This window comes from Maylandia zebra, linkage group LG9 (genome assembly GCF_041146795.1).
Source record: "Maylandia zebra isolate NMK-2024a linkage group LG9, Mzebra_GT3a, whole genome shotgun sequence".
Taxonomy (NCBI): Eukaryota; Metazoa; Chordata; class Actinopteri; order Cichliformes; family Cichlidae; genus Maylandia; species Maylandia zebra.
In genome coordinates this window covers 15,031,065-15,102,341 of record NC_135175.1, presented here as the reverse complement: position 1 = coordinate 15,102,341, position 71,277 = coordinate 15,031,065, and the positions used below count along the sequence as shown (strand labels likewise).

Below are 71,277 nucleotides of genomic sequence, written 5' to 3'. Positions count from 1 at the left end.
TTTGGAGCCCTTTCATCAGAGATACTTATTCCAGCTTTCCTGCTTTAATCACTGGGACTTCAAAGATGGAACATGGGATGCACTTTTCTCCAGGTATGTACTCAGCATTGTTGCCTGGTGAGCTACATGAACAGAGTTGGCTAATCTCTAAGACAACTTGCAAAAATACTCTTTCACTCTGTGTTGTAAGTCCTGATGGCAGAAGTCACTCTTGGTTCTGAATAATGTATAAATATCCCACTTTTTTTCTGGGAAACTGTTGTGTTTCAGACTCAGCAATTTACTTTTTAAAAACTTTTTTTCCTGCTGTCTCAGAAGAGAAACAAGATTTTGCTGTCCCAAGAAGCCAGGATGGCAACATCACTGCCACTCTGCACCCTCCCAGCACTGCTCCAGAGAAACCTAAAGGAAAGGCCCGGGTGGTGTTCACAGAGAGACAGTTGAATATTCTTGTCCATCACTTTAATGCGAAACATTACTATGAGCCAAGGGAGATGAAACAGCTGGCAGAGATGACAGGACTGACCTACAAACAGGTGAGTGTTTTTCAACTTACTACAACATAAGAAATTGAATTTTGGGTCCATTGTACTGACTAAATGTTTTCTGTTTTCTTCCGTCTTTAGGTAAAAACTTGGTTTCAAAACAAACGGAGTAAGTTTAGGAGGAGTTCACATTCTCAGTATGTGAATCAGGATGTCCCACTTCATGTAAGTATCTCCTATTATTAAACAGAATTGTTTCTGATTCTGTCATTATCTGGGGAATTGACTGTATTTAAAAAAGTGTAATGCCAATAATTTAAAACAACTATTCTCGTTTTACTGACAGTCCCCTTGTCCCCTTCAGTTTCAGGGAGAGAGACAGCCCCCGTTCAGGGAGCGGTACACCCAGCACCAGGTAAATTCAATGAGAATGGGTGCAAATAATCAGGCCCACTTTTCTCATGCTGTGGGCAATTCTGCGGCTGGACCTCAATGGACCCTCCCCGACTCCCCTCAGATGTTTGGCTGGTCAATGCCACCAGGCAACGGGCATCACGAATACGACACAGCTGTTCAAAACCCAGCAAAAATGTCCAACATGATCGAAGCAATGGGAAGAGCTGTGAGTACTCAGACTGTTCTCATTGAACACAACATGGATAAGATCTTGGAGAAGCTCACGGCTCTTCAACAAGAAATTGACAGACCTGGTGACGAGTGACAGACATTTAGACTGTCTGTGAAATTGGAGGCACCAAACCCAAACATCGTCTCTCCCCTGCATACCGATGTCCCTGGAAAGCCCATCAAGACCTTTTTTTTACTGTTACTGTTTTAGAGGTCCTTTTTTTCCTCTTGTCCCTGATGTATGAATTTTCACTCTCTTTTTGGTTTCTTCCTGGTGCGGCTACATCCGCAGCCCCAGGACACAGGAATTTCATTGCATGTTGTACTTTGTATGACTGTGTATTTGACTAATAAAATTTGATTTGAACACCAGTTCAGCACTGAATGGAATATAAACAACCCAGGACTTTTTTTAAAATTATTTTTATTGTCTTCATGTAGCTCAACAGTCTCAGATTTGATCGCTTTCAGTAAAGGGGGAGGGGGGTATTCAATATCCAATGGATTTTAGAAATATTAGAATTCAGTAGGCTCCGGCTACTGTAAATAGTCAAAATAGCCAAAATACATACTGGGATATCAGAGAAAACACCATCAGAAATTCTGCATATAAGATTAAGAGATGAATTCATCAAAATGTGTTTTGTTTCATTTTGTTGTATTTGTTGTAAAAATATTGTACATGAAGAAAATTCTCTTCCTTGTGTGTGAGAAACTGTAAATAAAATATTAGTTTCACCCATTCAAACTGAACTTTCTACATGTCTCCAAACCTTCTGTCAGAGACTGAACATCCGCATATGGAAAAGAAATAGTAAAAACTTATATGTGATTTACTCATGAAAGTGGCCACTTTCTCATTACTTTCATATATTGTTTTAGTAAGTATCCAAAACATACAAGTTTCATTATCTAATTTTTCAAGGGATCTTATATCTGTTTCCACTCTTATATGCTTTTCATACAAGTTTCACACAAGACAGATCCAAACTTTATAAGATTTATATATATCTTTTCCATATGGGTCCAAATATTTTAGAGACTTTAAACCTCTATCTTTCCATGTTAACTTGAGCTACAATCCTCTATATTCACAATCAAAGTATGAGACAGATAATCTAAAGAATCTGGAGCTTTCAAATGGACAAAAAGATTTTTCCAGGAATACCTCAAATAACAACCCTACCTCAGACTTCATTTTAAGAAACCTGAGATGATACAGTGGAAAGTTTTTGCCTCTGTGATTATCTTCCTAAGACTCTAAATGTTGGGTTTTATTTTAATTGTTAACAAGTCTGATGCTGATTACTTGGTAAAGCTCCAAAAACATTTTATTGTCACCTTTTCTACTCTCTGCTCTGTGACTACAGAGTCTTGAAATGAAACGTGCAATGTTATTAAATCTTCCCCTTACTGAACCACCTGAAGTCAGCTCATTTAAAGTGTAGGATGCTCCTGATGGCCATGTATGTTTGTACCAGGGCTGTGTTGGGATCTGTCAAGGAATGTTACGATGGGGCATGGTGGCTGGAGGTTGCCAGGTTCTTGCTCACAGTGCCACCATAATCATGACTGGGAAGCGTACCAGAAACCAGGCGCCTTGCAGCAGGAGCACAGTGGTGTCCAGCAGAGCCTGAGTGGAGCTGTCAGAACAGCGAAGCTGCAGGAATGAAAAATCAAGTCAATAAATGAGCAGCACTGAGTCTAATAATCCATGTAATGTTGTCTTTGAGAGTTTCTGAAAAGCATTATGACATAAGGTGTTTTTCAATGTCCTGAATTTGAGCAATGAAATACAAGAGGCATACAGATTAATGAATGCATCATTAACTGAGTGAATGTGGATTGATATTGTACATTCAGCTAAGTAATTTCAAAGACACAGAAGTCATATTGTTTGCAGATGACACAAAGTTATTGTGGAAGTAACTTGGAACAACTTCTAAATGAACTACCAAAAAACTAAGAAATTGAAGACTTGGTTTTTCTATAATCAATTAACACTGAATCTGAGCAAACAAAACTCATACTATTCAGGAGTCTGATGATAAATAACATAGAATTAAAATAAATTATCTGAAAGAACAAACTTCTTCCGGTGATAATAAATCACAAACCATCATGGTCATTATGAATATATCGATATAACCTGTAAAACACACACAAAGTGTAATAGGGATCATAGATAAAACCACATCAACAGAACCACCAAATCCACTTTTTATTAAATACTCTTAAATTTAAAGACTTGGTTGACCTCAGAACTCTACACATGATTTATAAAGCAACAAACAAATCTTTGGCCCACAACATTTAGGACTTGATTAGGATAAAGACCAAATCATGACGACCTGAGAGAAATCTTTATGTTCAGCAAAGCTTCAGATGAGGATTTCTTCCACCTTGGTCTTGCCAAACCACATGCTGGTGGTTTTCACAAAGATTTAAAAGACTTCCATGTCATCTGCAGTTTTCAACATGGAAGCTACATACATGTTTTATCCTGTTTTACAGGTTTATTTCTTGTAGATTTTATTTTCTTGCCATTTAAATATAAAACATAGGCTGTTTTGACAAGACTCAGTGAATCTCAGTTAAAGTAAAAAAAAGAAATTTAAGAGTATTTAATAAAAAGTGGGTTTGGTGGTTCTGTTGAAGTGGTTTTATTTATGATCCTAAGTCTGTTATTTATCATCAGTTTATCAATGATAGAATTTGTACATCTCCCAAATAGCAGAGTTTTGTTTTGCTCAGATCCAGTGTTAGTTCATTATAGAACTTTGTATCATCTGCAAACAATATGACTTCCGTGTCTTTGCAGTTACTTCAAATTAAGACATGTCAACACAAACACCTTTACCCTCACTTATCTCTCATGGCCCTGGTGCCAACTGTCTGCATTGACTTGATAATTAATCGGAGGTACCAGGGTGTGATACAGGAACTCTAAAAGACACATTAGCGTATGTTTAGTGGTCACTGGCTGAACTGGGTGCGTCTCTAATTCTGAATGAGCCAGAGGAGGCCAGATGCATGTGTCTGTGGGTTTATGACAAGCGTTGATGTGGATCGTTAGCCTTGGTATTGTTGACATTGACTTATGTGGGTGTTTTAGTGTCAGAGACTTTTACAATGTAGAGGTGCTTTTCAAAGAAGGTGAAAGCTACCATTTGCTATCTTATAAACTCCAAATGACCTCCACATGATCAAAAATATCTAAATTAGAGGTTTAATTCATTATTTGTATGTAATATTGGTATAATTTGGCTTATTTTAAAACATTTTAAACATCAGGTTTCAATACTCACTGAAATAATGCAGAACATATGCAAAAATATATTTAAAGAGCAGCTGTATTTGCTCTGAAACATTTGAAATTATAAACTATGTGCACAAATCTTGTGATAATAGAAAGTAAATTAATCATCGGTGCAAAGATCAAACTGGCTGCTTGTCTGAAACAACCAGAGCAGGAATTTAAATCAAAATCATCTAACACAGATCTAGTTGACATGAAAGCAGAACAAACTAAACTTTACTCAACTCACCAGTGAGAAATATCCATAAAGATCATGATTTACACCAGCTGCAGCTCACAGTCAGCAACTCAACAGGTTTGGCTTTCTTTACAAAATGAGAATTTTTCACATCATATAGTCCATCATGTATTTCAAACACATGAGTAAAGATGTGTTTATTTAATTGATTTAAGCGGATTAAGTGTTTCATATTTTATAAAGTGTGAGCTGAAAGGATTTGGTAAAGCTCATTTGTATGGCTGCTTTCTAACTGTACTTTCTTTTTTCAGACCTGGGGTCCGTTCTTCGTACCTCGCTTACTACATCCAAGATCAAATCATCGCGCTAACTTTGAGCTCGCTAAAATCCGGTTCTCCGAACACACCTGTTGTTGACGATTAGTACAGCTGGATGAAGTAATGTGAGATCACTGGGTGGCTTAACAGGGGCTACGCATCGATAGTAGAAACATTGATCGGCAACCCTTTGATTGGTCGGCGAAAATGTCGAAGGAGCGCGTTCGGTATTTTTCGGCAGCAGAGCAAGAACTCCTGATTGAGGGATTTCAGGAGTTTCAGAGTTTAATTAAAATGCAAGGGAACACTGCAAAGGCTGCAAAAGCAAGGAGAGAGGGCTGGCAGAAAGTTGCTGACAAATTAAACTCGTAAGTAATGTAATAATGTGACAGTGGCAGAGAAAAGGACACTAAAGAAACTGATGGACATTATGAACAATGCTGGGCATCCTCTGCACACGGCCATAAACAACCAGAAGAGTCTGTTCAGTGACAGGTTGCTTCTCCCAAAGACAAGAACTAACAGACTTAAAAACTCCTTTGTCCCACACGCCATCAAACTGTTTAACTCCTCTCTGGAGGGGAGAGGGAGGGGAAACAGGAGGACAAAGGAGGGGGGAACAACTAAGCTGTAGTGCCTCTTCACCTCACTGTACAATACCTTGTGCAATACTTTTTGTAAATAGTCAACGGTGCAATAGACTCAATACTTGAAATGTGCAATTCACTTGTATTTTTTTATTCCTATTTATTCTATTTATCCCCTTTGTATATTTGTTTCTCTCTCTCATATATATATATATATATATATATATATATATATATAAAAATAAATAAAACAATTCTGTAACTTTGGTCGTTGCTGTGCTTTTTTTGGAAATCGAATTTCCCAGAGGAACCCACCCGAGGGATTAATAAAGTTCTATCTTATCTTATCTTAATAATAATAATAATGGATTGGATTTATATAGCGCTTTTCAAGGCACCCAAAGCGCTTTACAATACCACTATTCAGTCACTCTCACATTCATACACTGGTGGAGGCAGCTACGGTTGTAGCCACAGCTGCCCTGGGGCAGACTGACAGAAGCCAGGCTGCCATATCGCGCCATCGGCCCCTCTGGCCAACACCAGTAGGCGGTAGGGTAAATTTATTATATTACACTATATTATATTATAGTATATTATATTATAGTATAGTATATTACATTATATCCTCTTTCACATTAGAGCCACGACAGGACCCACTAGAACATGGGAACAAGTAAAAGTGAAATATAAGAATATTCTACAGAATGATAATATTTATCACTTATATTGCTTTTAGTCTCTTGGAAAGAGACCCTGAAATAATCTGTTTGTTTATAACAGCAACCAAGAAAAGGGCAGAGCAAAAAAAGACAGGTGGTGGGCCTGCACCCCTTCGTCAACAAGTTGGTTAAGTAAATAATACCCTCACGGGAAAATCGATATCTCTCTATGAGCACACTGTCGCACTGAGCTAAAGGATCCTGACTATCCCGCAATATACGCTGAATTCTGAGGACTCTCCTTATCAATCTTGCACCTTCCACAATGGGTGGCTCGCGTATACGGACAGGACATGGCTGCGACAGACTTCCCAAATCCACCTTCGCTTTTATAGCCGTGGTCTCATCTTGATTACACGAAGTAATTTACTATTACTACTCTAAAATATGAATTACATCTGAAACAATCAAATACATGAAATAGAATGATTAATAGTACATTTCCCTTTTTTTTTAGGAAATGACCTGTATGTATCTGTATGAAATCAATAAAAGGATCAAGTACTGCATTAACTTTAGTTACATTGATAATATTTATTTATGGTAAAACAGTGGTAAAATATCGCTGTTGCTTTCATATAAATGAAGCGGACATACCTGAGTGGCCGCGATCTAATCCTGTTTACGTAAAGTAAGCCTGCTCCCGAGCAGGTTTACGCTTACGGATCTGTTGCTATGACAGCAAATCCCGGATGAGCTTCGGGGAACCGAACGATCCAAGATCACGCGAAATTGTCAACAATCAAATCCAGCTAACTTACTTAGCGAGGTACGAAGAACGGACCCCTGAGAAACAGCATTTTAAAGAAATGTAAATGATGCCAGTTGGTAGAAACTGCCTGACTGCTTGCAAAGTAACCAACAAAAGAAGAAGCGCAAACCTCCACATTCCTGCCCACACCCACAAACCTCCTTAAAAGCCCAGGACAATTGCTCTTAACTCCGTCAGTCTTAAGTTCCTATCCTGCTTGGTTTGGAGCTCTTTCAGCAGAGATACTTTCTCCAGCTTTCCTGTTTTAATCACTAGGATTTCAAAGATGGAAGATTATGGGATGCACTTTTCTCCAGGTATGTACTCAGCATTGTTGCCTGGTGAGCTAATATGAACAGAGTTGACTAACCTCTAAGACAACTTGCAAAAATGTTCTTTCACTCTGTGTTGTAAGTCCTGATTGCAGAAATAACCATTTCTCCCTCCACAGTTGAACAGAGAGTCCACTTTAAATCCTTTTTGGTTTTAAAGAATCTACAAATATCCGACCACTTTTTTCCCCCCCAAGGTTGTGTCAAACTGTTGTGTTTAAGACTCATCTATATAACCTTTGTTAATTTTTCTGTTACAAAGTCAGTTGTGCCAAAACATATCAGCAACTGACCCATGTGGACCATATAGACTTGTGATTACTTCTCTTGTGTCTTTACCCTCACAGACTCGTGGAGTTATGACAGCGGGGTTGAAGGGAGTCTTCCCTTGGAAGAACTCGCTATATGGGCAGAGAGTGCTCTACAAATGGAGATGACCAACAAAACTACTGATACCTCTGAGGCTGTTTCCATCTCAGTCTCAGAGCAGAAACAAGATTTTGATATCCTGATTGTTGCTCTGATATGTATTGTTAATCAGCACCTCAGCCTGACTGGTGGGCCTGTTTGTGCTTAACCCAACTTGCAATGTTGGTTAAAGTTAGCACCTAGTTTTCTTTAGATCTGTTTTCTCAGGATTAATAAATGGATATGGTTAAAAATTTTCCCCTGTAGCTCTGCTTTGTCTGTCCTGACTTAGCCGGGCATTTCACTATTCCACCCAGCATATATATTTCTGGTGTGGGCTTTCCCACCAGACACTGCTTCCACGGCTGATGCTGTTTGTTAGCACCTCATAAGGAGAAGCATGTCCTCACCTCACCAAAAGTGCTCTATGACCACTGGATTTAGATCAGAGCAGAGAGTTGGGGTGAGGGAGTGTTACGTCCCCCCCAAAGGGGTCTAGGCATGCGAGTGAGGGGACCAGTAACAAATTAGTCCAGAACAGTCCAGAACTCCTCAACATAGTGTCCCAAGTGACAGCCAGATGTTTTTTAAGCCATCACATATGGAGAACCCAGCGGATAGCTAGAAGGCCTTAGTGAAACACTTTTCAGGCGCTTCTTTGCTAGGTCATGGCGACAGGCATGCTGGTTAGCCAGAGGTGCAGGTTGGAATGGTTGTATCACACCCAATCTGTCACACTGTAGGTCATCTGGACCTGAAAGACTGTCAACAGGTGGCGGATCACAATTAGTCGATTTCTGACAGGGACCAAATGACACCACCGAGCAATTATGCTCCAATTGTCGTCTCGGACTGGCAACTTTGTCCGTTTGTGAACCACGATTGACTCCTTTCAAAGCAGAGCCTTTTTGCTTTGAGTGGGCATTCAAACAGTTAGCAACCAGGTGGCCAGGTTTGTGGCAGAAGAAACAGAGCTGTGTTTTGGCTCTTGAAACCACACCTGTATCAGCTTTGCAAGCTCGTACACTCCTAGCCCTTTAGACTGACTGTTTCTGTTTGTAGGTCTTACAATTTGCTACTTGAAACAGAAAAACACTTTGGTTTTGCCTTGGGACGGGACACAGGTACCTCGCTCCTTGGGTACTGCACAGCTGGCACATTGCTAACCTTCACTGAGGCATCGCGTCGGTTGTGCTCAATAACACTAGTTTTATGGGTGAGGGCAAACTCATCAGCCAGTGCTGCAGCCTGCTGTAATGAGGAAACCTGTTCACTGAGGGGTATACTGCAATCTGCTTAGAGATACGGTTCTTAAATTCCTCCACCAACATTAATTCACGCATCAACGCCAGGTCAGTAGCTTTGCTGGACACACGCCACCGATCAAAAAGCACACTTTTCTTCCTTGCAAAATCTCGGTAGGATTGATCCAGTCCCCTTTTTAATCCCCGGAAACGCTGGCTATAAGCTTCTGAGACTAGCTCATAAGATAGCAGGATGGCACTTTTCAGCTTGTCATAATTCAGACTGTCCTGAGCTGACAATGAGGAACAAACTTCCTGAGCCTTACCTACCAGCTTACATCGTAGCAAAATAGCCCAAGAATCCCGTGGCCAGTGCAAGGCTGCAGCTATATGCTCAAAGGACTCAAAATAACTGTCAACCTCGATGTCGTGAAACACTGGAACCAGACAAATGTTTTTCCCCCACATCAAATGGTGTGTCTGCCTGCCGAATGGAGGCAGTCGGAGGAAGGGAAGCCTGCTGGAGTTCCAACTGTTGCAACTTAACAGCTGTCTCCACCTTTTTCAATTCAACCTCCTTGGCTCTGGCAAGCTCTGCGTCTAAAAGCTTAAGCTCCAACTCCTTTAGCTGGAACTGCCTCTCATGATCCTCCTTTTCCAACTGAAGACGAGCCAGGCGGACATGTAGCATAGCATCGTGCTTTGAACCTACGGATGACTCTATGGAGAGTGGTTCAAAGTGAGGCAGTGTCATTGGCTCGTCCTCAGGCAGCCACTGAGCAACAGGTGTAGACACTGATGGAGCTACAGCTTGAGCTGGCACCTGCGGAACAGGCTGAGACGCTACACCATGCTCAAGTGGACTGGCAGACACTGGCAGGGCCACTATCCCTTTCTCCACCAAGCCAGACACAAGAGCAGCTTTCAGCTCAGCCTTACGTAGAGCCGTGGAGACAGAAATGCCATAAAATGATGCGACCTCATGCAAATCCATCTTCCTACAGGCGTCCAGCTGGACAAGCGAAGGGTTTTCCTTAAACACGGCAATTTCAAAGGTAGCCATTAAAACTGAAACTAAAACTACCTGAGGCTAACAGTAACAACAAAGAAGCACCACCTCCAATACACAAATGAAAAACAGGTGGGAAATGTTTGGCCACAGGTTAACCAATAAATAAAAATACCACCGACCCTCTCCCCAGACCTACCTACTAAAATCTTAGCCTAGTTAGCTTCTGGAGTGTACCAGGCTCGAGGCAACTTTAAAGGCTAAGCATCAAGTGCACAAAGCACCGACAAGCCTGCCCCCGACAGGGAACTAATCCCCACCCGGGATTACTCCGAAAATAAAAAAGGCAAAATAAAAAATGAGTGCCTGAAGGAGGAGCTTACGCTCAGCTAGACACTCCCCTTTGCTAACTGGAGAGAGAGCGTAGTAGATACCATACAACTAAACAGGCCACCAGCAAACAACTCACTAATACTCAATTGCTGTTCCTTCCATTCATATTCCGGACGAGCCCCCACATTGTTACGTCCCCCCCGAAGGGGTCTAGGCATACGAGTGAGGGGACCAGTAACAAATGAGTCCAGAACAGAATGAAAGGAAAACAGACAGGTGTTTTTAGTAAATAAAATAGTCTTTATTATAGATAATCTTAACATAAAGAGCTGGCAAGGCCTTTTTACCAATAACACTTGGAAAAAGGGAAAAAGGTTGCAACAACACAGAACACAACAACCAAACAAAAACTCCACACCACGAGGAGGCACTTCCAGGGGCCTACAAGCTCACCCTGTCACTAGCAGCAGCTAGCTTTACTGCCACCAAGGCCCACAAGCCCACACTACTCACGTAAAGCAGGCATACTGCTTACACACTATAGGCAGGCCCTTCACACAAAGCAGAGACACCAGAGATAACTCCCTTGCTCAGAGCTCATCCCCAGCTTAAATAGCCTCAGAGGTGATTGCTGACTGGATTCAGGTGGCAAACAAGGCTAACCAAGAGCAGCTGTGTCCTGGGGAGAGAGGAGAGTGAGAGAAACAGAGGGGGTAGGAGTGGCAAGAGAGGAGGAGGTGGAGAAAGACACCACGCCCACACAAGGGCAGTTTCAGGAGGCCCAGCTAGGGCTGTAACAGGGAGGTTTACAAGGAAGTGAATTGGAACAGGTACATCCTTTTGCAGTTTATGAATACATCACTGATTATCATGCCTATGTCTTCCACTCACACTGAGCTGACATCAGCATGGTTGGTTATGTTGCAAAACATTATAGTTTAAACAGAATCTCTGCAGCCTCTGCAACAAACTACCTGCTCCAGCAGAAATACTTAAACCAGTTTTGCCTTTTAGTCTTAGAATTCTGGCAGCAGCCTTAAAGGGAGTTGTCCCCTGGTAGACCTTACTACATGGGCTGAGAATGCTCTTGATAAGGTGATTTACCATGACCCATCAAAAATGAAAGAGGTGGTAAAGATGGCAGTACTATCCAAACAGTGTTTTTATTTTTATGTTTCTAGAATACAAGTGAGAGCCAGCCCGCACTCGAAGAAATTCTACAACCAGCGCATGATAGAGGCAAACTTGAGGAAAAAGGGTGGACTAATTAGAGGAATTGTGTAGTAATAACAATAATGTATACTTTATTGATCCCCGTAGGCCAATTACTCACCAAGTGAATTATGGGGCAACCACTTTACCTACTGAGCTATCCCTGCCCCAGATGACACAATCACACATGCACGCCTGTTTTGAAGTCAGACATGCATGAATCACCAATGATTTTTCTTCTAAAAAAATGAGGACTTTGGTAGAATGAAATACTGCTTCATGTGTCTATGTGAAGATCAATAATATTTTTTAATAAAGTGTTAAAAAGTTCATTAATCTTTCTGATTTTCTCCAGACACCAGAAACACTCCATGTACATGGACAACAGTGACACCTACTGGTCCAACATTATATAACAAGTGTGTGTGGTCAAAGTCGCAGCAATGTCCTCACTGCACACACACACACAAAATCAAAGCTACACTTGAACAATTAGCATCCTCATTCTCACATTTAACAAGCAAAATAAAATAAAAAGATATTTGATGTACAGTGTGTTCTTCTTGCAGGTTTATACAAATTTTATGTTTTTTATTTTTTTAAAAGAGTGGGACTGCCAGCCAGGACAGAAAGAATGAAAACCAGAGAGGAGGTTCATGGATGTAGTGAAGGAGGACATGCTGAGGTTTTGTGTGACAGATGATTAACCATTGAATTCAAAAGGTTCCAGAAACACTTCATGTACATACTCAACAGTCCAGCCTAGTGGTCAAACATTAAACAAGAAGTGTGTGTAGTTGAAGTCACAGCAACAACAGATCATCTTCGTCCTCATGGCATGAAAACTCAGTGGGCAGATAAAATGAGGAAAAGAACAGGAAAAAAAGTCAATGCTTCACTTAGTTCACTTGAGCTGTTTCTCATCACACATGAACTGGATCAGGGCATCATCCCATCGGCCTTCACTTCAGCTCCAGCAAGTGAAGGCCGATGTACTGCAGGATGGAACTGAAGTGCAACTCCTGAACGTAGACCCAATATGTGATTAAAACTGACATCATATTTAAGCTTTAAATTTGCAGTTTATCAAGCGTCACTGAGCACTTCAAATCTACCTTTAAATCTGTAACATAACAGCTGGACCTCCGCTTGCAACACACTGTGTGACAAACGACACAAAAGCATTGTCAGCTCAGACATCAGCAAACGCACAACCTTTGAATTTGAAATTATCTGACTAAGGTTTGATTCATGTTACAGCAGCTCATGAGTAAATGAACATGGTGCATTAAAACGACTTTTAGAAGTACATTTTTCCAAATAGATTTACTTTAATTTACTTGCGTAGGGTTAGGGGTTGCCACCTCAGCGCACAGTCAAGTTTCGATACCATCTGTGATCATTAGTGCCATGTGTGATGTAGCCTATCCCAGCTGTCATAAGGCGAGAGGCGGGGTACACCCTGGACAGGTCGCCAGTCTGTCGCAGGGTTAACATTTCGATATTCTCAGGTAATTTAATGCATTTTATATTAATTTACCACACCTCTGGCTTGTCAGTACAGAGTCTGTGTGCCTTTGTAACTGGAAAACCTTTGCAATGGCTTTCCATAGCGCTAGTCCTCTGTACACCATGCAAAGTGGCATTTTTGCTGTGGTCCTCCTTCCTTCGCACAGAGCTGGAAACACTTCAGCAGTCTCAAAGATGTTGTTCCTCATCTCCTAATCAAGAGCTCTCTCAGCCCACATAGTGAGGTATGCCAGGGGGAGACTACCTTCAAGGCTGCTGCCAGAACTCCACAAGTCTGTGAGGATAGGAAGACACAGGCCAAGTAAGCACAAGTCTATATGGTCCACATGGGTCAGCATGGTTACTGATGTGTGTTGGCATGAGTGATTTTAGATCAGAAAATACAAAAGTAAACCTCAGAGCTTTAAGGTTTTATTCTGGTGGCACGCTTTAAAACTTTGCCACCAAGTGTCGCCATTTGGGGGAAAAAAAAACAAAACAAAAACAGTGGTGGTATAATTGGAAACAGGGATAGACCCCCGTTTCTAGTCTGGAAAGTACTTCTGGGAAAACTACTGAAACATGGCCTTACAACACAGAGGGTATTTTTGTAGCAGGTCATAGGTTAGCTAACTCTGCTAATATTAGTTCATATTACCAAAGAAAAAGAAAAGTCTTCCTTATAATATAAAGCACCGTGAAGTGACTGTTATTGTGATTTGGCGCTGTATAAATAAAAAATGAACATGCATACATACTATGATGAGCCACTGGCAGACAGCTTGGCCTGGCTTTCCTTTGTATACACTGGCTGAGTCCTGGTAGTGAAACTGGCCGTCCATGGTTTGCTGCTCAGAGCTGTGAGATGGGAGCTCTTCCTTGGTTCTGGCAGTAGCAGCAGCATTGTAGTACTTGGGTTCCTGAGCTCCCGTGGTTCTCCTCTGGAAAGATGTGATGCAGGTAGCATTAAGCAGGATAAAAGGAAAAGCTGAACATCATCAGCGTCTTCCAGTTCACCAGCTTTGCAGCCGTGTATGAAAACTGGCTTCAATTTATCTGCTTGTGATCAAGCTGCAGGAAGCTCTGTCTGCTAAATTGGACTTAAGGAGTAGCTTTTGAGGCGTTCAGAGGGCGTGGGGAAAGACATCGTTTTCTAATTGGTCCCTCATTCTTCATTTCAATCAAGCAGATTTTTTTTCAGGTTTGATGGGAACCCCCCTCCCCCCTCCAACAAAAAACAACCCAGAAAATGAACTTAGAAAGTAGACATGTAAATGGACTTTATTAAATCTTTCCATCTTAAACTTTTCTGGATGTTAATCTCTGGATGTGTAGAATTTCTATGTCAAGAAAGGACAGCAAGGACAGAAGTGTAATCTCACAGATAATGACCAGTTTGTAGTATTTGGGGTCATAATTTTCTGTTTCTTTATACCAGTGATATCAAAATGTTGGCTGCAAGATTTGTAATCAGCTGTGTAAGATAATAGACTAGTATCACCTGCATATTAACTCACCTCCACATTTACTGTGGGAAATGGCCACTTATGTGTGAGTGGGTTTGTTTCACAACTGCTGTGAGCCAGTTGCTGTGATTGGGCTGGGTTCATTGAAGGCAGGTGTATTTGATTGCACTCTAGTCTAGTCTACTAATACACCACACTCCAAACCCACCTCGTATATTTTCTGTCTGGACAGATTTGTGACCCAGTATCAAAACTGTTTGGATAAAAAAAAAAACAAAAAAAAAAAAACTATGGAATGCATTTCCTGAAAAAAGCACTGCAAATGCTGATGCATGTTTTTTTTTTTTGTTGTTGTTGTTGCTGAAATCCTGTAATTTCTTAAATATTTGGGAAGCTTGTTAAATTTAACTGAAACACACATAATAATAATGCCAAATTATGGAAGAGGCTGACTGCTTTATGAATTGGGTCGCAAAAGAAGCTTAGCCCTCCACATTCCTGCCTTAAAAAACCCACTTGGGAGCATTGCTCTAGGTCAGTCTTAGGACATATAGCACCATCCTGCTTTGTTTTAAGCTGTTTCAGCAGAGAAACTGATTTCAAAGATGGGAGCTTGGGGATGCAAATCACTCTAAGTATGTACTTGCATTGTTGCTTATGAGCTAATATTAATAGAGTTAGCTAACCTCTAAGACAACTCGAAAGTCCTGTGTTGTAAGGCCATGATGTTAGCTGTTATTTTCTCTCTCCACTTCAGGTTCCTTTGGGTTTTAAAAGGTGGTCCAGATATCCTGCCACTTTGGTAAAATTCAATTTTAAGGTGGTGACATCTGGTAGCAAATATTAAGAATGCAGTCAACCTAAAATGCAAACAGTTTGTAGGAGCAGGAAACTGTTCTGTTTAAGGCTTGTCAGGCTACTATTTTTGGTTTAATTTTCTGTTCTAAAATCTCTCATGCAAACACATATTAGTGACTATGCTGACCCAGGCGGATCATATAGACTTGTGCTATAAGTCGGGCTTGGGATTCATTGCACCATCCTGCTTGGGTTTTAAGGCGTTTTAGCAGGTACTTATCTCAGGGTTCTTGTTTTAATTTGTATCCCATTCAAAAATAGGAGGGAGATCTTAATAATCAATACATCAAGGATGATTGGAAAGGAGCCATTAGCATAGTTAGGTCTACTTCTACCGCTTGCGAGAAACCCAATACAAACTTTTGCACCGCCTATATAAAGCTCCTAATGTTTTGCATAAGATTGCACCTCTTGTTTCCCCTTTATGTATCAAATGTCAAAAAGAAAATGTTATCTTTTTTCATTACTTCTGGGAATGTAAACTAATTAAAAGGTTTTGGAGTTCCATATCTCAAGAATTGAGCAATATTTTTAAGAATCAGATCCAATGGGACCCTGGATATTTTCTTTTTGGTTTAGCCTCAAAAGAAACAACATCAACTTATCCACAACGTAAACTATGTGATAAACTATTGTTGCTGTAAATGTATTCTTATTAACTCTGTTAAGGATAAACCACCTACTGTTACTTTGTGGTACAGTGAATTGTTTATAGAGTTATTCCTCATGACAGAGTTGCTGCTATCTTAGCAGGAAATGAGAATTTGTTCCTCAATGTTTGATCTCCCTTGCTTATTTATTTGCCAGATGATTTGTCCCAACTGAGAGGGGCCGGTTGTCTTTATGATGCCTGAGCACAAATGAGTTCACTTCTGTCTCTTCTTTTTTAAATCTGTGGTTTAATAGATGGTAAATATTTGTCTTTTTTCTCTCTCTGTCCTTCCCATATCTGTGATTGCAAATGTGTGTAATTATTTTTAAATGTTTGTCATTCTGTTTGTTTTTGCTTTGTGCTGACAATGAATAAAAAATTAATCTTAAAAGAATTAACACTACAGTGTGTGTACTTTCTGTAAAAATAAATGTTTACTGAACTAAAAGTACAAATGTTCTCCATTAAAATATACTTCTAACTCTATAAAAAAAGAGGTTTCAATGTTCTGTGTGTTTGTCTTTGGCGGGTAAAGAGTATGCAATATATTCAGTTTTAAAACTTATATTATATATAAATACATTAACTGTAGTAAGGCTATAATTAATGCTAGCTTATTTTAGTAAACGACACAGTCACAGTAAAGCCGCCCCGGTTGTATAACGGCTATCATCTGCAGAGAAATGCTTTATTTTCAGTGTTATTTTCAGCTAGCTTTTTGCTTTGAGTTAGACAAAGCAAAAAGCTAGCTGATACACTCCCCTTAGTTAACCTTTGAGTCTTAAAGACCTGGATTACCTGTAATTTCCTGCTTCTAAATTCAGATAAATCTTAGGTTTTTGTACTTGGCCCTAGAAAGCTTAGAAACAGAAACCTTGATTATTCAGGCCCAGTCTTATCTTAAACTAGTACCATCTCACCCTATTAGAGCACTTCGCTCTCAGACTCCTGGCTTACTTGTGTACTTACTAGGAAATTTAAAAGTAGAATGGGAGGCAGTCTTCAGACTTGCATACCCCTCTTCTCTGTAACCAGCTCCCAGTTGTGTTTGAGAGACAGACACTCTCTCCACTCTTAATATGGGGCTAAACATGTTCCTTTTTGATAAAGCATATAGTTAGGGCTAAATCAGGTGATAATGATAATCAGGCCTCAATCCTAAGGTAGGATTGATCCTGCAATTAACCTAGCTTCTTGTGATGAGTGTTTCTTCTTCACTCACCATGTGTCTTCTGTCCCGTCATCCTCCTCTAAGCTAAACCACTTACGGCAGATGGTTACCCCTCTCTGAATCTAGTTCTGCCAAACATTTCGACCTCTTAAAGAATAGTTTTGCTCTTCTCGCAGTCACCAAGTACTTGCTCATAGGTGCTTGTCTGATTATTTGGGTTTTTCTCTTTTAATGTAGGCCTCTTACAGTACAAAAAGTCTTGAGGAAACAGTTGTGATAAAATGGAATTATGAGTTATGGATTGGCCTCTCCAGAGTACAGACCCCAACATGAAGGAGTGTAGCATCATCTTGACAGAAAACTGAACACAAGGCAACCAAAATCCAAGAAAGAGCTTTGAATGTCGTTCGAGAAGCCTGGAGAACTATTCCTGAAGACTTCTTAAAGAAATTAGAAGATGGCTCAGTTCCATGTACGTTTGCACTTTTCAAAACATTGCTGCAACCATTTCACATTTTTCTAAAAAGAAATTAGATTGCATGAGACTTTTGCATAGCACTATAGATTTTGAGGTTATATAGCATTTCTTTAGGATCTGGTGTGAGTATGAAGAAAGTTCTACTCAACAGTTGTGACAAAACAAGACTGAAGAGGGAAAAATCCAGAACACTGGCAGTATTGTATTAAAAAGAGTTTTACTGTAAAGACTATATTTACATCAGAACCAAAATCACAGTCAATGGAGACCACAGAATACAGTTACAATATTGCCCCATTCCCCACCAACTTCAATCTAAAAGGCATCATTCTTTTTATCCGCTGCAAGGCCATGTGGAGCTCAAACAGGCCAGTGCAAAACAATGCGTTTATTAATAGCTCTTGCACAATAAGCCAAAACTACAGTACCATTCTGCTGGTCTCAGTAGGTAAAGTATATTGTGGGAAATTTAGGACATATAGCTCCAGCATAACTGTGATGGACCATGAAGCGGGAATCAGATGCTGCACAGTCTGAAAAAATCCATTCACTCACGTAGCAAATCCAACAATTTACCCATTTATCCCTGATGGGAAGCAATCATCCCTTTGTGTTGAAATATCCCCTTTTATCATAAATCTATGCGATTCCAGCCCCATACTCATCTGAGCTTTCACCAATCCAGCACGCTGTCCAAGTTTAACTATTAACCCCTTTTAAATCAAGGAAAAGGCCCCTGTTTCTCCTCACTTTAATGCAACAGGTGTGTATGAGTGAAAAAGCAAAAGAGGAGAATGAAGATTGTCTTTGTGTGCTAAGTGGAAATGTCTGTTTTAAGTTGCGTGTTTCAAATTGAATTTCTAGTCCATCTTGAGGCTACGATAGATGTAGCGAATAAATGCCAATGAGGACCAGAAGGACACGCTGCCCAGCATCAGGGAGAAGACCATCGCTGTGAGCAGGGAGTACCCAAAGAACTCAGTGCTTTGCACCAGGCCGCTCATAGAGGACCGGTTCCTATAGTAGAAAACAGAGTAGACAAAGATGAAGATGCCGGTGGATCCCGTGCTCAGCACACTCCTCCACCACCATTGGTAGTCTTCGCCAGACAGCAGGAAGTAGGTCAGTGCCACAGAGATGCAGGCGCCCACAGACAGGAGAATGGCGAAGACACACAGCAGGATACCGTACAGCGTGTAGTGCTCTCTTCCCCAAACAGTGGCAAAGATGTAGTACAGCTCCACTGAGATGGCACTTAGGGAAAGATTGGATGGAAAACAGAGTTAAAAATCCAAAAATGAGAGGGAGTAATTCTAATAGTTTATTTTACGGAAGTCAGTCAATCTAAATTCAGCTTCGATGTATACTTATGTAAATGGTGCATTAAAAAAAAAGAAAGAAAAAGAAATGAAGTGCAGCAGTTCCTGGATATTTTCCTGTTTAGTTTTAATTACAGGAAACATTAGTGAATAGTGAGCAGTGATCTATAAAACATGTGAATGCAAATGAGATGACAAAAAAAAAAAAAAAATCACTTTTGCAATAACTGCCTATTATCTTCCTAGGGCTCTGGATGATGGGTTTCCCTTTAATAGTTCACAAGTCTAATGTTAATTACTTGTGATTAAAACCATAAAGTGTTTTATTGTCACCTTTTCTAATCTCTGATCTATGAGTACACTTCTACAAATCTCCCCTTGACTAAACACCTGAGGTCAGCTCACCTGAAGGGAAGGAAGCCACCGATGGCCATGTGCACAATCGTATGTTTGTACCAGGGCTGAGTCGGGATCTGTCTGGGGATATTACGGGTGCGGCACGGTGCCTGGAAGCTGCCAGCTCGGTTCTTTCCCACAATGCCACCAATGATTGTTAGCGGGAAGCCCACCAGCAACCAAGCGCCCAGCAGCAGGAGCACGGTGGTGGCCGGCAGAGCCTGAGTAGAGCCGCTCCACCAGTGGACAGAGTTCACTACACTCCACGTGAAGAACAGTGGAGCTGGAGGGATGAATAATCAAGTTAATAAAAGAGAAGCATCTAATAATCCATGTAATGTTTCCTTTGAGGGTTGCTAGATAGCATTATGTCATAAGGAACGTGAACAAAATACTGCAAAGTGAACACAGATTCATGAGTAAATAATTTACTAGGTGGATTGTACATTCAAATATTACAACTAAGTTCCTTTCATTTACTTTGAGGGTTTTTAAGCTTATATTTAATAACATAGTTATGAAAAACTGTGACAAAGAGTAGGTTAATGGCATTCAGCACAAAGCCCAACTGGGAAACAAACCAGAGATCAGCTGGAGAGACCATCTGTGCCCACATGGTGTATACCTTCACCATCAAGTCATCCCGCAAAATACTATCAAAATCAATTATATTGATTGTTCAAAACAATTTTGAAAAAGTTTTAAAAAAAGCACATGAAAACTGACCACATCCAAGTGCAGATATGAGAATGGAAATATCTCATTATCTAACTAAATCAGACATTAAGTCTTTAATCTTTAACCTGCCAGCTCCTTTGTAAATGGTCAACACGAGGTTTGAGTGCGGCAGATAACTGTTTCGCATTTCAAAAGTGTTGCTAGGAGGCCGAAAAACACGCACACCAACCGCACAGCCTTTGATGAGAAACTGACACGTGAACATGTGCTTTTAAATGCCGGGTCGCTTCCATTTTCACTTACCGGAGAAGAGAGATGATGTGAGGATGATGTTCCACACCCAGCGCTGGCCGTTGATCTGTGTGTAGAAACTGCACGAGACGTAGCCTGACACACAGCTGGTCAGAGCATACAGGACGATGGATGCTGAATTGATGGCGCCATGGCGGTGCACATTGAACATTCCCAGCAATGCCATGAGGATTATCGCTAAAGCAAACAAAGGACATATTTAGGCCCTTTATGTATATACAAGTTTCAGATTTTCCCTTTTGCTCTAATGCTTGGGACAAAGACTGTTGTTATGGGATAGAGGTGCTCAGAAAACCAGAATGCTCCATTTCAAAGGGAATAAAAAAACAAGACACCTCACTGGGATTTAACAGGCCAGTGTTTCATTGTGTTTGTGAATTTGAGAGTCAATACTCACCTGTGGCAAGGGTAAGGAACTGAGCCCCAACTCCCAGCACAGCACACAGCAAGCTTTTGAAAGGAGGAAACCTAAATACATCAGTATGGATGATTTTCCAACCATTGTCTCCTTGGTCCAGATCATCGCAGCCACCCTCCTCTTCCACATTGTACCTGAAGGTGAAAGCAAAGTATTTTTATGACTGGGAGAACCAAAATGAGAGCAAGAAAAGTCTCTGCTATATTTACAGGTCTTGCAGGTAATACAGGTCCAGGAATTGCATACAATTTTGCACATTTAGGCCAAAAAGAAACTACATTAAGGACTAAACTTCAAATTAAAGCTTTTATTTAAACATAGTAAAATGAGAGCTTGGAGACAGAAAAAACAACAAAAGCCCTTAAAGTGTTCAACAGATAAAAGGATATAAAATAAAGGAAAGGAAAATCTCAGATTTTCCTGCACACACATCTCCTGGTTTTACAGAAAATGGTCTGAAAAAGAGAATATCCAGTAAGCTGCTCATTGCTTTGCTTTGAGCTGGCAGGAAGGCAACAGTATCTCAAATAACCACTCGTCACAACCAACGTAGAAGAGCATCTGAATAAAAAACATGTCCAACCTTGAAGCAGATGGGCGTAAAGCAGCAGAACTCACTTGTGCTACTCCTGTCAGCCAAGAACAGGAAACTGGGGCTACAATCTCAATCAGCTTACCAAAGTCAGATATGAGTAGAAAAACTGTCTGGCCTTTTGATTTTGGTGTTAACAACGTGAAAGCATGCCTTATATCAACAAATCAGGCTGGTAGTGGTGGTGTGATGCTGTGGGAGAGACTTTCTTGGTCCACTTTGGCCTCCTACAGTATTGTGCCCAAGGGTTCTTTGGCAGGCAGACTGAAGCAGCTGGGAATTGCACCTCCAACCTTCTGTGCTCAGCCAACCCATTATTAAACCACATTAAAGGCACAAAGAGACCTGACATTTTGTTTTGTCTTTTATATTCAAGCAATGCATTATTCACTGTCTTTGCGTCACTTACTCACCTAGCAAAGTCATTCTTAAGGACTCTCATGAGAATGATGATGACGAAGCCAAGAAGCAGCACCACCAGCACCAGTGAGTTAATGATGGACAGCCAGTGGATCTCCAGTGTTTTGGGAAAGAACGAGTAGTCTCTGAGACGCTCGGCTCTCCGGGAATAGGGCAGAGATGATTCAAACCAGTGCACGCTGTAGGTATGGGTCACCGTCAGGCTGCCTCCTCCTACTCCGACACCCCCCACTGCTGCACCTGCCCCCTCCTCTAATGGAACAGGCTTAACGTCTTTTACTGAGACATTGGCAAAGATCACATAGTCGCCGTTGTACTCAATGTTGAAATCCAGGTGAGTCCACAAACCCACCTAATAGAACAGAAAAGAGGCAGGAGTTTAGAAGTAAGAGGAATGAAGCTTAGTTTGGTTTACCAAAAGCTTAGCATTTCAATAAAACATTTCTATAGTGTCTACCTTGTGGCTGTGAGGCAGGAAACCACTCTCCTCTATGTATCCTACAAAACCCCAAATTGGAATATCGTCCAGGACAAATTCAAAGTAGTACAGCTCCTCAATGGCCTCACGAAGCTCGTCCACCTACCAAGGAAAAAAACAAGCACCAACAGTTAACAGATGACATATTTTAAGCAGTAGTTGTTGTCATTATTTGTTCTAATATGATGGGATCACTGTTTTTTGTCCTTGTCGATATACATGGTCTAGAAATAGTGTCTCTGTATGTTGCTATTAACTTGTATGTAACATCAACCTGGCAGAGAGTCTACAGATGAAAATTAGCCAAGGGCTATAATCTGGCACATTTACATTTGTTAAAATATTCATTAATATGTATTGTCCCTCTTTTTTTTTTTTATTAGAACAAGGTTGTGGCCTCACATAATGAAACAGCTGTGCTAAAGTTGTACAGATGTTTATTATGTGAAACTGCTATTTTACAGACTCCAAGGTTCAGCATACAACAAAGTACAGGTGTAACAGCAAATATCAAGAGGGATTCGATCCTGATACGGATACATGTATCCAAGGTAACACAGGATGAAAGACTTCCATAAAATGCAAAAAACCCCAAAAGTTTTAGTTTTATTATCTTATCCAGGAAAAGAAAAAATAACTGCTACAGAACAGCAGATCTAAAAAGGAAATCCGTTTGCACATAATTTCTGGCCACTTTGAGAATGGCCTTGATTTCCATTAAACAAGGTCCAGGAAACATTCCTCAGAGATTTTGAGCACAGTCAATGCAATGTTTATTTAAGCTTTGTGACATGGTTTGTTAACCTCCTTGAAGCAGAAGATGGTATACGGAGGTGGTCAGCCAGTTCTGACTCATCAGACCAGGAAACATTTCTCCAGTCTTTGGTGAGCCTGTGTGAACTGTAGCCTCTGCTGTCCTGACAGGTGCTGTAGCCCATCCACTCTACTGTCATTTTATATGTCCAGAGATGCTCTTTTGCATACCTTGGTTGTAGGAGCCATTTTTGGGTTAATACCCCATGTTGCCGCTAGAGGTCACCTTTTTCAGTTTTCTGTATGGGAAACTCCAGTTGAGGAGTAGAATAGCATTTTTGTTTCATTTGTAAGCGATGCTGGTCAAAGCTTTCAGTGTTTGCAGTTTATAACCAACCAGTTTTCTGATGTTAAGCATGTTAACTATTACAAATTTACTCGTGTAAATACCTGTTTTTCTGAAAGAGTGAGCTGGCAGAGAATTGTTTTCTCCACATTCTTTTTGAAGCGGATGTTATATAAAGACTCAGCCATTCTGTCACCATCCAGCACTTCTCCCAGGCTCAGAGATTTATGATGTACCTGATGAAAGAAGTATTAGCATTTAATATACAGGATGTTTAAAAAAGTGCCAGATTAGTTGATCATAATTATGAGAGCAGTTATTTTAAAACTGCCAGCTAAATAAAAATCAATACAATGTTACTCCGGCCTTTGAAAATGCAGGCTAAACTGCTACCAACACAATCAAACTTCCAATAATGACTTTTCCCTTAAACCTGTGAGCCATTAAATAAACTATCAACTTAAAGGAAAAGCTTGTGTTTTGGTGGAATGTGTGAATTCCTAACAGCAAATCAGTTACACAAAATTATTATTATTATTACTCTTATGTTTCAAGATGTCATTTTTTATCACATTTTTACAAGAAAATGCCATGATCTTTCTATAAAAAGACACTTCTTTACTCAACATGGGTTTGAGAGTAACGCAATTTCTATTCTGTGTATGTCCTGTACATGTGGCAGAATTGACAAATAAAGTTGACTTGACTTGACTTGATGAATTAATACGTGTTTTCAGATTTTTTGGTTGGGAGTAACACTTCACCTCAATATCACATCCTGACGTAGAAACAAACAGATAAGGGATAAAATATAACATAGTAAAGTCTTTTCTTTGGACTCTGAGATAAAAATATGTTCACAGGAACTGGAGATGTAAGCCCTGAGATTTAGATATTATCATTACTCATCGACATGTCTCCAGTTCCTCTGTTTTGTTACAACAGACCAACACCACGCAGTGACACAGAACTAACACTGACCTTCTCCGGCCTGCAAACAGGCAATGTGTAATAGTGATATGTCTCCTGGGGGTTATGATAAGGGCCCACTTTGTTGACATAAAGAGTCACATTGTCTCCAATCTTGTAACCAAGGGCCCAGCCTAAGAACAAGAACAGGATCAAGACAGAGTGCAGCATCATCCTCTGACAGCCACCTGACGTGCGTCCTGTTCCACGACACATGGCCCCTGTTGAAAACACGACAGCTTATCAGTTCAGGTTAATTTTAAGCTAGCCTGTCTCTCACTTTTGTGCACTTCAAATGTGGCACGTAATTATCTTAACGCAGAGAGGTAGAACTGCACAATTTTATGCAACGTCATTCCTGCGATGCTTCAACAAACACAGCAGAAAATGATGAAACTGGCTCAAATACAGATGCTGTGTAACCACAGTGAATTGCAATGCATTTCATCAGTTTCATCAGCCCAAAAGAGGGTTTGGAATCAAATAAGCACCGTCAATTTCTGTATGTTGGAGTTTACAAGAGCAAAAAATAAGTAACATTGCTCAGAGCTTAAGTTTTCATCCAGGTGCAGAGTTTCAGAGTTGCTTTCAATTTCAAAGTATATTAGACAAACATTAGTGTTCATGTTATGCTTAACTTTCATATGAACATGTATTAAGTTTGTGTTGGAATGGTGACGCATTATATACAATGCCACACCTCCCCTTTCATTTGCATACTCTACAAAGCACACAAATGTGTTCCCTATCAACCACATTTCCTGAAAAACCACAATCCTCACATTTTTTTTGCAAATGATAGAAGGAGAACTTCAGAAGGGCGACCTAAAGTTATTGCTGATGTGGCATTAGTGTTGAATTTCACAGCAATGCAAATTTGGTCTGAGTGGTAAAGTTGCAATGCCTTTGACATAAGGCATTGCAACTTTGATCGTCCCCTGTGACGAACTAAAGAGTAGCGTCACAGCTCTATGCACATCTGAACTTTTTACTAATTACAGGACTACATAAGAAGCCCATAAAGTATTTAGAAAGACTCAAGACAAAAGAGTTAAATCAGTTGAATGAATAATAGCAGTAAACAGGCAGAAATGCCTCACACAGCGAGATAAGTAATAGTATATACAAGAACTGTAATAAGCAGTAAGAGCAAGGTCGCAACACTACAAGCTCTGTCCTGTTTCTGTGGACAGCAGTATGCTTATAATCAAAGGGGGCCTCCTTAAATTAAGTAAAGCAAGCGATTCATCCACATCAACACTGTTTTACTCCAAATAAGCACATGCTCGCTAAAAAAAGACTACAACAACGAAATCAACACAGTCAATCTACCGTTCTCTCCGTCGTCAGTCCCGATGCTCCAGATCCAACAAAATCTGTCTGTCCGCCGGCTTCCTTGGACTTCAGGCCCCAGTAGGCTGCTCTCTTCTCCGCTACACTGGAGCTCAGTGTGAAGATTCAGCCTTACAGCCGAGCATCTTGGAAATTCTTGATACTTTGTGTAAACGTAATATCACTACCTTCATATCCGGGTACACTGAGTACTTTTATTCGCACATGGGCCAGTGTGGAAGAAGAAGAAGAGCTCCGACTCCACGTCACCTTACAAAATAAAAATAACGACGACTCGGCTGAGTTTTCCGGATTGGGCGGGGAAACAAGAATACACCTGAAATGTTACCGGTTAATCCCAGCCGGTGACAAATTTCACTCACAAGCAATGTAAAATAAACGTGGAGTATTTACGGTCTTTAACGCCTCGGGAAATTATGAACTAAAAGGTAGGAGTTCGCAGCTTTCGACGGTGTTATTTTCCACCTTTTTCCAATAAACCGGATTTCCTTCAACGGTAAATAACCAATCAGTGCCTTCGCGGGTCTTCCGTGTCGGAACTCAGGCCTGATTAATAAACCCTGCACTATCGATGCACGGGTTTTAGGAGTACCTGGAAGTGCGGCGCTCGATAGATCGATAGAAAATGCCTGCTATTTGATTTCCCGCGAAACAGTCACAATTCCTCGCGCTCTAGGACGTGGAGTAGCTGCACGAGCTGAGGCGTTTTACTAAATTGGTGAGTCCGTTGTAAATGTTAACATTATATAACCTGAAAGCTAGCTTTGATAATAGATGGCTACATCCTGTGGCATTTTCATTGAGGTCAGCTGGTACACACTAGTAGATCAAAGCCAGGACACATTTCTGCTCTCCAGTTTGCTTACATGAACCCGTCGATTTAAAGATCATTGTAAATTCACAAACCTGGCACACACATTGCTGAGAGATAACAAATGACGTGGAGCTCGTCTTTTAATTGATACGAAGCCTCCGTTAAAAAAAAAAAAAGGTTCGTATTTGTAAATAACTTGTACTGTGACCTCATTGTTTTCTCAAGCTTCTGCAGACCTGCACCAGTGATGGGGCCTTTGTGAAATGCAGTTGGGATGGAAATGACACAGCATGTTAATCCAAGAGCTTCACTCTCTCTCTTGTTCTCAGATATTCTGACACAATGGGAATACACGGACTTGCCAAGCTAATTGCTGACCAGGCCCCTGGTGCCATTAAAGAGCAAGACATAAAGAACTTCTTTGGTAACTGTTCCAGAATACACTCCTTATACATAAGTGATGCATGAGTGTCGATCTACCCTCAGTTTGTTGCAACATACAGTCTGTATGATGCATGATGGAATGCTAACTCTTTATGTCATTGTTGAACAAGCACCTCTTTTCACCTTCTGTAGGCAGGAAAATTGCTATTGATGCCTCTATGTGCATCTACCAGTTTCTGATTGCTGTGCGACAGGATGGTAACGTTCTACAGAATGAAGATGGAGAGACAACAAGGTACTGCTGCAACAATAAACATTTAAAATTGAATAAGAAGACCTAATTGTAGATCATTTGCAGATGCAGTAGTTCCTCTGTTGAAACTTAGTGATTTGTAGCTCAGGTCTGAGTACACAAGAATGATTTTTGCCTTTACTCCTTTCTTCAAGCCACCTAATGGGAATGTTCTACCGCACCATCCGCATGTTGGAACATGGAATCAAACCTGTGTATGTGTTTGACGGCAAGCCCCCACAGCTCAAGTCAGCAGAGGTGAGTAAGGATTTCCTCTGGTCCTCACCCATCTGCAAATGGAAACATTTGTTTTCAGTGCAGTGGATTTCTGTCACTCATTTATGTCAGCAACTCCTTACATGCTCTGTTTCATACTGACAGCTCTCTCTCATTCTGATCGTGTCTTCATCTTCTAGCTTGAGAAAAGAGGGGAGAGGAGAGCCGAAGCTGAGAAGATGCTTGCCCAGGCCCAAGAAATTGGTAAAGACTTTTGGGGGGGGGGCGGTTGTTGGTCAAAGAGTTTAAAGTCAGCATGGTTTGTTGGAAGTTGCTAGTTTTTAAACCAAACTTGAACTCAGACTATATCACAAGTATTGTGGGAAAGTCTGTGAACATGTTTTCCTTTAGGCATGAAAGTCTACCGTAATTGTCGGACTATAAGCCGCTACTTTTTGCACGAGCTTTGAACCCTGCGGCTTTTAGTCAGGTGCTACTAATGTATGTACAAAACAGGATTTTCCCCCGATTTTAGCTCGTGCGGCTAATATTCAGGTGCGCTTTGTAGTCCGGAAAATACGGTAATTGGATTTTATTCTCTCTCAAACCAGGGGAGCAAGAGAACATTGACAAGTTCACTAAGCGTCTGGTTAAAGTCACCAAGCAGCATAATGATGAGTGTAAGAAGCTCCTGACCCTGATGGGAGTGCCTTACATTGAGGTGAGATTTCTATTTCTACACATTTTTGTGGCATCGAGAATATTTCCACACTTCTTACACAGTTTGGAGACATCACTCCCATGAATGATTTGTGTTTCAGTGTTTTTACAATATAATAGGCTTCTTATCCTCTTACCCTTACTAAGTTACAGTTACACAGTCCAGCTGGGGTCAATCACAGAGAAAGACAGAAATGTAATGAAATTATGCCTAAAGCTTAAAAATATACATGAATTGGGATTCTGCAGTGCAGTTTGAGGTAGTTGCATTAAGACAGATTGTGTGTATCATTCTGTTAGATGTAATTTTATTTATTTTTCATTTCCTTAAAGGCTCCATGTGAAGCTGAGGCCAGCTGTGCTGCTCTGGTTAAAGGAGGGAAGGTGTTTGCCACGGCAACAGAGGATATGGACGGGCTGACCTTTGGGACAAACATCCTTCTCAGACATCTCACAGCCAGCGAAGCAAAGTATGAACCGGCATCGCCTTTGACAGAGATATTAGCAGAGTGGAAATGACTTAAAGCTGTTGCCTTAATTCTACATCAGATTTATGTTTACCATATGAATATATCAGGGCTCTAGACTAACTTTTTGACATGGGCGCACCGGTACGCCTAACTTTAAAAATTTAGGCGTACCGGCACAAAAGTTAGGCGCACTCAAATTTTTCAACCGCATCGCTTAACACCGCAGTTTTACATGTGCACTTTCTTTGGGGGGGGAAGTCCATACAGACAATATTAATTTCTAAATTATTAACTAACAAACTTGTGCTTAAAGTGCTTTGTCAATATTGTAGAAAATGTTAAAAACTTAATCATCATCTTGGCCTCCTCTGACGACCTGTTTGCTGCTGTCTGCTGCTGAAAGGCCGTGGGGAGAGGGGACACTTGGGCAGTGCATTTACTGCAGCATATAATGTGTTTTCTGGATACACTGTGCTTTTTCAGCATTCAAATATTGATGGCACCGTGTCAGAGCACTGGCTTTGAATTTCAGACAGATCAGGCCTTAACTTAACAAAAAAGTTATCAATAGTTCTTTTCATCTTTTCTTATTACCCACAGCTACATCCACTTCTGTCGGGCCTACGCTGCTCACTAGGGCTGAGTATCATCACTGATTTCTATAATCCATTCAATTCCGGTTCTCAAAGTCCTGATTTGATTCAATTTAGCCTCAGACAGTCAGAAATATTATAATTCTGATCATTTATCAGTACTGATACACATGAGACTTCATCAGAATTGTGAAAATCACAGCAGATGCCTTTGTGTGAAAGTAACTGAGAATAAAACACAGGAAAACATGAAGGAGATTTTCCTGGTCTGGCTTTTTATAGCAGATAACCTTAAAAATATTCTGCAATTTTGCATAATTTTAAGAAATTTAAATTTCTTCAGTATTGAACAGCAGAAATTAGGCTTTCTTGTCCGAGGTCATTTAAGTGAAAAAAGAAAAAGCGCTGTAAACAACGGTAGACTGGTGGGTAATAAGCGAATGAATAATGCAGAAAACAGATTTGAGACGGGAAACTGTTCCTGAAGTACAGAGAGAGAGAGAGAGAGAGAGAGAGCTGTGCAGGAAGTGTGATTTTTTTTTTTTTATCGTGGTGGAAGCAAAACAGCAAAAGTCAGAGGGAATTCATGACGACATTGATCAAATGTGAAGCGCAGTTTGCTGCTTCTTTTGCTGCAGGCTCGGTGAATTTTGGTTGGAGAGAGGCAAAACCTGCAGCTCAGAATCAGCGCAAAAAGACGTAAACACAGCGCGGACCCGAAGAATCGCTAAGCTCCGACAGCGTGTCCGTGTTCAGGCCGTCGGGTGAGAAAGCCGAGAAAGACGAAGCTGATTCTGATGTGTTGGGTCCGCTCCGTGTTTAGGTCTTTGTGTGGAATCCGTTAATGAATTGATATCGCTTTATTCAAGCTACTCACCTCTCTCTTCCACCTGCACTTTCAACTGGACCACGGCCAATCAGAGAGGTCCCGCCCCTGACTATCTCTGATTGGTTTAGTCCACGATAGGGGCATAATGTGTGTCTGTTGTTGACCACACGGAGAGTTACAGAGATTTTTTTTTTGTTACCGGAACAGTTGGTCGCACCTGTGCGACCAAATATTTATTTTTAGTCGCACCACTGAAAAATTTGGTCGCATTTGCAACCAAATTGGTCGCACTCTAGAGCCCTGTATATGTGTATATGAGATGGTTTAAATGAATAAGTTCACGCTTAAAATTCATAAATTTGAACCAAGTTTCGAGGTTTTAGGATTTGGTAGTTTGATACCCACTATAGCAGCATAAATAGTAGTCATTAACTATAAGCTGTTCATTATTGTTTCAGGAAACTTCCTATTCAAGAGTTCCACTTCAATCGCATCCTGCAGGACATCGGCCTGACCAATGAACAGGTACATTTTTTTTTCCTGACTTTTACAAAGGTTTATATAAATAAGTTTCTCTTTAAATCTGAAGCACTTCCCGTGCTTCTCTCATGATGACACAACTATCACCTGGTGCGTGTCAGCATCCTGTGCTGTTTGTTCAAAGATATGTGGTGGTACTCTCCTGGCTATCAGATGTTTGTGCTGTGGAGCTTTAAACACAACATTAATCTCAGTCTTTCTTGACATTTCCTCCTTTCCGTGCTCCATCCCAGTTCATTGACCTGTGTATTCTGTTGGGCTGTGACTACTGCGGAACTATCAAGGGGATCGGCCCAAAGAGAGCAATCGACCTCATCAAACAGCACGGCAGCATCGAAGAGATTCTAGAGAACATTGATTCCAATGTAAGTTAAAGGTTGCTGTAGTCTGTAGTGCGGGTCAGCTGAGCGAGGTGCTGGTTCTGATTCTGTGTTTGTGCGCAATGCTTGTCTTTATGCAGAAGCACCCTGCTCCAGAAGACTGGCTGTACAAAGAAGCCAGGGGTTTGTTTTTGAAGCCAGAAGTGGTGGATTGTTCTACAGTGGAGCTGAAGTGGAACGAGCCGGATGAAGAAGGACTGATCCAATTCATGTGCGAAGAGAAACAGTTCAGGTGAACTAAATATTGACTCATTCTTCTGCTTTACCTATTTACTTAGTTTGACTGAGATGATCTGTTGTTGCTGTGACTTTGACTACACACACTTTTTGTTTAATGTTTGACCACTAGGTGGCACTGTTGTCTCTGTACATGAAGTGTTTCTGGCATCTTTTGCGTTCAATGGTTGATCATCTGCCTCCATCCAATCCTATCGTCCTCCTGTCACACAAACCTTCTGTATGTCCTCCTTTACTACAAACCGGATTCCAAAAAAGTTGGGACACCAAACAAATTGTGAATAAAAACTGAATGCAATGATGTGGAGATGGCAACTGTCAATATTTTATTCAGAATAGAACATAAACCACGGAACAAAAGTTTAAACTGAGAAAATTTATCATTTTAAGGGAAAAATATGCTGATTCAAAATGTCAGGGTGTCAACAAATCCCAAAAAAGTTGGGACAAGGCCATTCTCACCACTGTGTGGCATCTCCCCTTCTTCTTACAACACTCAACAGACGTCTGGGGACCGAGGACACCAGTTTCTCAAGTTTAGAAATAGGAATGCTCTCCCATTCTTGTCTAATACAGGCCTCTAACTGTTCAATCGTCTTGGGCCTTCTTTGTCGCACCTTCCTCTTTATGATGCGCCAAATGTTCTCTATAGGTGAAAGATCTGGACTGCAGACTGGCCATTTCAGTACCCGGATCCTTCTCCTACGCAGCCATGATGTTGTGACTGATGCAGAATGTGGCCTCTCATTATCTTGTTGAAAAATGCAGGGTCTTCCCTGGAAGAGATGACGTCTGGATGGGAGCATGTTGTTCCAGAACCTGAATATATTTTTCTGCATTGATGGTGCCTTTCCAGACATGCAAGCTGCCCATGCCACACGCACCCATGCAACCCCATACCATCAGAGATGCAGGCTTCTGAACTGAGCGTTGATAACAACTTGGGTTGTCCTTGTCCTCTTTGGTCCGGATGACATGGCGTCCCACATTTCCAAAAAGAACTTCAAATTGTGACTCGTCTGACCACAGAACAGTCTTCCATTTTGCCACACTCCATTTTAAATGATCCCTGGCCCAGTGAAAACGCCTGAGCTTGTGGATCTTGCTTAGAAATGGCTTCTTCTTTGCACTGTAGAGTTTCAGCTGGCAACGGCAGATGGCACGGTGGATTGTGTTCATTGACAATGGTTTCTGGAACTATTCCTGAGCCCATTCTGTGATTTCCTTTACAGTAGCATTGCTGTTTGTGGTGCAGTGTCGTTTAAGGGCCCGGAGATCACGGGCATCCAGTATGGGTTTACGCCCTTGACCCTTACGCACAGAGATTGTTCTAGATTCTCTGAATCTTCGGATGATGTTATGCAGTTGATGACGATAACTGCAAAGTCTTTGCAATTTTTCGCTGGGTAACACCTTTCTGATATTGCTCCACTATCTTTCAGCGCAGCATTGTGCGAATTGGTGATCCTCTACCCATCTTGGCTTCTGAGAGACACTGCCACTCTGAGAAGCTCTTTTTATAACCAATCATGTTGCCAATTAACCTAATTAGTGTTAATTGGTCTTCCAGCTCTTCATTATGCTCAAATTTACTTTTTCCAGCCTCTTATTGCTACTTGTCCCAACTTTTTTTGGGATTTGTTGACACCGTGGAATTTTGAATCAACATTTTTTTCCTTTAAAATGATAAATTTTCTCAGTTTAAACTTTTGTTCTTTATGTCCTATTTATGTCCTATTTATGTCCTATTCTGAATAAAATATTGACATTTGCCGTCTCCACATCATTGCATTCAGTTCTTATTCACAATTTGTTTAGTGTCCCAACCTTTTTGGAATCCGGTTTGTACATCTATGAACCTCCTCTGTGCTTCTCTTTTCCTCCTGCCTGACGCCTCCACTTCTTTAGAAAAAGATATTTGATGTACAGTGTGTTCATCTTGCAGGTTTATACTTTTTTTTTTTTTTTTTTTTGCCTGTTAAATATGTGAACGAACATGCTCATAGGATAAGTAGCTTTTATTTATTTTGTGTATGTGTGTGCAGTGAGGACAGGATCCGTAACGGCTGTAAGAAGATTGTGAAGAGCAGACAGGGCAGCACGCAGGGACGTTTGGACTCTTTCTTCACTGTCACTGGGTCTCTGTCGTCCAAGCGAAAGGTACATGTCAGAAAACTATGGTACTGAGTGTGTGTTCCTTTTTTTTGTTTTGTTTGTTTGTCTTTCTATTCCTCTTGTAACTATAAAAAGCAGGCAGAAGTGTTTGACTGACATATTTAATTTAGATCTCGTTATAAAAACAGGAAACTGCTGGTGTAGACTCATTTCTTTTCTTAGTCCTGACACTTTCTATACTGCTTTCTTTTTCTTTGTCAGGAACCTGAGATTAAAGGATCAGCAAAGAAAAAGCAGAAAACTGGAGCCACACCAGGCAAATTTAAGAAAGCCAAATAGACTGAATGTATCCATAAATTAATGAGATGTTATTGTGATGAGTGATGTTTGGAGTTAAGACAAAAGGAAACTGCTACTGTTACTTTTTTGTAACTTTCTGTTGGATCACCTAACGAAACCTGAGCTAGCTGTATTTTAATGAGTGTTGGACATTTTTATTTCAAGTGTTGGAAATAAAAAAATAAAAAAAGTTTTTTTTGTAAAGATCCTCATTTGTTGCCCTTTAACAGTACTGTGCAAAAGTCTGAAACTTCCCCTCTTATCTTTATATTTTGCTACCAATGAGCTAGCCAATAGTTCTCCAGACTTCCCTAATGTCTTACAAAGTTTTTTTTTTTGGGTCCTCTCACTTTCAGTCTACTTGCATCCAACCATCAGGCAACATGACAAACAACTAATTTCAAACTTTTCAACAAGGTGATTTTCAAAAAACTGTTATTCTATGGCCATGATACAAAAAGCTATTAGGTGAAAATCTACTTTGAGTCTAATATTTAGAATACATTTTGGTTTATAGATAACATAAGATAAACCTTTATTAGTTCCAAAAGTAGGAAATTTACTTGGTCATGGCAGAAAGTGGACAGTATAAAGTTAAGAGCAGCAAAAATTAAGAAAAAAAACAAAAAATCAAATCAATTTAAATGAAATTTAAAAAAAAAAACAAAAAAACTTTGTCACAGGCAGTGGAAAATAAAATGTTCAAATGTACAGTCTAAAGAATGTACCATGTAAAATGGAATATAAATATGGACATCTGTATTTTAAGAATATAAATGTATGTATGGAAACTTAAAGTAAGACTAAATGTAGACTTGGCCAAGTTGTATACATGTACACAGCGAGCGTATGTGTGTGTATATATACACAGAGTGGATGTGTAAATAAAACGAGAACATTGTAGAGACACACACACACACACACACACACACACACACACACACACACACACACACACACACACACTTGCACATTCTGACCAAGCAGTAATAGCTTCACCCAAAAATTGCATGGCATCAGAAAAATTGCACTCAGTAATATTGCACATAAGAGAGACTAAGCAAAGGCATAGTGTATTGGAATTGTGTTTGTCCGTGTGTGTGGTCATCTGCAAAGTCTTTGTTGTGGAGTCTGACAGCAGTTAGAAGGAAAGTCCTGTGGCATCGCTCTGTCCCACATCGTGGGTGCTGCAGCCTGCCCCTGAAGGAGCTGCTCAGTGCCTTCAGAGTCTCCTGCATGGAGTGGAAGATGTTGTTGTCATGGAGAAATATATTCCATGATTTCTTTTTTTAACTCAAATTGCTTCAATTGGCCTCTCTGAAGTTCAACATAACTGTGGGATCAATTGGCCAGAGAACAAAATCAAAAGGCAGCCAACATCCAAAGAAGAGCTTCAAATGTGCTTGAAGAAGCCTGGAGAACTATTCCTAAAGACTACTTAAAGAAATGTCAGGAAAGCTGCTGTACTGATGGGCCGATTGATCCAAATATCAATATTGCACTGCTATGTTTAGTTGTGCTGCAGTTATGTGACTCGGAGGCACTGAGAAGAGCTGTAAAGCTTTGTTTTATTGGAAATGAAAAAACATTCCTCAAACATGAACAATTTCTGAACTTCTTAATAATAATACTGATCCCCATGGGGACATTAGTCCTCTGCATTTGACCCATTCACTCAGTGAAGCAGTGGGCAGCCACTAAGCAGGCGCACCAGGGAGCAATGTGTAGGGACGGTACCTTGCTCAGGGATACCTCAGGGTTGTCATGTGAGGGCTGTGTGCAGGCAGGAATGGTGGACCCAAAGTGCAGACACTCGGAGGCAAAACGTGAACTCGAAACAGCTTTAATGCTAAACTAAAAGTTACAAAACTGAGAATCCAAAAATAAACTCAGGCAGACAGACAGAACACACAGCACAGACACAGAGAAACACAGGGCTTAAATACACAGAGGGAGCAATCAGGGAATGGGTAACAGGAGGGAAACACAGCTGGGGCAAATCAGCAAAACCAGATACATTAACATGGACCTTCAAAGTAAAACAGGAAACACAACACAGAGGCGCAGACTTGACACAAGGATACAGCGACTATAGAACAGAACAGAACACCAGAACACTAACAAAACCTAAACTAAGATTAAACCTATAACCCATAAGGCAAAGCTAGAATAATGAAATGAACAAAATCAAAAAACCAATAAAAGACAAAACACTGGGTCAACGGCCCAGACACCCTAACAAGGGTAGCCGTTCAGTGGCTTCTAATCCCCGACCTTCCGATTATGGGGCGACCACTCTACCCTACTGCGCCATCCCTGCTTTTTGTGTTGCTTGGCTGGTCAATTTATGTTATATAACACTTTAAAACCACTGCAGCTGGCCCAAAGTGCATATTTACATTCCAGGACTCTTAAAAAAGCAAGAAAGGTTAGTTTTATTGTGAAATATTATGGAGTTCTCAGTGATTTAGTGGTGATTAAAATGTGTCCAGAATTTTGAAAATTGATGACGATTTATTTCAGAAATCATGACACACATAAGATGTCTTTATAAGTTAAAAGTAATGGTATTGGCAATACTGGACCTCTGCTTGGTATCAGATCAATATTGAAATTTGCAGTATTACACAGTCCTAAGTTCAGGATTAACAGTGATCATAACAAATATTGACTTTCAAGCTCCTTAGAATTGTACAAAGTCTGTTTTTGCCTTATATACTCTATTTCTATGCATATATGCATAAAGCCTTGCTTCATGCCTACAGCTGAAATACTTATCATGTGTAAAAACTATATATCAGGGCATCCACACCATGCTGAGTGCAATTTCTCTGCAGGGCATTTGGGTTCCTGCTCTAAATAGAAAAGGGTTGATTGCACTTGCACACACATGTGTTGACAGGAAATCTTATATATTTATATATTAGGTTAAATTCACATAAAACAAACAGAATGTTAAAAGGAGAACAACATTACAGCAAGAAACACACAATGCGTGTGCTGCAAGTTCGTCCTGAGAATCCCACAGTCATGGCATGACAACTAAAATGTGTGTCAAACAGTACCACTTCCTTTGTGCTTAACCCTGCAGGGTTTAATGGTTTGTTTGAGCTTGATGAAATTGCAGATATGAAAAAGTGAGATTTCATTTTGTGGCCATCTGAGCCACAGTGAGATGAAGCTTGTATACTACACTGCCAATATGTCGTTTCATGCAGCAGATTCAATTTTACAGTTAATGAAGTTTTATCATCTTAAATATTATGGACAAAATTTCATGGCTTGCTATTGCGATGAAAAAAGAAAACTCTGCAAACACGACTGACTTTTTTGACACACAGACAAGTAAACATTTGATCATCTTCAAAACAATACTAATTAATAAGGTGGTACACATAGAAAAATGCTTAAAAGAAAATATGATTTCAAAAACATTTATTCAATAAATCTATAAAAAGCTGCAATGCTGTGAAGAAAAGTGTACCCATGATGTCAGAAGCTCTCATTTCCTTAGCAGTAATAAGTGTTGCACAAGTTCCCAACAGTCTTTGACATCAGCTTCCTTAAATTTATAACTACCGTCTTACACAGGAACTGATTGTGAACTCAAAGTTAAGTTCAAGGCTGCAGCCTGCACACTGCCTGAGCAGCATAACTACAGCAACAACACAATTTGCACCCACAGCTGCTGTTCAAGACACACATGTGTTATTCTTGACTCTAAACTTTCCTTTGACAGACAAATCTGTTCTGTTGTTGAAGATAGCTAAAGATAGGGAAAAGTCCAAAACTTTATTGCATCTGGATAACTGTAACTCCCAAGTCTCCTCCAATCTCTTTTGACATCGTTGGAGATAGTTTGAAATTCAGCAGCAACACTGTCAATTGACTCCAAAAAAATATAAATACCATTCCAGCCCTGGCCTCACTGCTCTCCATTTTAGAAGTCAGTTTAAGATTGTATTTAGTGTTTCTAAGGCTCTTGATGGTCAGGACCCATCTGCATAGCACCAGTCTCATTCATTTGCATTCTTTACATGTCCTGGGGTCACGCCTCAAACTAAAAGATATCAGAGCTTATGCAGTCACTGCTCCACATTTGTGGGATCAGCTGCAAGTTGATTTTGAAGTCTAGGCACAGAAATCCACCTTTATTCTCCAGCCCACAGAGAAAGGGCATGTGTGTATTAGTATCCTAGATTCCTACAGTTTTAAAAAATAATTTGGTGTTGTTGCTCCAAACAAGGCCTCACCATTTATTTTTACACAGACTTTCATAATGAGACACTAAAAAACATTCTTTAATGAGATGAAATGGATCTTCATCTCAGGGCATGCGTGATGTAGACTGACCAATCAGGCTAACATGTAGCTGCAAAAACTGTGCATCTTTGGAACTGATTTTAAAGAAGAAACATAAATAAATGACTAAAAACACGAGTTGACATATTGCAAGATATTTCTAGCACTTGTAGCTGTGCTCTTATCAGAACAACGCAGAAACTGACTGTGGTGACACAGTGACTGTATGACAAACAATGAAAACCACGAGGACAGGAAGATGAAATTGTCTGGTTAGCTAATAATGCACTGGTTGCTTATGTTGGTGTGCAGCTTAAACAAAGTTGTTGTTTTTTTAAATGTATGTATTGTGCCCTACATAAAGAAGGCACAGCTTATAAGACTGCTTTGTGATTTTTTGATTGCTTTAATGCAGAATTACATTCTTTCAGGTCATCATACTGAGTCCCAAAATGGGTTTTTATTTTACAAAGGGAAATTCGTTCTTTCATTATTTCCCTTTGGCAGCTGAAATCCCAAAGTTGCTACACATTTGCAGAAATATTACAAGACCTTATTGTTTCTCTTTTTGATAGGTGGAGTGTGTATAAGTGCGTGTATGATACTTTTACTTCTTATCATTTTAAGCCAAAAAAGAGATCCTTGTTGGTTTGACTTTCAGGGTAAGTAGATTTTACACATTATCATATTATATGTGACAATGATATTCATCCTGTGGATAAATATAAATGCCTGAATATATCACTATGTATAAAATATGTAAATCTAGGAATTTGTCGACCTGTTGACTGAGTTGTGTTTGCAACGTCAGATGATGAGTGTCATGGCAGCACTGTGTGTGAACATGTTGAGAACCAACATGTTACTGAGTATCTTCATTCTTTCAGGTGAGTTGTTTTTATTTCAGAGACATTACTCCAACATTTGAACATCTGCATGCATGCTAATATTTTCCACATTATTTTAATCTAGACACTAAATTCCTAAATTCACAGGCGCTCTGGCTGCTTGTCCTGAGGATTCAGCTTTACTCGTCACTACACCAGAGCAGATGGAAGCACTGAGTGGATCTTGTCTCCAAATCCCATGTAACTTTAGAGCTAAACCAGAAAAGGCTTTTAATGGGAGAAGAGCAGTTGCTGGAGTGTGGATTAAAAGTGACAGTAGACTTTTAATAGATCCAAACAATGTGATCTACAACAGTAGTGGAGCAGTTAGCATCTATCCAATGAGAATTACTGGGAACCTGAGTCAGAGAGACTGCACCACTCTGTTTTCTGATTTATCCACCAAGTACACAGACACATACTTCTTCAGAGTAGAGAGTGAACCATTCAAGGCGACAGCTTACTGTGATCATCTTCAAATTACAGTTAGAGGTAAGAGAGTTTATAATAAATAACAAATTATATTATTTATATTGTTATAGAAAACTTTAAATCATCATCATAAATCACAGGGCTGAAAGTTAGAGTAGAGAGAGGGAAAATGCTGTGCTGGAGTCATAACCAAGAAAAGAACTAGATATAAATGTGGAAATTCAGAACATATGTCTATTTATTTAGATGACACCACCTCGACTTCACAAAGAGTGTTTGTGTTTGTTGTACCCTGTCCCAATGTGCGTGATTGGCTGGAAAGAAATATGATCCACATTTTACAGCCCTAAAATGAGCCCAGAAATGTTATAATCATCAAATCTCAGTTGTATAAAAGAGGTTGCAGTTTAAAAGTAATAACTGTGGTGGTGTGACTGTATTCCAGCGTCAACAACTGACAGCAGAAATGTACTCGTGTGTTTCAGCACAGAACTTTCTCCAGAGCATGTGAGGTGCAATAATGAAGCTCGATTATATATTTAAGAGTAGATTTAATATGAAATGCAAAACTCTGTCATCTGGGACCAATCGGATTACTTTAGTGTGCCTAAATTGTTTTCACAGGGACTGAGCACAAGTACTTATTTGCTTCAATTCTAGGCGTATAAGATGTATCAATGCAGATGGCGTTCCTCATTGATAGGTTTGTATTTTCAAAAAATCCACAGGAAAATGAAGGTGGTTTGAGTACTTGAGTAAAACGTAGTTTTTGTCAGCACAATAACATCATCACTGCTGAAGATCCAATCACAAAGATTTACAGGGTGAGTTGAAAGAGTGGCGTGAACTGAACCACCATCACTGAGTAGCTTTAAAGTATTTTTCCTCAAATTTATCAGAATTGGTTTATTTTTCCACTGAGCACAATGCTATTTTTTGAGACATTATTGTTCCCAAGTATGTATTATTATTAAATAATGTAATGAGATTACACCTCTATGCCAATGAGTCCTCAAAGCGCAAAGCTTAAAAACTACACACTTGTAAGTACACAACTGTATTTGAATGGTTATCAGCCTTGTGTACTAAAATCCAAATAATACCTGTATTAATTTGATGTGTCTCTTGTGAAACCACAGATTCTCCTTGGAGGCCCAATATTACAATCTCAGGTGATCTGAAGGAGAAGGAGTCTGTCACTATAACCTGCTCAGCTCTCACTCCCTGTCCACACTCCCCTCCTCAACTCACCTGGAATCTCCAACAAGACTCTCACAACAAAATAGAGGAAAACACAGATGGAAGCTTTACAACTAAAATTCAGCAGAACATCACTCTGTCAGACACACATGATGGAAAGAAGATCAGCTGCTCTGCCAGATATCCTGTGAACCAAGGAAAAGACACCAAGACAGCAGAGACAGAAGAAACTCTCAATGTTTCATGTAGGACTTGAAGGCCTTATCTTTTAGAGAAAACCTTAATAAAGAGCCTCTTCTCTCTTTGTGCACCTTTATTCACTCCAAAATCTCTTCCAGATCCTCCCAGGCTGATCAGTCCCACTGGTCCTGTATCAGTGGGCAGCATGGTGACTCTAACCTGTTCCTGCCAGGCAAACCCTCCTGTTGACAGCTATGTCTGGTTCATGACCAGTGGTGATAAACTGGAGATGATCAAAGCTGACACAAAGGTTTACAGCTTTGAGGTGACCAAACTCGATCGAGACAAATTGTTTTACTGCAGCTGCGGGAATCATCTGGACATCCAGATATCAGCAGGCAGTCAGCTGCTGTTTGAAGGTAAACACAGGAATTGCATTTGTGAGGAGTCATTTTCCATCAAGGAGTTGACTGTGCTGTCGCATTGCAGGTGATGAACACTGGGGGAAAATGACTGTAATGAAGACTGTGGGAATCATAATACTTGTCAGCACACTGGTCATCTTTGAGTGGTGAGGCATTTCAAATGTATTTACATGAGTTACAGCATTAATTATAATGTAACCAAAATCAAATGAGAAGCTTTCCTCCTTTCTAACTTGTTTCCACCTTTTTCTTTCAGCTGGTTTAGATCGAGACGTCCCAACAAAGCAGAGGCAGAAAGATAAGCAGAGCTTATAGTCTAACAACTAAAGTGTCTGCAAGTCTCATGAGGAAGTATAACCTAAGGAAGTAAAAACTTAAAACATCCCTGCATTTACTGCCACGGTTAGCAAGAAACGAAAACTTGTACAAGTTTCTAAAATTCTCTGTTGTTTTAATGGTAGTACAGAAGAAAGGTGTAAATACTAGTGTCCTCACCAAAGAAAGCCAAATAGACTGAATGTATCCATAAATTAATGAGATGTTATTGTGATGAGTGATGTTTGGAGTTAAGACAAAAGGAAACTGCTACTGTTACTTTTTTGTAACTTTCTGTTGGATCACCTAACGAAACCTGAGCTAGCTGTATTTTAATGAGTGTTGGACATTTTTATTTCAAGTGTTGGAAATAAAAAAATAAAAAAAGTTTTTTTTGTAAAGATCCTCATTTGTTGCCCTTTAACAGTACTGTGCAAAAGTCTGAAACTTCCCCTCTTATCTTTATATTTTGCTACCAATGAGCTAGCCAATAGTTCTCCAGACTTCCCTAATGTCTTGCAAAGTTTTTTTTTTTTTTTTTTTTTTGGGTCCTCTCACTTTCAGTCTACTTGCATCCAACCATCAGGCAACATGACAAACAACTAATTTCAAACTTTTCAACAAGGTGATTTTCAAAAAACTGTTATTCTATGGCCATGATACAAAAAGCTATTAGGTGAAAATCTACTTTGATGAGTCTAATATTTAGAATACATTTTGGTTTATAGATAACATAAGATAAACCTTTATTAGTTCCAAAAGTAGGAAATTTACTTGGTCATGGCAGAAAGTGGACAGTATAAAGTTAAGAGCAGCAAAAATTAAGAAAAAAAACAAAAAATCAAATCAATTTAAATGAAATTTAAAAAAAAACAAAAACTTTGTCACAGGCAGTGGAAAATAAAATGTTCAAATGTACAGTCTAAAGAATGTACCATGTAAAATGGAATATAAATATGGACATCTGTATTTTAAGAATATAAATGTATGTATGGAAACTTAAAGTAAGACTAAATGTAGACTTGGCCAAGTTGTACACATGTACACAGCGAGCGTATGTGTGTGTATATATACACAGAGTGGATGTGTAAATAAAACGAGAACATTGTAGACACACACACACACACACACACACACACATACGTGTTTTCATGATATATCAGTACCTATGACAAAAATGTGACAAATGGGAACGTGCCTTTCTGAAGGTCCTAGAGGCATGGGAATCACAAAAAATTTGACCCATGCTTCCAGGAACACGCCCATCTGTTGAGATTTTGGCTAGGGTTAAATTTTGGTCAAACCTGAATTTACTGCTACTTATGAGGACACTGTCAGGTTTATGTGACTTATGAGTACCATAAGGTCACACACACTGATATTTCATGTTTAGGTGAATTGTGAAGCCCATGGATACACACATAATTTTCAAGTATACATGACTTATAAGGACCAGGTAAGGGTAGGGTCTGTATTTTCAGCTTGGCTCCTTTTGAGATTACAATATAATAGGCATGGATGCACAATAGTAATGCTCACCAGTCGGGTAACTTCTGACAGAAATATCAGACATTCATGTGTTAATACAACACAGTAAATCTGAGCTGTATAGAGACTTAAAAAGAGACATAGCTCAAAAATGTGGTCAGTCTACTTTTTAAGTCTTAATATTGTATTGCATTAATTTTGCAGTGAATGTTTATGTGAATAAAAACATGGAACATTTTCTGCCTTTCTTATTTTTTAATTACAAAATGCACCCATAATAAACAGATTTATGGGTATAAACAATGCAATGCAGAGACCTGTAATACTGAAATAACTGAGTGACCTGCAATACTGAAATAACTGAGAGTAACAAACTATCTCCCTTGAGTATTAACTTATGATGGCAAAAACCAGGAGAAAGGACTGAGTAACTTAGTCATTACTAACCCAACAGACAAAGTCAAAAATTAAAAAAAAATAAAAATGAAAATCAAGTTAATTTTAACTGATGCAGCATTCCTGAACCTGCATTTTGTAATTTTATTTATTCATCTTTCTTTTCAATGCTACGATCCTGTTGTGGATGTAATACTTTATGGCAACCCAGTCTCTGCCTTTCAGAGCTGCCGGCTCTGCTTGGATGCAGGAGTCACATTCCTTTTTGCCAGGTACTTTGCAGCTTGTTATGAAATGAAGTAAGTGCCGCTCAACAGCCTTTACTTCATCATCTGTCCACTTGCACCTTGCCTTCCCAGCTGTCATAAATGGAAACAAAAAAATATATATCTTAATGCGAATGTAAGATAAGAGAGAAAATATTCTAGTTTCTAATGTGAATACAAAATGTTCTTAAACCTTGCTTTCTACTGGAGCACTTTAAAGGAGCAATAAGCACAATTCATCATACTTAGGTTGAAGGAATTAAAAATGGCTATGTGAATAATTAGAGGTGTAATTTCATCTGGAGTACAGCATGAAGTCACAATCCCTCTCTCTGTGTTGATCTCCAGCCATAGACTTTGGTTTGGTTTACAGGCAGTGCAAAACAGCACACCTAGCAGTGAAAAGATATTGCTTAATGCTCCTTCAAGGATGCTTGGGATGAACCATTTGAAGTGCTGTGTTCTGCTGGGAATCAAAGAAGATGAAACGGATTATGATAAAAGCTCTTAATAGTGTCATGCCTGAAAAGAATAAACATGTCCATTGATAACAAGTATATTCACTTAAAACATTTTGTATATGGGTACCTTTACCCTTTCCTGGTGCAGTGTTGCTGATGTTTTTGCTGTCCAGGGTGGTTGAGGCAGAAGCGCCCTCCATATTGTCCAGGGTGGTTGAGGCAGAAGCGCCCTCCATGTTGTCCAGGGTGGTTGAGGCAGATGCGCCCTCCATATTGTCCAGGGTGGTTGAGGCAGAAGCGCCCTCCATATTGTCCAGGGTGGTTGAGGCAGAAGCGCCCTCCATATTGTCCAGGGTGGTTGAGGCAGAAGCGCCCTCCATATTGTCCAGGGTGGTTGAGGCAGAAGCGCCCTCCATATTGTCCAGGGAAGCTGAGTAAAGTGTGTGGCTTTGGTTCCCAGAATTCTTGGTCCTTGAGCCTTTGAAAAGTAACAGTGAAATATGAGAATTAATGCATTTTTTGTTTGCATTGTAGGCAAAGTCAGCATTGGGCAGTGTGTAATTTTACATTTGATATGAATATTTTACATGTGAACATAATCTACTAATAATACTCATCAATACTCAGGCATCTCCCTAGAAACACATTACTTGCATGCACTACCTCTCAACTTGTGTGCCTAATCTCACAGAAGTGGACCTCCTAATCCTTATATTTAATATTTGCCTTTGTATTGCTTATTTATGCATTTTGCCAGACTTCAATGTATCCAGATCTTTTAGTACCATATTAATGAATGGTGTCTACCATTCTGTCTAATTTATATACTGCTGTCCCTTAAGCCCATCTAACATGACATGAACCTATTAACTGTCTCCAGTCTCATAACTTAAAGATATTATCACACACTGGGCAAGTCAAGATACCTTTGTGTTGTTGAGGGTCAGTGATGGTTTCTCCACTGGAATCATCATCACTTGTAACTGCTTCATCTTGTTGGGGAAAAATAATCAAGACAAAATATTTATATTAGAATCTGCTGAACATTCACAAATGTTATATTCAAAGATAACTATGTTTCAAAAAAAAAGAAAGAAAAAGAATTCACCATCAGGATTGATCACGATGTCATCCAGCCCTTTCCCCTGCAGGTCAGACAGTTTTCCTTTCTCCATTGCAATCAACAGTTTGCTGACTTTTGCAAGCTGCAGGGTACTCTCTGGAAGCCGGTAGAATTCTCGATGGACACGGATGTCGTGTCCGAGAAAGGTGGCAAGTTGATCCATTTCATTTTCTTTTAGATTTAGTACTGTGGACAAAGTGGCAACTTGTTTCCGCAATCTTGTTGAGGTAAGGGCCTCTGGGTACTTTGCACCACATTTATTTGCATACTTGCGAAAGCAGTCAGAGCCTCTGTAATGGGAAAGGACACCTGGGCGTGCAAACAAGTACACATTCTCTGTGTGGACTTGACACTCACTTCTGGCTTTTGCGAGGAGCTCCATTGCAGTGATCATGTCAGGTGTGAGAAGCACAGGTACCATTCTTGATCTTTTACCACGAATCTCAACTCTGTCAAAGTGCTTTGCAAGTTTCCTTTCAAACTCAGTTAGGCCGATCATAATGTCAGGATTCAACTCTGTGCGATTCCGGGATGTAAAAACCTGGAGCTCCATTTTTGAAACTTCTCCTTGCCTTTTTCTGTTAAATAGCACTACCTGCGTCAAAGTCACTTGAGCAAGATTTCCGAAGGTTGTGCTGTTGGGTTTTTCCTCAAGGTCCTTCATGTACATTGCGGACTTGGTAGCAAGAAACGTATGCAGCAGTGACACATCCTGTGTAAATGGCAAAATCTGTGGTTTATTCCATTTGGCTTGTTGAAGTGTGCCCAATGCAGCAGCTGAAATGGACTCTGACCACTTTTTTTCATACAGAGTGGCAAACTGCTTGGCTGACTCTGCAACATCATAGCGATTTGCAATGATGGCTTTACACTGCACAATGCTTGCAACTTTAGCCAAACTGTGTCCCAATTTCAAAGCCAAGGATGGGGTTTTATATGAGTTGCTCTCCTGCTCATAACCAGCAACAGCTCTGACTGCTTGTATGACATGGGGAAAGTTAGTAGGCATAACAAGGTCTTCTGTGCTCTTCAAAGGTGTCATAGCTCTGGCGGTTATCAATAACCTTGCGATCTCTCTCATTTTTTGGCGTATGTAATCATTCCTTTTCTCATTTGGTTTTCTGCCATTGTACAGTGACTCACCAAGGCTAAGAATGTCTCTTTCACTCGTTACTACAAAGGAAATGTCATCCTGATTCATTTCACAAGCAATCTTCCATACAGCTTCATGAACTTGATCAGGTTTCGGTAATTGCAGATGCATCCGTCTTTGCCCAGAGGGAGCTTCCTCATTAAACCTCTGAGGGCACCTTCTCACATGCCTCCAAAGGCAATTTCTTGCATATAGTCCTTGACAAAATTTACAATGACGGTAGTCCTCAGATCCTGTTGCAGTAGTGGGTCTTCGACAAGCAACCATTTCTCCAGCACCAGAAGTTGCCACAGTAGCATTATGGTTAAAGTTTCCCCTCTTCTTAATAGAGCGCAACAAATCTCTTCTTTTGCAGGATCTTTTATCATAACTGAAGGCGCTTGCAACTTCCGGCACATTACCGTGGGCAGATTCAAGGTGTCTTGCCAATTTAGCAATGGCCTTTTTACAATATAGACAGTATTGCTTCTTGTTGTACTTGCTTTGTCTTTCCGTGTTTGGCAAAGGTAGGACTTTTATGGAGCTGTTTTTAGGTGATGTGACCCCTGATGAATCAAAACTGCGGCTTGTTACCGAAGTACTGTGACTGCTACTTCTCAGTGACAAATTAAATGTTGTAGGTTTCTCTGAACTGGTGATCTTCCCACTGTGTCCTGAAGCCGTCTCCAATGCCATGTCATTTAACGTATTTTGGGGAACCACAGATTCTGTGATTTTCATGTCCACACTATGGAGACTTGTGTCAGAGGAACTGCCACATGAATCTGGGAAATAGTCTTTATCTTCATAATCCGTACAATCTGAGAATTCATCAGTAGAGATCTGAACGAAAATGGAGAAAAAGCATCTTTGTATTTATTAATAGCTAGAATGTCATTCCCCCTCCAGTAGCAGAACATTCTGCAATCCATGACTTGATGAAAATGCATTCATGTAGTAAATATGCATAATTACATAGCATAAACAATTTGAATGAAGAAGAAAAAGGCAGCTGGCTTACCTGCTCTGAGGTAGCTGTCTGGTGAAAGGTGAGAACTCGAGATTTTTGTCTGGCCTTACATGAAACGTAACAAATTCAATGTTTGTAATTATAATTCATTTGAAAACTAACTCAAAATTATTATGCAATTCAGTATACTGTAAAAAACATTGCTAGTAGGTTAAGAAATGAAAAACAATGCATTGTAACTTAATAGTGAGAATGATTTAACATACATATCACACACTTTGTGTCATGTCATTTTGACATAAAATCTTGGGTGAAAATTAATTTGTGAACCCTGTCAATCATTAATTATATTTGCTGAGATGAAAGGCTGCATTGAGTTCACATATATGTCACAGATACATTAGTGAACATTATTGACAGAAGGATCTGACTTCCTTATGCCAGATTCTATAGAAACTTAACACAGTACAGTTCTGCTACCCAACAATATGAGGACAGTGTAACACACACACACTAGAGTTGTTGGTCCAACCATATGAGGACGTATTCTGAAACACACTCATGTTCTTCACAGCTTGAAACAATATGAGGACATGACGACTGAACACATGTAGAGTTCATGTTCCTGACTTCTAACTTGTCCTGCTGTTGTCAATAAAAGCTCTAAACCCAACACTGATGTAAAGCCATCTATTTCCCCAGAAATCCAATCATGTAAACTGATCAGCTTCAGGTTAAATGGACAAAAACATGTGTAAAAGGACAAAAATATTAAATTTAATTGGAATAAAGACCAAATTGATGCTTTAAAGGGAAAGTTTGGACTAACAACTGGTATAGCCAATTTCCTTCTCCTAATGCTAATGTTGATTTTGGGAAACTTTCACTCAAACTGATTGTTTTAATACAATCAAAGTGCATTTCATTTATGCACTAGGCCCAACTGACTCATATACTTGATTCCAAATACAAAAATTTATGCGTAACCTGTTGGAGGAATGAAGTGGATTTGTCACTCACTTCTTGGTCTGTAGGAGGTTGGGACAGGGTCTCAACACTTGGTGTCTGCAACAAAAGACAACAATATAATGTCAGAAACATTCTGTACTACAAATGCTGACTAGCTCATTAACTACAGATCATACTTGTTTCAGTGAACATTATTACAGAAGGATCTGACTTCCTTATGCCAGATTCTATAGAAACTTAACACAGTACAGTTCTGCTACCCAACAATATGAGGACAGTGTAACACACACACACTAGAGTTGTTGGTCCAACCATATGAGGACGTATTCTGAAACACACTCATGTTCTTCACAGCTTGAAACAATATGAGGACATGACGACTGAACACATGTAGAGTTCATGTTCCTGACTTCCAACTTGTCCTGCTGTTGTCAATAAAAGCTCTAAACCCAACACTGATGTAAAGCCATCTATTTCCCCAGAAATCCAATCATGTAAACTGATCAGCTTCAGGTTAAATGGACAAAAACATGTGTAAAAGGACAAAAATATTAAATTTAATTGGAATAAAGACCAAATTGATGCTTTAAAGGGAAAGTTTGGACTAACAACTGGTATAGCCAATTTCCTTCTCCTAATGCTAATGTTGATTTTGGGAAACTTTCACTCAAACTGATTGTTTTAATACAATCAAAGTGCATTTCATTTATGCACTAGGCCCAACTGACTCATATACTTGATTCCAAATACAAAAATTTATGCGTAACCTGTTGGAGGAATGAAGTGGATTTGTCACTCACTTCTTGGTCTGTAGGAGGTTGGGACAGGGTCTCAACACTTGGTGTCTGCAACAAAAGACAACAATATAATGTCAGAAACATTCTGTACTACAAATGCTGACTAGCTCATTAACTACAGATCATACTTGTTTCAGTGAACATTATTACAGAAGGATCTGACTTCCTTATGCCAGATTCTATAGAAACTTAACACAGTACAGTTCTGCTACCCAACAATATGAGGACAGTGTAACACACACACACTAGAGTTGTTGGTCCAACCATATGAGGACGTATTCTGAAACACACTCATGTTCTTCACAGCTTGAAACAATATGAGGACATGACGACTGAACACATGTAGAGTTCATGTTCCTGACTTCCAACTTGTCCTGCTGTTGTCAATAAAAGCTCTAAACCCAACACTGATGTAAAGCCATCTATTTCCCCAGAAATCCAATCATGTAAACTGATCAGCTTCAGGTTAAATGGACAAAAACATGCGTAAAAGGACAAAAATATTAAATTTAATTGGAATAAAGACCAAATTGATGCTTTAAAGGGAAAGTTTGGACTAACAACTGGTATAGCCAATTTCCTTCTCCTAATGCTAATGTTGATTTTGGGAAACTTTCACTCAAACTGATTGTTTTAATACAATCAAAGTGCATTTCATTTATGCACTAGGCCCAACTGACTCATATACTTGATTCCAAATACAAAAATTTATGCGTAACCTGTTGGAGGAATGAAGTGGATTTGTCACTCACTTCTTGGTCTGTAGGAGGTTGGGACAGGGTCTCAACACTTGGTGTCTGCAACAAAAGACAACAATATAATGTCAGAAACATTCTGTACTACAAATGCTGACTAGCTCATTAACTACAGATCATACTTGTTTCAGTGAACATTATTACAGAAGGATCTGACTTCCTTATGCCAGATTCTATAGAAACTTAACACAGTACAGTTCTGCTACCCAACAATATGAGGACAGTGTAACACACACACTAGAGTTGTTGGTCCAACCATATGAGGACGTATTCTGAAACACACTCATGTTCTTCACAGCTTGAAACAATATGAGGACATGACGACTGAACACATGTAGAGTTCATGTTCCTGACTTCTAACTTGTCCTGCTGTTGTCAATAAAAGCTCTAAACCCAACACTGATGTAAAGCCATCTATTTCCCCAGAAATCCAATCATGTAAACTGATCAGCTTCAGGTTAAATGGACAAAAACATGTGTAAAAGGACAAAAATATTAAATTTAATTGGAATAAAGACCAAATTGATGCTTTAAAGGGAAAGTTTGGACTAACAACTGGTATAGCCAATTTCCTTCTCCTAATGCTAATGTTGATTTTGGGAAACTTTCACTCAAACTGATTGTTTTAATACAATCAAAGTGCATTTCATTTATGCACTAGGCCCAACTGACTCATATACTTGATTCCAAATACAAAAATTTATGCGTAACCTGTTGGAGGAATGAAGTGGATTTGTCACTCACTTCTTGGTCTGTAGGAGGTTGGGACAGGGTCTCAACACTTGGTGTCTGCAACAAAAGACAACAATATAATGTCAGAAACATTCTGTACTACAAATGCTGACTAGCTCATTAACTACAGATCATACTTGTTTCAGTGAACATTATTACAGAAGGATCTGACTTCCTTATGCCAGATTCTATAGAAACTTAACACAGTACAGTTCTGCTACCCAACAATATGAGGACAGTGTAACACACACACACTAGAGTTGTTGGTCCAACCATATGAGGACGTATTCTGAAACACACTCATGTTCTTCACAGCTTGAAACAATATGAGGACATGACGACTGAACACATGTAGAGTTCATGTTCCTGACTTCCAACTTGTCCTGCTGTTGTCAATAAAAGCTCTAAACCCAACACTGATGTAAAGCCATCTATTTCCCCAGAAATCCAATCATGTAAACTGATCAGCTTCAGGTTAAATGGACAAAAACATGCGTAAAAGGACAAAAATATTAAATTTAATTGGAATAAAGACCAAATTGATGCTTTAAAGGGAAAGTTTGGACTAACAACTGGTATAGCCAATTTCCTTCTCCTAATGCTAATGTTGATTTTGGGAAACTTTCACTCAAACTGATTGTTTTAATACAATCAAAGTGCATTTCATTTATGCACTAGGCCCAACTGACTCATATACTTGATTCCAAATACAAAAATTTATGCGTAACCTGTTGGAGGAATGAAGTGGATTTGTCACTCACTTCTTGGTCTGTAGGAGGTTGGGACAGGGTCTCAACACTTGGTGTCTGCAACAAAAGACAACAATATAATGTCAGAAACATTCTGTACTACAAATGCTGACTAGCTCATTAACTACAGATCATACTTGTTTTAGTGAACATTATTACAGAAGGATCTGACTTCCTTATGCCAGATTCTATAGAAACTTAACACAGTACAGTTCTGCTACCCAACAATATGAGGACAGTGTAACACACACACACTAGAGTTGTTGGTCCAACCATATGAGGACGTATTCTGAAACACACTCATGTTCTTCACAGCTTGAAACAATATGAGGACATGACGACTGAACACATGTAGAGTTCATGTTCCTGACTTCCAACTTGTCCTGCTGTTGTCAATAAAAGCTCTAAACCCAACACTGATGTAAAGCCATCTATTTCCCCAGAAATCCAATCATGTAAACTGATCAGCTTCAGGTTAAATGGACAAAAACATGTGTAAAAGGACAAAAATATTAAATTTAATTGGAATAAAGACCAAATTGATGCTTTAAAGGGAAAGTTTGGACTAACAACTGGTATAGCCAATTTCCTTCTCCTAATGCTAATGTTGATTTTGGGAAACTTTCACTCAAACTGATTGTTTTAATACAATCAAAGTGCATTTCATTTATGCACTAGGCCCAACTGACTCATATACTTGATTCCAAATACAAAAATTTATGCGTAACCTGTTGGAGGAATGAAGTGGATTTGTCACTCACTTCTTGGTCTGTAGGAGGTTGGGACAGGGTCTCAACACTTGGTGTCTGCAACAAAAGACAACAATATAATGTCAGAAACATTCTGTACTACAAATGCTGACTAGCTCATTAACTACAGATCATACTTGTTTCAGTGAACATTATTACAGAAGGATCTGACTTCCTTATGCCAGATTCTATAGAAACTTAACACAGTACAGTTCTGCTACCCAACAATATGAGGACAGTGTAACACACACACACTAGAGTTGTTGGTCCAACCATATGAGGACGTATTCTGAAACACACTCATGTTCTTCACAGCTTGAAACAATATGAGGACATGACGACTGAACACATGTAGAGTTCATGTTCCTGACTTCCAACTTGTCCTGCTGTTGTCAATAAAAGCTCTAAACCCAACACTGATGTAAAGCCATCTATTTCCCCAGAAATCCAATCATGTAAACTGATCAGCTTCAGGTTAAATGGACAAAAACATGCGTAAAAGGACAAAAATATTAAATTTAATTGGAATAAAGACCAAATTGATGCTTTAAAGGGAAAGTTTGGACTAACAACTGGTATAGCCAATTTCCTTCTCCTAATGCTAATGTTGATTTTGGGAAACTTTCACTCAAACTGATTGTTTTAATACAATCAAAGTGCATTTCATTTATGCACTAGGCCCAACTGACTCATATACTTGATTCCAAATACAAAAATTTATGCGTAACCTGTTGGAGGAATGAAGTGGATTTGTCACTCACTTCTTGGTCTGTAGGAGGTTGGGACAGGGTCTCAACACTTGGTGTCTGCAACAAAAGACAACAATATAATGTCAGAAACATTCTGTACTACAAATGCTGACTAGCTCATTAACTACAGATCATACTTGTTTCAGTGAACATTATTACAGAAGGATCTGACTTCCTTATGCCAGATTCTATAGAAACTTAACACAGTACAGTTCTGCTACCCAACAATATGAGGACAGTGTAACACACACACTAGAGTTGTTGGTCCAACCATATGAGGACGTATTCTGAAACACACTCATGTTCTTCACAGCTTGAAACAATATGAGGACATGACGACTGAACACATGTAGAGTTCATGTTCCTGACTTCTAACTTGTCCTGCTGTTGTCAATAAAAGCTCTAAACCCAACACTGATGTAAAGCCATCTATTTCCCCAGAAATCCAATCATGTAAACTGATCAGCTTCAGGTTAAATGGACAAAAACATGTGTAAAAGGACAAAAATATTAAATTTAATTGGAATAAAGACCAAATTGATGCTTTAAAGGGAAAGTTTGGACTAACAACTGGTATAGCCAATTTCCTTCTCCTAATGCCAATGTTGATTTTGGGAAACTTTCACTCAAACTGATTGTTTTAATACAATCAAAGTGCATTTCATTTATGCACTAGGCCCAACTGACTCATATACTTGATTCCAAATACAAAAATTTATGCGTAACCTGTTGGAGGAATGAAGTGGATTTGTCACTCACTTCTTGGTCTGTAGGAGGTTGGGACAGGGTCTCAACACTTGGTGTCTGCAACAAAAGACAACAATATAATGTCAGAAACATTCTGTACTACAAATGCTGACTAGCTCATTAACTACAGATCATACTTGTTTCAGTGAACATTATTACAGAAGGATCTGACTTCCTTATGCCAGATTCTATAGAAACTTAACACAGTACAGTTCTGCTACCCAACAATATGAGGACAGTGTAACACACACACACTAGAGTTGTTGGTCCAACCATATGAGGACGTATTCTGAAACACACTCATGTTCTTCACAGCTTGAAACAATATGAGGACATGACGACTGAACACATGTAGAGTTCATGTTCCTGACTTCTAACTTGTCCTGCTGTTGTCAATAAAAGCTCTAAACCCAACACTGATGTAAAGCCATCTATTTCCCCAGAAATCCAATCATGTAAACTGATCAGCTTCAGGTTAAATGGACAAAAACATGTGTAAAAGGACAAAAATATTAAATTTAATTGGAATAAAGACCAAATTGATGCTTTAAAGGGAAAGTTTGGACTAACAACTGGTATAGCCAATTTCCTTCTCCTAATGCTAATGTTGATTTTGGGAAACTTTCACTCAAACTGATTGTTTTAATACAATCAAAGTGCATTTCATTTATGCACTAGGCCCAACTGACTCATATACTTGATTCCAAATACAAAAATTTATGCGTAACCTGTTGGAGGAATGAAGTGGATTTGTCACTCACTTCTTGGTCTGTAGGAGGTTGGGACAGGGTCTCAACACTTGGTGTCTGCAACAAAAGACAACAATATAATGTCAGAAACATTCTGTACTACAAATGCTGACTAGCTCATTAACTACAGATCATACTTGTTTCAGTGAACATTATTACAGAAGGATCTGACTTCCTTATGCCAGATTCTATAGAAACTTAACACAGTACAGTTCTGCTACCCAACAATATGAGGACAGTGTAACACACACACTAGAGTTGTTGGTCCAACCATATGAGGACGTATTCTGAAACACACTCATGTTCTTCACAGCTTGAAACAATATGAGGACATGACGACTGAACACATGTAGAGTTCATGTTCCTGACTTCCAACTTGTCCTGCTGTTGTCAATAAAAGCTCTAAACCCAACACTGATGTAAAGCCATCTATTTCCCCAGAAATCCAATCATGTAAACTGATCAGCTTCAGGTTAAATGGACAAAAACATGTGTAAAAGGACAAAAATATTAAATTTAATTGGAATAAAGACCAAATTGATGCTTTAAAGGGAAAGTTTGGACTAACAACTGGTATAGCCAATTTCCTTCTCCTAATGCTAATGTTGATTTTGGGAAACTTTCACTCAAACTGATTGTTTTAATACAATCAAAGTGCATTTCATTTATGCACTAGGCCCAACTGACTCATATACTTGATTCCAAATACAAAAATTTATGCGTAACCTGTTGGAGGAATGAAGTGGATTTGTCACTCACTTCTTGGTCTGTAGGAGGTTGGGACAGGGTCTCAACACTTGGTGTCTGCAACAAAAGACAACAATATAATGTCAGAAACATTCTGTACTACAAATGCTGACTAGCTCATTAACTACAGATCATACTTGTTTCAGTGAACATTATTACAGAAGGATCTGACTTCCTTATGCCAGATTCTATAGAAACTTAACACAGTACAGTTCTGCTACCCAACAATATGAGGACAGTGTAACACACACACTAGAGTTGTTGGTCCAACCATATGAGGACGTATTCTGAAACACACTCATGTTCTTCACAGCTTGAAACAATATGAGGACATGACGACTGAACACATGTAGAGTTCATGTTCCTGACTTCCAACTTGTCCTGCTGTTGTCAATAAAAGCTCTAAACCCAACACTGATGTAAAGCCATCTATTTCCCCAGAAATCCAATCATGTAAACTGATCAGCTTCAGGTTAAATGGACAAAAACATGTGTAAAAGGACAAAAATATTAAATTTAATTGGAATAAAGACCAAATTGATGCTTTAAAACCCTCGCAGGGTTTAAGTCAAAATAGGGACCCTTTGGATTTTTGATTCTCAATATATCAATCATTTTAAAGACTAGTTGCATGAAACTTGGCCATGAGGTGCATTTTAGGATTATTTTTAAAATTCAATGATCCCCTCTATGGTGTGGTATATAGCAAAGGAGATTCACATAAGTGTTACCTCCTGTGTTCCTCGTACCATTTTGGGTCCCATTGACTCCCATTATAATCACATATTTTCGATATACTGTAATCCTGACATGTGATGATGCCTTTCTCGTGAATACCTAATGGATCTAAGCCTCAGCCTTCAAAATAAAGGAAAAATAGGTTTTGGATCAAATGAGCAAAATATTAGGTACAGCACCACCATAGACATTTTCAGTGGTTTTGAATGCAGGACATGGTTAACTTACTATGCAAAATACATGACAATAAAACAGCTCACCACCATAAAATAGTCTTGATGTAGTGGAACTGATATAACAGAGTGGTGTGAATGTGATTGAGAATATATTTATACTGTGTGTCGGTCGCAAACAAAACAGCCTATAGAGCCGCCTTCTTGAAGTGAACAACGGCAGCCTGCTCCGTTTTTTGTTTTTTTTCCCTTCTCTGAACCTCTGTCAGTGTTATGTTGCTCCACTTTGCACACACTGGCTCTGAGCAAGTGAGTGGAGGGGTGCAAAAGCAGCCACGTGTTTGCAGAGCAGAGGGGGGAGGGGTGCAAAAACAGCCACCTGTTTGCAGAGCAGAGGGGGAGGGGCAGTTGTTACTCTCTCAGTGGCAAGTCAGCAGAGCTGGGGGAGAGAGACAGAGAGAGATCCTTTTCTATCTTCTTGGATTCAAGTGCACATTTGAAGTCTGTGAGAATAGTTTGCAGCCTTGTCTTGCGAGTCATTTCTGCACAGACGCCACGAAATGCACAGACGCGCGCACGGACAACACAAAGCGCACGGTCAATTTCGGGGAGGCTCTTGCTGAGAAAGAGCAGCAGTGCTCATCGTGCAAACAGCACATTATTATCGTAACTGCTGCAAAGATATATATATTCTGAAACACACTCATGTTCTTCACAGCTTGAAACAATATGAGGACATGACGACTGAACACATGTAGAGTTCATGTTCCTGACTTCTAACTTGTCCTGCTGTTGGCAATAAAAGCTCTAAACCCAACACTGATGTAAAGCCATCTATTTCCCCAGAAATCCAATCATGTAAACTGATCAGCTTCAGGTTAAATGGACAAAAACATGTGTAAAAGGACAAAAATATTAAATTTAATTGGAATAAAGACCAAATTGATGCTTTAAAACCCTCGCAGGGTTTAAGTCAAAATAGGGACCCTTTGGATTTTTGATTCTCAATATATCAATCATTTTAAAGACTAGTTGCATGAAACTTGGCCATGAGGTGCATTTTAGGATTATTTTTAAAATTCAATGATCCCCTCTATGGTGTGGTATATAGCAAAGGAGATTCACATAAGTGTTACCTCCTGTGTTCCTCGTACCATTTTGGGTCCCATTGACTCCCATTATAATCACATATTTTCGATATACTGTAATCCTGACATGTGATGATGCCTTTCTCGTGAATACCTAATGGATCTAAGCCTCAGCCTTCAAAATAAAGGAAAAATAGGTTTTGGATCAAATGAGCAAAATATTAGGTACAGCACCACCATAGACATTTTCAGTGGTTTTGAATGCAGGACATGGTTATCTTACTATGCAAAATACATGACAATAAAACAGCTCACCACCATAAAATAGTCTTGATGTAGTGGAACTGATATAACAGAGTGGTGTGAATGTGATTGAGAATATATTTATACTGTGTGTCGGTCGCAAACAAAACAGCCTATAGAGCCGCCTTCTTGAAGTGAACAACGGCAGCCTGCTCCGTTTTTTGTTTTTTTTCCCTTCTCTGAACCTCTGTCAGTGTTATGTTGCTCCACTTTGCACACACTGGCTCTGAGCAAGTGAGTGGAGGGGTGCAAAAGCAGCCACGTGTTTGCAGAGCAGAGGGGGGAGGGGTGCAAAAACAGCCACCTGTTTGCAGAGCAGAGGGGGGAGGGGCAGTTGTTACTCTCTCAGTGGCAAGTCAGCAGAGCTGGGGGAGAGACAGAGAGAGATCCTTTTCTATCTTCTTGGATTCAAGTGCACATTTGAAGTCTGTGAGAATAGTTTGCAGCCTTGTCTTGCGAGTCATTTCTGCACAGACGCCACGAAATGCACAGACGCGCGCACGGACAACACAAAGCGCACGGTCAATTTCGGGGAGGCTCTTGCTGAGAAAGAGCAGCAGTGCTCATCGTGCAAACAGCACATTATTATCGTAACTGCTGCAAAGATATATATATTCTGAAACACACTCATGTTCTTCACAGCTTGAAACAATATGAGGACATGACGACTGAACACATGTAGAGTTCATGTTCCTGACTTCTAACTTGTCCTGCTGTTGGCAATAAAAGCTCTAAACCCAACACTGATGTAAAGCCATCTATTTCCCCAGAAATCCAATCATGTAAACTGATCAGCTTCAGGTTAAATGGACAAAAACATGTGTAAAAGGACAAAAATATCAAATTTTGTCAATAAAACCCTGCACTGATCTACTCTGGTCTTCATAACTAGAATAATATCTATCTTTTCATCTACTAATATTTAACATTCCCTGTACTGCACAATCTATGAAGAGGATTTACTTACCAGAGCTCGCCATGGCCACATAGATTCTCCATAGTCATAGGTGATTTCACTCTCCGCTTGGATATTTTCAATAGCAAACAAGCAGAGATGAGGTTTATCCTGGACTGCCAGCTGTTTCATCTTGCAGTTTGGGTACTTGTGGTCATCATTAACCAGCCGGCCAAGTGAGTCGTCTTCACGGGAGGCATCAATGCTAAAAGTGAAGAAAAGAACATATGTTTTGTTCACTAAAAACATAATGTTGTAAAGAACAACTGATATTGTATATGCCTTTACTTACCACCATGTGCTATTTTTCCATTTAAAATCAAATAGGAAAGCAGTTTGCTTTTCTGTGTACTTTTTCTGCCGCTTGTCCCGTTCATGTTCTGAGATAAGCTCCCCACGGTACTCGACCACAAAGGATCCCTTTTCAATTGGTTCAGAGGCAAATACACCACGTCCTAATACAAGATGTTCAATAAGTAGCGTTAAGTAATACAATCCAAATCAGGTTTACTGCAGCTGATCAGCCACTGACAAAACATATGCAGAACAAACAATCACAAAATGTTTTAATTGTGAGGGGAACATCTAGATCAGGGGTGCCCAATCCCGGTCCTCGAGAGCTACTGTCCTGCAGCTTTTAGATGCATCCTTGTTCCACACAGCTCTCGAGGACCGGGATTGGGCACCCCTGATCTAGATGCTTACGTTCAGGGCTGCAACAAATGAGTTGATACAATAAATAAATGCTAATAATAAAAAAAACAATTATTAAAATAGTTGGCAACAAATTTCAAATACATGAAAATATAAAACATTTTTTAATCTAGATGATAGATAGATAGCTAGCTAGCTTTGGGAGGTTCCCTCAGGGAAACTGAAGCAATTGTTATATATTTGTCACGGTCCGGGGCAGCGGCCGTGTGGAGAGTGGAAGGAGGACCCAAAACGCAGCACTTATTCAGGTGTGAGGGTGATTTATTGATAATATCAAACACAAAGTGGAGATGGCAAACAGAACTAAGGACGAAACTAAACTGGGATAAACTACACAGAGGAGTGGGAAACCTGAACATGAAGGGAGAACAGCAGGGAGAGCACGCAGAGGATTACACCAGGTATGAACACAGACGACGCGACGAGGAACAGAGGCAAACACACACTATAAATACACAGAGAGACACTGGGAAGTCACACACAGGTGGGAGACACAGCTGGACCTGATTAACCTGATGAGACAGGGGAACACTAACACCAGGGACCAACAGAGGGAGCACAAACCCAGAACCCAGTGTCTAAAATCCCAAACACAAACCATCCCAAAACAGCCATGAATAATAATGAAAGTAATAACAATAAAGAACATAAACACAAAGTCACCGAGTCATGGTCGCAGGGCCATGACAATATTATTAAATATTATAATAAACATTAGTTGCAGCTCTGGTAATATTCATGCAGTAGCCATAAGGAACAACATATAACATACCTTTATAGTCATTGATCCATTGGGCCTTTAAACAAGTCTTGTCACTTCCAGATAAAATAAAGTGAGCAGCCTCTGCTTCAGGACGAAGTCTGAGTCTTCTTTTTGACATGTTCTTCACTCTCAATCTGCTCAACCTGTACACATCTTCATGAGAAAATGACGAAAAGTCAGCAAGACAAAACCAACCAGTACTTTCTTTACATGGTATTTTAAATAGTATTTTTCTGCCTTAAATCACAATGCATTTGCTAATCAGACTAATATACCAGTGCAAACACTTTGCAAATGTAATGTGACATTAAATTACCTTCACGAATAATTTTAACATGCCAATACACGGACAAATACTGTAAACTGTGCACTTTACTACCATTACTGAAACACTAATGTCATTGATTTGTGCTAAACAGGAAAACATTAATATTATCATTTAAATCCCAGAAAACATATCTTGAAATAAAATGCGTGTTGCAGTAGCCTACACTTAAAAAGAGCTTAGACTGACTGTCTCTGCAGTTGCAGATGCAGAGAGGGCCGCAGGCCCTTTAACTCCAGTGGAAATTTAAAAACAACTAAATTTAACTTCTAATATCTGTTGCTGAAGATAAAGCTAAAGTATATTTATTACCATTTATCATCATGCACCATTTTAACTTTATTCAAATCGATTGTGTGTTGTTTCCATTCCATTTAGCTAACATTAATTAGCTTGTTAAACATACAACTTTACCTCGAAGCGTGCGTGAAATCATGGATATCAAAGGTAAATACATACGTCAAGATAAATCTCTCCTGAGTGCTGAAGGTCCCGGATGTGCCGTTCACGCAGAGCTCCGGCGAGTTTGTATCTTGCCGTGACCAGCAGCTCTTTGGTTGAGGCTTTCGAACAATCAGATGCATCTTTACTCACTTGTTGACCAATCAGAGACGTCGTTCTATGCTCCACTGACGAAATGCTGCATCCTCTCACCAGCCACGGTCTCTCCTCGTCCATTTAACAACAAAAACACAGCAACACGTGCTGGATTTGAGGTAGGAACACTTGAGAACTGTCACAATGTTTTGCAAACTGCTGTTACAGTTAATTTCGTTCCGTTAATTTGTTTGGTTCCTATTCTTAAGTAACACTTAATACACATGTGGTTAGCTTGCTGGTCTAGTTTAAGTTAGCATGGGCATGCTGTTCACTGAGAGTAAGGCCAAAATTGTCCTGATATTGTCAGTGTGTTATCATAAACATGCAGCACCCCTAGACCCCCAAGTTAAAATACAGATAATAGATAAGCAATTTAAGAAAATAAGTATAATGTATATAATAAATGATTTTACTGTCACTTTCCTGGGTCTGTTGACCCAGCGTTTTAAGTTTTAGTTTGTTTGGATGTCGATGTTTGTTTATAAGTTCTTTAGGTTTGCTAAGTTCATTTGTTTATTAGATTACCCTTGTGATGTCTGTTTTATTGGGAAAGTCCTTGTCCTATATGCAATGAGTCTAGTTTTGTTTCCCCTTGTCCCAGCTGTTCCTCATCCCCTCATTATCTCTCTGTGTACTTAAAGTGGCTTGCAAAAGTATTCGTCCCTCTTTTCCACATTTTGTCACATTACTGCCACAAACACAAATTGTCATGGTCCTGGGTCGGTGACCTAGCGCTTTTAGTTTATTATCATTTTCTAGTTTATTATTATTATGATGATGATTATTATTATTGTTTGAGTTCTATGTCTTATATTTGGTCTGCCTCTGAGTCTGTGTCTCTGTCTATGGTGTCACCCCGTATGTTTGTGAATCTGTCTGTTTAGTTCTGTGTCTTGTTTGGTTCCCCGTGTCTGAGTTTCCTGTTTTATTGTGAAGGTCTCTGTCTGATGTGAGTGTGTTCACTTTACGTTTCCCCTGTCCCGTCAGCTCTGATTCCTCCCAGCCGTGTTGCCCTCCTGTCTCTCATCCCCTGATTACTGGTGTGTGTATTTAAGCCCTGTGTGTTCTCCTGCCTGTTGCCGGTTTGTCTGTGTTCCTCCGTGTCAGTCTGTGTTACTCGGTGTCCTGCTGGTCGTCGTCTCGGCCTCTCAGCCCTTTGTCGTATGCTCCCAGGTCTGTTATTTTAGTTCTTCCCAGTTTAGGTGTCTTCAGTTATTTGTCATGCCCCACTGCTTGTTTGCCACTACACCTTGTAAATAAACTTCACTAGCATTTTCATCCACTGCTTGCATCTCGGGTCCTCCTTCCTCCACACCACACGGCTCGCCTTCCCAGCCGTGACACAAATCAATTTTAATGGAATCCAATTGCAGCAAAAGGTGGTTCTACAAAGTATTGACTCAGGGGGCTGAATAATTGCGCACACCCCACTTTTCAGTTATTTATTTGTAAAAAATGTTTGGAATCATGTATGATTTTTGTTCCACTTCTCACGTGTACACCACTTTGTATTGGTCTTTCACGTGGAATTCCAATAAAATTGATTCATGTTTGTGGCTGTAATGTGACAAAATGTGGGAAAGTTAAAGGGGGCCGAATACTTTTGCAAGCCACTGTAAGTCCTGTCCTAATTTGTTCAGTGTCAGGTCATCTGTTGTCTTTGGTGCCACGTTTCCATGTTCCAGGTATCTTTGTATCCATGTCAGGTTTCATGGTTTTTTTGTTTTTTTTTTTTTTAATAAAAAATATTTTCCCCAGGTTAGGTTATTGTTTATCTTCACCTCTGCCTTCTGTTTTGTAATCTTTTAATTAAATTAAATTTTATTTATATAGCGCCAAATCACAACAATCGCCTGAAGGCGCTTTATATTGTACAGTAGATCGCACAATAATAGATACAGAGGAAAAACCCAACAATCATAGGACCACCTATGAGCAAGCGCTTTGGCGACAGTGGGAAGGAAAAACTCCCTTTTAACAGGAAGAAACCTCTGGCAGAACCAGGCTCAGGGAGCGGCGGGCATCTGCTGTGACTAGTTGGGGTGAGAAAAGGAAGACAGGACAAAGACATGCTGTGGATTAATAACAAGTATGATTCAGTGCAGAGAGGTCTATTAACACACAGTGAGTGAGAAAGGTGACTGGAAAGGAAAAAACTCAGTGCTTCATGGGAATCCCCCGGCAGCCTACATCTACTGCAGCACAACTAAGGGAGGATCCAGGGTCATCTGATCCAGCCCTAACTATATGCTTTAGCAAAAAGGAAAGTTTGAAGCCTAATCTTAAAAGTAGAGATTAATAAACGGCTTGCTTTCTGTTAATATTCAAATTTTCTTTCACGTTCCTTTGTGTCTGCATTTTGGTTCCACTCCTCAAATTCATACATATGTCTAACCGTTTTTCCCCACTCGGCGACACACCCGTCGGGGGTCAAACTCTGGTAATTCTGTTCTCAGACATGTGAAGCTAGAGACACCGGCAACCATAGTCAATTGTCTTCCAGGGGCCAGAGCAGGCGACATTGAAGGAAATTTAAAACTGCTGGCTAAGGGTAAACGTAAATTCAGTAAAATCATAATTCACGTCGGCAGTAATGACACCCGGTTACGCCAATCGGAGGTCACTAAAATCAATATTGAATCGGTGTGTAACTTTGCCAAAACAATGTCGGACTCTGTAGTTTTCTCTGGTCCCCTCCCCAATCAGACCAGGAGTGACATGTTTAGCCGCATGTTCTCCTTAAATTGCTGGCTGTCTGAGTGGTGTCCCAGAAACGATGTGGGCTTCATAGATAATTGGCAAACCTTCTGAAGGAAACCTGGTCTTGTAAGGAGAGACGGCATCCATCCCACTTTGGATGGAGCAGCTCTCATTTCTAGAAATATGGACAAATTAATTAAACCCCCCATAATATGACTATCCAGAGTTGGGACCAGGAAGCAGAGTTGCAGTCTTACACGCCTCTCTGCAGCTTCTCTTCTCCTGTTACCCCCCCCAAAAAAAAACATCTCCTTTGAGACTGTGTCAGCTCCAAAACAGACAAAAAACAAAATAAAAACCAGCAACAAACAACTTAAACATAAACAATTACAAAGAAAGAACAATCGATTTGCCTTACAGAAACCTGGTTGCAGCAGGATGATTATGTTAGTTTAAATGAATCAACACCCCCGAGTCATTCTAACTACCAGAAACCTCGAAGCACAGGCCGAGGGGGCGGTGTGGCAGCAATTTTTCACACCAGCCTATTAATTAATGAAAGACCAAGACAGACTTTTAATTCATTTGAAAGCCTGATGCTTAACATTGTCCACCCCAGCTGAAAAATTTTAGAAACCAGTCTTATTTGTTATCATCTATTGTCCACCTGGGCCTTACACAGAGTTTCTCTCTGATTTCTCAGACTTTTTATCTGATTTAGTGCTCAGCTCAAATAAAATAATTATTGTGGGTGATTTTAACATCCATGTAGATGCTAAGAATGACAGCCTCAACATGGCATTTAATCTGTTATTAGACTCAATTGGCTTCTCTCAAAATGTAAAAGAACCCACCCACCACTTTAATCACACTCTAGATCTTGTTTTTAACATATGGCATAGAAACTGAACATTTAACAGTGTTTCCTGAAAACCCTCTCCTGTCTGATCATTTCCTGATAACATTTACATTTACAATAATTGATTACACAGCAGTGGAGAGTAGACTTTATCACAGATGTCTTTCTGAAAGCGCTGTAACTATGTTTAAGAATGTAATCCACCCACTGTTATCATCTTCAATGACCTGTACCAACACAGAGCAGAGCAGCTATCTGAACGCTACCCCAACAGAGGTCAATTATCTTGTTAATAATAATTTTACCTCCTCACTACATATGACTCTGGATACTGTAGCTCCTGTGAAAACTAAGGTTTCAGATCAGAAGTACCTGACTCTGTGGTATAATTCTCAAACACGTAGCCTAAAGCAGATGACTCGTAATCTGGAGAGGAAATGGCGTGTCACAAATTTAGAGGATCATCATAATTGGAGAAATATTTTGCTGATTTATAAGAAAGCCCCCCCAAAGCCAGAACATCTTACTATTCATCACTGATTGAAGAAAATAAGAACAACCCCAGGTTTCTCTTCAGCACTGTAGCCAGGCTGACAAACAATCAGAGCACTTTTGAGCCAACCATCGTTAACTAGTAATGACTTCATGAACTTCTTCACAAATAAAATTCTTATCATTAGAGAAAAAATTACCAATAATCATCCCACAGATGTAGTATTATCTACAGCTACTTTTAGTACCGTTGATGTTAAGTTACTCTTTTTCTCCAATTGATCTTTCTGAGTTAACTTCTATAATTATTTCCTCCAAACCTCCGTGTCTTTTAGACCCCATTCCTACAAAACTGCTCAAAGAAGTCCTGCCATTAATTAATGCTTCAATCTTAAATATGATCAACCTATCTCTAATAATCGGCTATGTACCACAGGCCTTCAAGCTGGCTGTAGTTAAACCTTTACTCAAAAAGCCATCTCTAGACCCAGCAGTCTTAGCTAATTATAGGCCAATCTCCAACCTTCCTTTCATATCAAAAATCCTTGAAAGAGTAGTTGTCAAACAGCTAACAGATCATCTGCAGAGGAATGGTTTATTTGAAGAGTTTCAGTCAGGTTTCAGAGCTTATCACAGCACAGAAACAGCTTTAGTGAAGGTTACAAATGATCTTCTTATGGCCTCTGACAGTGGACTCATCTCTGTGCTTGTCCTGCTAGGCCTTAGTGCAGCGTTCGATACTGTTGACCATAATATCCTATTAGAGCGATTAGAGCATGCTGTAGGTATTACAGGTACTGCACTCCAGTGGTTTGTATCATATCTATCTAATAGACTACAATTTGTTCATGTAAATGGAGAGTCCTCTTCACCCACTAAGGTCAATTATGGGGTTCCACAGGGTTCAGTGCTAGGACCAATTCTGTTTACATTATACATGCTTCCCCTAGGCAGTATCATTAGAAGACATAGCATACATTTTCACTGCTATGCAGATGACACGCAGCTCTGTCCATGAAGCCAGATAACACACACCAATTAGTTAAAGTGCAGGAATGTCTTAAAGACATAAAGACCTGGATGGCCGCTAACTTTCTGCTTCTTAATTCAGATCAAACTGAGGTTATTGTACTCGGCCCTGAAAATCTTAGAAATATGGTATCTAAGCAGATTCTTACCCTGGATGGCATTACCTTGGCCTCCAGTTATACTGTGAGGAACCTTGGAGTCATTTTTGACCAAGACATGTCCTTCAATGCACATATTAAACAAATATGTAAGCCTGCTTTCTTTCATTTGTGCAACATCTCTAAAGTTAGAAATATCCTGTCTCTTAGTGACGCTGAAAAACTAGTTCATGCATTTATTACTTCCAGGCTGGACTACTGTAATTCATTATTATCAGAATGTCCTAAAAACTCCCTGAAAAGCCTTCAGCTAATCCAAAATGCTGCAGCAAGAGTACTGACAGGGACTAGAAAGAGAGAGCAGATTTCTCCTGTTTTGGCTTCCCTTCATTGGCTTCCTGTTAAATCCAGAATTAAATTCAAAATTCTACTCCTCACATACAAGGTCTTAAATAACCAGGCCCCATCTTATCTTAATGACCTTGTAGTACCATATCACCCTATTAGAGCACTTCGCTCTCACTCTGCAGGCCTACTTGTTGTTCCTAGAGTATTTAAAAGTAGAATGGGAGGCAGAGCCTTCAGTTTTCAGGCCCCTTTTCTGTGGAACCAGCTTCCAGTTTGGATTTGGGAGACAGACACTATCTCTACTTTCAAGATTAGGCTTAAAACGTTCCTTTTAGCTGAAGCATATAGTTAGGGCTGGACCAGGTGACCATGAATCCTCCCTTAGTTATGCTGCAATAGATGTAGGCTGCCGGGGGATTCCCATGATGCATTGAGTTTTTCCTTTCCAGTCACCTTTATAACTCAGTATGTGTTAATAGACCTCTCTGCATTGAATCATATCTGTTATTAACCTCTGTCTCTCTTCCACAGCATGTCTTTCATCCTGTTTTCCTTCTCTCACCCCAACCAGTCGCAACAGATGGCCGCCCCTCCCTGAGCCTGGTTCTGCCAGAGGTTTCTTCCTGTTAAAAGGGAGTTTTTCCTTTCCACTGTTGCCAAAGCGCTTGCTCATAGGGGGTCATACAGTATGATTGTTGGGTTTTTCTCTGTACCTATGAAGCGCCTTGAGGCGACTTTTTTTGTTATTTGGTGCTATATAAATAAAATTGAATTGAAATTGAATTGTACTTCTGTATACTGTGACATTTACAGTTGCTTAGTTAATTAAGTGACTTAATTACTCACTTTTATTTACTAATTGAATTACTAAATGAAGCTGGAATTGTGCATTCTGCAGTTTTTAATAGTGTGTTATTAGTTTTTAAAGAAACAATATGCATTTTATACCATATTGTAAAAAGTATAAGGTAAGTTGAATTTAAAATATAATTAATAAAGTGTTGACTTTTTTCATCAATTCTTGTAGATACACAGAGTCGAGACTGAGCCTGATGATCATACTGAATCAGATGACAGCGGCAGGAATCTCCAAGTTCAACTGCGGATTGCAGATGCAATTATATTAATTCAGATTAATATAAACTCTTCAAGGGTCAAAATCTGCACACACATCATTCTGCATAGTGAAGGTCAGACAATTTGTGCATTGATCTTGAGAAGTAAGACTCATTAATTAATAGTAATATAATTAGACAAATGTTGAAACTTTATATTTCGATACATTTTGTCAACAACAAAAGAAACCAAGCTGTGCAGGCACTGATAACTGAACCTAAAGACCTTCATTTTTGTCAAGATTTGCCTGATTTAACTGTTGTTACCCTTGTTTAGAGTTCACCTTAATATGTATAAAAATGTGAAAAGATTTTGATGTGTGTTAGAATGATTGTTTAATTGGCAAGGTTTGAACGAACAATTTTCAGAAGCCTCAAAATTCATCTGTTACTATTCCACGAATGTTTCAAATAAATTTCACCTCCATTTCAACATTGAATACGACTGTGGACATAAGAGCTAAAAGATGCTGTCCACGCATGTGTCCGCTAAGCCCCAGAAGGGTATAACCTGGGTCAAATGTGTTATTGTGTCTGACACACCTACAATATGAGGACTCGCAGAGTGACGTCACTGAAAGTGTGTTTAAAGTGTGTTAAGTTCCAAAACTGGCCAGTAGGCGGTGAAACTGAAAGTGAGCAAAAACGCTAAACACACTTAAACACACTTTTTCATAAAATTGTGATGTTTCAGGACTTCCGAGATTTTTGGTTTGGGAGCATGTTGGGAGCCTCTAGAACACTTTAGAAGGCTCAGAAAAATGAGGACCTCAAAAATGTCCTCATTTTTCTGAGCGTCCTCATTTTGTGAGTGTGTTATCATAAAATTGTCCTAAGATGTCATGAAAACAAGTACACACACACACACACACACACACACACACACACACACACACTTGCACATTCTGACCAAGCAGTAATAGCTTCACCCAAAAATTGCATGGCATCAGGAAAATTGCACTCAGTAATATTGCACATAAGAGAGACTAAGCAAAGGCATAGTGTATTGGAATTGTGTTTGTCCGTGTGTGTGGTCATCTGCAAAGTCTTTGTTGTGGAGTCTGACAGCAGTTAGAAGGAAAGTCCTGTGGCATCGCTCTGTCCCACATCGTGGGTGCTGCAGCCTGCCCCTGAAGGAGCTGCTCAGTGCCTTCAGAGTCTCCTGCATGGAGTGGAAGATGTTGTTGTCATGGAGAAATATATTCCATGATTTCTTTTTTTAACTCAAATTGCTTCAATTGGCCTCTCTGAAGTTCAACATAACTGTGGGCTCAATTGGCCAGAGAACAAAATCAAAAGGCAGCCAACATCCAAAGAAGAGCTTCAAATGTGCTTGAAGAAGCCTGGAGAACTATTCCTAAAGACTACTTAAAGAAATGTCAGGAAAGCTGCTGTACTGATGGGCCGATTGATCCAAATATCAATATTGCACTGCTATGTTTAGTTGTGCTGCAGTTATGTGACTCGGAGGCACTGAGAAGAGCTGTAAAGCTTTGTTTTATTGGAAATGAAAAAACATTCCTCAAACATGAACAATTTCTGAACTTCTTAATAATAATACTGATCCCCATGGGGACATTAGTCCTCTGCATTTGACCCATTCACTCAGTGAAGCAGTGGGCAGCCACTAAGCAGGCGCACTAGGGAGCAATGTGTAGGGACGGTACCTTGCTCAGGGATACCTCAGGGTTGTCATGTGAGGGCTGTGTGCAGGCAGGAATGGTGGACCCAAAGTGCAGACACTCAGAGGCAAAACGTGAACTCGAAACAGCTTTAATGCTAAACTAAAAGTTACAAAACTGAGAATCCAAAAATAAACTCAGGCAGACAGACAGAACACACAGCACAGACACAGAGAAACACAGGGCTTAAATACACAGAGGGAGCAATCAGGGAATGGGTAACAGGAGGGAAACACAGCTGGGGCAAATCAGCAAAACCAGATACATTAACATGGACCTTCAAAGTAAAACAGGAAACACAACACAGAGGCGCAGACTTGACACAGGGATACAGCGACTATAGAACAGAACAGAACACCAGAACACTAACAAAACCTAAAGTAAGATTAAACCTATAACCCATAAGGCAAAGCTAGAATAATGAAATGAACAAAATCAAAAAACCAATAAAAGACAAAACACTGGGTCAACGGCCCAGACACCCTAACAAGGGTAGCCGTTCAGTGGCTTCTAATCCCCGACCTTCCGATTATGGGGCGACCACTCTACCCTACTGCGCCATCCCTGCTTTTTGTGTTGCTTGGCTGGTCAATTTATGTTATATAACACTTTAAAACCACTGCAGCTGGCCCAAAGTGCATATTTACATTCCAGGACTCTTAAAAAAGCAAGAAAGGTTAGTTTTATTGTGAAATATTATGGAGTTCTCAGTGATTTAGTGGTGATTAAAATGTGTCCAGAATTTTGAAAATTGATGACGATTTATTTCAGAAATCATGACACACATAAGATGTCTTTATAAGTTAAAAGTAATGGTATTGGCAATACTGGACCTCTGCTTGGTATCAGATCAATATTGAAATTTGCAGTATTACACAGTCCTAAGTTCAGGATTAACAGTGATCATAACAAATATTGACTTTCAAGCTCCTTAGAATTGTACAAAGTCTGTTTTTGCCTTATATACTCTATTTCTATGCATATATGCATAAAGCCTTGCTTCATGCCTACAGCTGAAATACTTATCATGTGTAAAAACTATATATCAGGGCATCCACACCATGCTGAGTGCAATTTCTCTGCAGGGCATTTGGGTTCCTGCTCTAAATAGAAAAGGGTTGATTGCACTTGCACACACATGTGTTGACAGGAAATCTTATATATTTATATATTAGGTTAAAGAATGCGTAAATTCACATAAAACAAACAGAATGTTAAAAGGAGAACAACATTACAGCAAGAAACACACAATGCGTGTGCTGCAAGTTTGTCCTGAGAATCCCACAGTCATGGCATGACAACTAAAATGTGTGTCAAACAGTACCACTTCCTTTGTGCTTAACCCTGCAGGGTTTAATGGTTTGTTTGAGCTTGATGAAATTGCAGATATGAAAAAGTGAGATTTCATTTTGTGGCCATCTGAGCCACAGTGAGATGAAGCTTGTATACTACACTGCCAATATGTCGTTTCATGCAGCAGATTCAATTTTACAGTTAATGAAGTTTTATCATCTTAAATATTATGGACAAAATTTCATGGCTTGCTATTGCGATGAAAAAAGAAAACTCTGCAAACACGACTGACTTTTTTGACACACAGACAAGTAAACATTTGATCATCTTCAAAACAATACTAATTAATAAGGTGGTACACATAGAAAAATGCTTAAAAGAAAATATGATTTCAAAAACATTTATTCAATAAATCTATAAAAAGCTGCAATGCTGTGAAGAAAAGTGTACCCATGATGTCAGAAGCTCTCATTTCCTTAGCAGTAATAAGTGTTGCACAAGTTCCCAACAGTCTTTGACATCAGCTTCCTTAAATTTATAACTACCGTCTTACACAGGAACTGATTGTGAACTCAAAGTTAAGTCCAAGGCTGCAGCCTGCACACTGCCTGAGCAGCATAACTACAGCAACAACACAATTTGCACCCACAGCTGCTGTTCAAGACACACATGTGTTATTCTTGACTCTAAACTTTCCTTTGACAGACAAATCTGTTCTGTTGTTGAAGATAGCTAAAGATAGGGAAAAGTCCAAAACTTTATTGCATCTGGATAACTGTAACTCCCAAGTCTCCTCCAATCTCTTTTGACATCGTTGGAGATAGTTTGAAATTCAGCAGCAACACTGTCAATTGACTCCAAAAAAATATAAATACCATTCCAGCCCTGGCCTCACTGCTCTCCATTTTAGAAGTCAGTTTAAGATTGTCGTGTGTTTGTTCTGCTTTGTGTTTGTCCATGTCATCTTTCAAAAATAAAAACAATCTTTATTGATTTCATGATTTTCGACTGATTGCTGAAACCTTTTTTTCCTCTTTAAAGGTCCACTTTGTGAGTGAACT

General features: G+C 39.6%; 4 protein-coding genes and 1 long non-coding RNA gene across 7 annotated transcripts; 2 read left to right on the top strand and 3 right to left on the bottom strand.

Moving 5' to 3' along the window:
* Nucleotides 1-12,079: 12,079 nt before the first annotated feature.
* On the bottom strand, nt 12,080-14,146 carry LOC112431329 (uncharacterized). The gene is made up of 2 exons (XR_003022457.2): nt 13,792-14,146; nt 12,080-13,328 (listed from the first exon to the last, which is right to left on the bottom strand). It is a non-coding gene; the product is annotated as an uncharacterized LOC112431329 (long non-coding RNA).
* Nucleotides 14,147-17,858: 3,712 nt separating this feature from the next.
* Nucleotides 17,859-35,500, bottom strand: tm9sf1 (transmembrane 9 superfamily member 1). 2 transcript variants are annotated; one of them, XM_076888060.1, is made up of 10 exons: nt 26,055-26,188; nt 25,672-25,941; nt 24,352-24,560; nt 23,475-23,606; nt 22,251-22,373; nt 21,787-22,145; nt 20,761-20,915; nt 20,355-20,540; nt 19,383-19,656; nt 17,859-18,912 (listed from the first exon to the last, which is right to left on the bottom strand). In XM_076888060.1, the coding sequence occupies exons 3-10, from the start codon at nt 24,553-24,555 to the stop codon at nt 18,519-18,521; spliced, it is 1,827 nt and encodes a 608-aa protein (XP_076744175.1). In that variant the 5' UTR covers nt 24,556-24,560; nt 25,672-25,941; nt 26,055-26,188; the 3' UTR covers nt 17,859-18,518. The 2 variants fall into 2 exon arrangements, with proteins under 2 accessions (XP_076744175.1, XP_076744176.1); XM_076888061.1 differs by lacking the exons at nt 25,672-25,941; nt 26,055-26,188 and adding an exon at nt 35,359-35,500.
* Nucleotides 25,991-33,816, top strand: fen1 (flap structure-specific endonuclease 1). Of its 2 annotated transcripts, none has more exons than XM_076888062.1 (12): nt 25,991-26,120; nt 26,836-26,930; nt 27,083-27,185; nt 27,338-27,440; nt 27,599-27,662; nt 28,010-28,119; nt 28,452-28,588; nt 30,469-30,535; nt 30,784-30,915; nt 31,011-31,162; nt 33,213-33,327; nt 33,544-33,816. In XM_076888062.1, exons 2-12 carry the CDS (start codon nt 26,849-26,851, stop codon nt 33,619-33,621), a joined length of 1,143 nt encoding a protein of 380 aa, XP_076744177.1. In that variant the 5' UTR covers nt 25,991-26,120; nt 26,836-26,848; the 3' UTR covers nt 33,622-33,816. The 2 variants fall into 2 exon arrangements, with proteins under 2 accessions (XP_076744177.1, XP_024655675.1); XM_024799907.2 differs by lacking the exon at nt 25,991-26,120 and adding an exon at nt 26,268-26,410.
* A 3,003-nt stretch (nt 35,501-38,503) lies between the features above and the next one.
* LOC101477844 (myelin-associated glycoprotein) lies at nt 38,504-41,824 on the top strand. The gene is made up of 7 exons (XM_024799906.2): nt 38,504-38,585; nt 38,735-38,810; nt 38,919-39,302; nt 40,382-40,687; nt 40,781-41,041; nt 41,112-41,193; nt 41,304-41,824. The coding sequence occupies exons 2-7, from the start codon at nt 38,735-38,737 to the stop codon at nt 41,347-41,349; spliced, it is 1,155 nt and encodes a 384-aa protein (XP_024655674.1). The 5' UTR covers nt 38,504-38,585; the 3' UTR covers nt 41,350-41,824.
* Nucleotides 41,825-43,193: 1,369 nt separating this feature from the next.
* LOC112435540 (uncharacterized) lies at nt 43,194-60,503 on the bottom strand. Its single transcript, XM_076888059.1, has 13 exons — nt 60,415-60,503; nt 59,685-59,828; nt 58,491-58,653; nt 58,211-58,403; nt 54,207-54,251; nt 49,717-49,761; nt 48,935-49,012; nt 48,219-48,263; nt 47,250-47,303; nt 45,082-47,071; nt 44,900-44,965; nt 44,101-44,451; nt 43,194-43,605 (listed from the first exon to the last, which is right to left on the bottom strand). The coding sequence occupies exons 1-13, from the start codon at nt 60,455-60,457 to the stop codon at nt 43,391-43,393; spliced, it is 3,432 nt and encodes a 1,143-aa protein (XP_076744174.1). The 5' UTR covers nt 60,458-60,503; the 3' UTR covers nt 43,194-43,390.
* Between the last annotated feature and the right edge of the window lie 10,774 nt (nt 60,504-71,277).

Bases quoted from the DNA above. Each gene is read 5' to 3' on its own strand.
- tm9sf1 (XM_076888061.1), bottom strand. From the start codon at position 24,555: ATGTGTCGTGGAACAGGACGCACGTCAGGTGGCTGTCAGAGGATGATG. The intron at 20,541-20,760 runs GTGAGTATTGAC...TGTTTGCTTTAG, and splicing joins GTTCCTTACCCTTGCCACAG to CGATAATCCTCATGGCATTG. The intron at 18,913-19,382 runs GTGAGCTGACCT...TCTTTCCCTAAG, and splicing joins GGTGGCTTCCTTCCCTTCAG to TGCCATCTCAGTGGAGCTGT.
- LOC112435540 (XM_076888059.1), bottom strand. From the start codon at position 60,457: ATGTATTTACCTTTGATATCCATGATTTCACGCACGCTTCGAG. The intron at 44,966-45,081 runs GTGAATTCTTTT...TTCCCCAACAAG, and splicing joins CATCGTGATCAATCCTGATG to ATGAAGCAGTTACAAGTGAT. The intron at 43,606-44,100 runs GTACCCATATAC...CATTTATGACAG, and splicing joins TGCACCAGGAAAGGGTAAAG to CTGGGAAGGCAAGGTGCAAG.
- fen1 (XM_076888062.1), top strand. From the start codon at position 26,849: ATGGGAATACACGGACTTGCCAAGCTAATTGCTGACCAGGCCCCTGGT. The intron at 26,931-27,082 runs GTAACTGTTCCA...CACCTTCTGTAG, and splicing joins AGACATAAAGAACTTCTTTG to GCAGGAAAATTGCTATTGAT. The intron at 27,186-27,337 runs GTACTGCTGCAA...CCTTTCTTCAAG, and splicing joins GAAGATGGAGAGACAACAAG to CCACCTAATGGGAATGTTCT.
- LOC101477844 (XM_024799906.2), top strand. From the start codon at position 38,735: ATGATGAGTGTCATGGCAGCACTGTGTGTGAACATGTTGAGAACCAAC. The intron at 38,811-38,918 runs GTGAGTTGTTTT...CTAAATTCACAG, and splicing joins GAGTATCTTCATTCTTTCAG to GCGCTCTGGCTGCTTGTCCT. The intron at 41,194-41,303 runs GTGAGGCATTTC...TTTTTCTTTCAG, and splicing joins ACACTGGTCATCTTTGAGTG to CTGGTTTAGATCGAGACGTC.